At 36.9% G+C, this 72,089-nt stretch overlaps 1 long non-coding RNA gene across 1 annotated transcript; it reads right to left on the bottom strand.

Annotated features, from left to right (window-relative positions):
- Window positions 1-16,940: 16,940 nt before the first annotated feature.
- Window positions 16,941-42,350, bottom strand: LOC140144888 (uncharacterized). The gene is made up of 3 exons (XR_011857952.1): window positions 42,199-42,350; window positions 28,101-28,322; window positions 16,941-17,246 (listed from the first exon to the last, which is right to left on the bottom strand). It is a non-coding gene; the product is annotated as an uncharacterized lncRNA (long non-coding RNA).
- Between the last annotated feature and the right edge of the window lie 29,739 nt (window positions 42,351-72,089).

Consider the following 72,089-nt stretch of genomic DNA (forward strand, 5'->3'; position numbering starts at 1 on the left):
TGTATAATACTGCCCACAGCCACAGGCCAAACAACAGCAGTAAACTTACCAGGGGGACAATTTTGCTCATCCGAGTTGTCGCCACAATCATCGAGTCCATCACATATCCATTCTGATTGAATGCAGTCTCCATTAGGACAAGTAAACCCATTGCATGGCACATCTGTTGGACAAGTAGTTAAGGTCGGTGAGATGTATAGCATGAATTGTACAGAATGTCCCAAAGGTCGCGATACCATTTTGAATGTTCATAACTTTTGTATATACTATATAGTCACAGCCAAATATAAACAACAGCAGTTGAAAAAAGATAAACTTGAATTCATTACAATTGGATAGGTTTTAGCGAGTTCTTTGGCGGACGAGTTTACAGCTCCAACAACAAAAATAACAACTTGCGAATATATGCAATCATGTATTACAAGTATAGGGAAGGACTGGGCAATCGCGAAAATAACATTCGCGAAAATGTGTTTCTCGCTGCAAGTCGCAAAAATAACTATACGCAAAAATTTCCAATTATCACAGCCAAATAAAAACAACAGCAGTTGCAAAATGACAAACTTGAATTCATTATGTAACTTACCGGGACAATTTTCCTCATCAGAGTTGTCGCCACAATCATTGTCTCCATCACATATCCATGTTACTGGTTTGCACTCTCCATTAGGACAAAAAAAGCCATCGCATGGCTCACCTATTGGACAATATACTGGTTCTGGTATGCACTGTTCATTTGGACAATGGTGATTTTCACAAGGTACCGGGTGTCCCAAAAGTCCCTTAACATTGTGAATTTGCCATAACTTGCGTGGGGTAATAGTTTTGTTACAAAAATTGCACAGTATGTAGATAATTCTTTTAGAAATGTTATGATACCAAACATGCCTATGTGGTCATGACCCTTTGGCATGAAATTAATGGATATCTACCGTACCGTAAAACCCACTTTTATAAGCGCAAAATAAGTCTCGTCATTTGAGACGTGAACACGATATAACGTGTTATCATTTTAAAATCTGTTTTGTTTAATCTGGCTGTGTTTGTTTGATTGTTTGTTTGTTTGTTTTCAATGCGTAATCTTCATTTTCTGTTTTATCTGGGTTTTATATGGAAACTGCTTAAGATCTTTTCTGAGGATTCGATGAACAGTTGTACGGGGTACGTTGTTCTCCATTGAAAGTCGACGTACTGATCGCCTTGGGCTTTTCGCCACCGCTCTTCGTATGACATCAATGTTTGTAGCCCATCTTCCTGTTCTTCCACGTCCTGCCCGAAGTAGATCATGAACAGATCCAGTTGATAGGAATTTCAGCCCTAGTTGCTGGATTGTATTTCGGCTGGGTAGTGCATAATTTACATTAAACTGTTCCTTAAACATTGCTTCAGTGAGTTTGACCGACTTTGTCTCGGCAAAGAACCATACGACCTGAATCCGTTGATCTATAGGAAATTCATCTTCACTTCAACTGTTTTAAAGTAAAGTTTAATATTGTCAATATATCCTAATTATAATCTAAAACAGCAGTCACGCTTACGCTCAGCCATGTAATCCATGAATGTTCATACCTAAATGTAGCGTGCGCAGTGAGTGAACCAACTCTATTGTTCAGGGAAGCACATCATTCATGTTCTTGAACAAAGAACACATGAGCTTGCTTTTGTGGGTTTGATACACACATATGTTCAGTCGCACAGTAAGGTCAAAGGGTCATCAATAATGCTCTTTTTGGTATCAGAATAATTCTAAAAGATCAATCTATATGAATATGTTCCCGGATATGTTCTCCATTTTGGTATGAAGTGGGAAATATTTGAGATATGGCCAATTCACAATGTTAAGTTACTTTTGGGACACGCTGTACATGCGAAGTGAGTAAAAGGAAACAACCAAACTTTAACTTGTCTGGCATGTAGTTAAGGTCGGTGAGATTTATAGCAATTACATGAATTGTAACAAAAGACTGGAATGTCAGATGTATCCCCTCTTCTTTAGGGAGTGTTCATAAATACTTTGGTGGGGGGGGGGTGGAAAAGTTGGAACCTCGGACTGTCGGACATCAAAATTTTTTTGATCCCCCTAAAAAAGGGTTGTTTTTTTTATCCCCCTTTTTATGGTCTAAATTTGTTTGACATCCCCCCTTCATGTCCTAAAATTATATGTCATTAACAGTGGCATAGGTTTGTTTTTGACATTGGGGTTGGAGCAAATGTATTGAAGTCCAGTTAATCCAGCCCCTTTTGCCAACAAAATAAGTTTATGGTACAATGGCACGCGAAGCACGGACAAACATTTGCCATATTGAAGCTAAACTGGTAAAATACGGTACAAACATGGAATGAATTTGCCCATATACAGGCGTCAGCATTGGGGGGATGATTGTATGGATCATCCCCTATCAAAATATTGGGGGTTTATCCCCCCAGGTCTACTCATTAGATAAAAATTACCGTTTAGAGTCATTACTCATTGGAGTCATGGTGTTACACCCAAATTGTAAATGCGCACATTTTGTTGATTTGAAGCTTGAGAGTACACAATTGAATAAAACCTGCATGCGCGGAGCGCGCAAAAATTTTGGAATGTACATGCCTTCTCGTACATTTTACCCCGGTCTTTAACAATCAAATTTGTTGATCCGCCTATTAAGGACTGAATTTATTTTGTACCCTCCTTTTTAGGACCCAAATTTTTTTTGATCCCCCCCCCCCATATTTTCCAACCCCCACCAAAGTATTTATGAACACTCCCTTACTATTAAATATAATGCATTTCAAACAAGACAGTTTGATCCCTCATGAACATGATGAGTACAAGACAACATTTAGATAATGCTCTTTTACGGCACATCTATGAGCCGTGAATTGAGACACTTTTTAAACTCTCGCTACATTTTAGTGAGACAAATCAATCCATAATTGACTTGTTTTAAGTCCTTTGGCGTCCATAGTTAGTGAATGTAAAATTCATGGAAGCTTTGCCACAAAAATTTCTGTTTCAAAAGTTATTCTTTAGAAATATAAATTATTTAGCATCATAACTTTGTAAAAATTTATTTGACATTTGAATTGTTGAGGCCAGATAGTGGACTTTCTTATCTTACTTGACTCCAGGCATATTGTGCACTGCAGAGGTAGTGTTTGACCAAAATGCCCACCACGCCCACCCCACAAGGCACACTTCCTCCCTAGCTCATGTTGCAGCTACACAAAAATCTGACCTGACTAAAAATTTTAGAGAGTCCAGTATATGATAGGCCTACTTCTACCACTGACTATACATGGATCCAATAAAGAGCATGAATAGAGAAAAAGTAAGGAGGAAGCCTTGATCAAGGCTATCCATAGTCCGGCCATTTTCATTAGATATTTTCTAAATTGCAGCAACGGTACTTTGAGTCTACACACTTCACTGAGGGCCTTAGGGGCTGTGCAATAATTATGAGCCCTGGGGAGGGTAAAATTGGGGGGGGGCAAGAAATTTTTGGCGAGCCGAAAGGGGGGGGGGCAAGCAATTTTGGCAAGCCGAGAGGGGGGGCAAGCGATTTTTGGCACACATTCACGGGGCGCCTTTTTAATAAAACGCTCTAAAAAGGCTTAAGAAAACAGTACGGAAACGCTTAAATATGCAAATTTTCCTGCTCGCTGCGCTCGCAACATACTATACCATTTAAAGTTTGCAAATTGGGATCCCAAAAATTTGGCATGTTCAAAGGGGGGGGCAAAGATTTTTTGGCGGGCCGAGAGGGGGGGGCAAGCGATTTTTGGCGGGCCGAGAGGGGGGGCAAGCGATTTTTGGCGAGCTGTTTGGAAATTTTACCCCCCGGGGCTAATAATTATTGCACAGCCCCTTACAGATTCATACATTTAGTGCATACAAATGTCATTGTTGTGGAATACAAACTATACGTTCATAGCTGTTGTCATTGGGCAAGTAACTGCGACACAGATGAAGTTGTGATTATAAAACTGTGCTACCAAGATGTGCACAAACTGGGATTAATCATGAGAGTGATCTTGTAAACAATAAAATGAGTACTGAAAGTAATACCGGTTGGTATACAATGGAGATGAGGGCTATTCCATTTAGTTCCACACTCCCCTATGGAAAGCACACAACCCAAATCATATGTTTATATGAAAGAAGTGAATACTAAATAATACATCTTATATATTTTTTAAATTCTGTTTGAATTAAAATTTAATCAAAAAAGAATAGTTTGATTTCCTGTAATGTACAGACATTAATAAAAACAAGCAAGTTTCATTTGAAATATGGAACTATTTGGACGCCTCAGAACAGAAAGAAAGAAATGAGATATACAGATCATAAATCGAGATGCCAAAGTCACCAGAGAATGTTTTACAAATGGGCTATTCCAGTTAAAATCCATACACCCCTATGGAAGACATGACCTTAGTCAAACAGGAAGTGTGAATTTTTCCTTATACATTTTCAGCTATTTTGATGATATTTGTCTGTAAAATTCCTATCTATTAGCATTGTAGCACATCTACTGATCACTTGGTGGTCTTGGTATGGCGTCGCCCATGGGCCAAATAAATGCGACAATTATCCCCATTATCGTTTTAATATGATTTGCTACACTGTGATCATATCACTAACGATGAATGTAATAAATCAGTTAACATGGTTAATGAGTTCCGTAGAAGAGGCCGACTAATAAATGAATTAAAATAAAATAAAGATTGGGAGATTCACTTACAACAGACAACAATATTGATGTTTTCGGTTTGTACTTTGCATACTTTGGTTATACTAGTTCTATTGCAAAATGACTAACATGAATTATAACCCGTGGCAGAGACAACCTTACTCATCCGAGAGGTCCTCACAATCACCTTTTCCATGACATTCATATTCTTCAATAGTGAGGGGGCACGTGATTAGTATTTATTTCCATAAAATGTTAGCTTTTACTGGCAAATATGAGCCAAGCAAGTGATGAAAAGCAAAGAAATTTGGAATTTACTACTAGCGTCAATGCATGTTACTCCCGCGGTTGTATCAAAAATCAAAACCTTTTTGTAGATTCAAGAACCATGACGTTTCATCTATAAGATGGTGCGCAAATCAGCAAAATCTGTTCACGCGCGTCACTGAGATAATTGGGATTGTACAAAGAGACCCATTTTGGACCGTTCCAATGGGGCAATACACATAATGTGCTGCTTTGTAGTTTAGAATGGAAGAATGAAATGAAGTAAACTCTAAGTTTTGCCGGGTACGAGTTAAAAACATCAACCAACCAATCAGTCAATTTCCCAAAGAATGTTTTTCACACCTTTCTCTTTGGGTTAAAATATGTGAAAATATACCTACTAAAAATGTAGTTCACACATTTCTCAAGCAACAAAAGGGCCATGGGGTCAGTCAAATTTCATAATGTACAAATGCTTGACCAGGAAGAAAAATCTGTTTTCAGATAATGAATCAGTAGAATTGCGATCCGCTTTTAGTTGATGCGTTTACATAGCTTTACATGGTTTAGGATTCATTTATTGATCCCGATAATTCGCAAAGCGTGCTTCCTCAACTTATTTGCACCAGGACCATCGCTCAAACATTATTGGAAAGTTATAATGTGTGTATTTTTTTTAAAAAGCCTATATCGGTGCTGCCTTTCAGTTTACAAAAAAATCCTACTTATTTTGTTGTTAACATGCGCCAAATTCCTGTAAAGGGATGTTTTTGCTCAAAAGGCTAAATCCTGTTTAGGCTATGTTTTGACAATCACTATAGTCGCGCATCAACTAGCGTTTTTGGAACACTTAACGCCTTTCGTGAGATTTATTCTTAGGAAAGAACCATTTTTCTGGTCATGTATGTGTAGACTATGAAACTTGGGTCACTGCTAGGCCCTATATTGTTTCTTGAGAAATGTTTGAACAATATTGTTAACCCAAACAGAAAGGTGCGAAAAACATTCTTTGAGAGATTAATTGATTGGTTAATTTCTTTTCAATTCGTAATCAGCAACTTCATCTCTTTTTGGCATTATAAACTACAATGCAGAACATTAGTGTTTAATGTGTATTGTCCCATTGGAACGGTCCAAAAATGGGTCTACTTGTAAAATCCCAATTATCTCTGTGACGCGTGCACGGATTTTCATGTTTTGTGCACCAATTAAAAGAAGAAACGTCATGGTTTTTGAATCTTTAAAAAAGTTTTGATTTTACTGCCGACATTTTAAGTTACGTCCCCCAAACCACAGGGCCTATTTTCATTGAGACACCCTGTATTAACTTAAATTACGTGAATTACCAAAATTAATCGGGTACAACAATGATATTAAAAGATAGGTAACACTATATTGCATTAATTAGACTACATTTTCAAATACATTGACAAAACTAATATTATTATTATTTCTTATTGCACTATGAGAATTTAAATTTTAAAATGATAAAACATTATTCCAGCATAATAATTGAAAATCAGGATTTCAAAATACAACAAACTACATTCAAATAATCAAAGCAAATGGATAAAAACATAGTGGCTAGGATAGAACAGCAAATAGAAAAATCAATAAAAATTTAAACAAAAGAAATTGGGCAAAAGTTGATTCTGTAACAATCATTGCAATGCCTATTATTTAAAAATACTCAACAAACAGCCTAAAATTTTTTAACCAACGTTTGGTGGCAAGAGAAATAGACCTACTATTTTGGATAGAATCTTGATTTAAAAACACCAGTACTGGTTGGTAACGAAGAAATGATTGAATTGTGGAGTTGATTCCAAGCAAGAGCCCCCCTATATTGAAATGAGCGCCTGCCATATTCAAGAAAAGGCCTAATGGGTCTAAAATCTACGAAAAATGTTATAAAAAGAGGATGCTGGGATCACGAAATACTCCTTTAAACAGAATATTTTCAATATAAGATTGGTTAATTAATTGGAGATGTTGCTGAAATAAATGACATGACATTAAACACCGTACAACAATATGACAATTTGACTTTTTGTATTCCTAGAGATAAGAGAAACAATTTGAGATATATAACAACATGATAGGACCATTTCTGAGTTTTGGACCCATTATGACCTTCAAACTCTCGCGGGAATCAATCATAGGGAGGGGGGGGGGGGCATATAGAAAAATGGAACAATCCTAGTGTGATTATTTCAGGTGTAAGGATGCCAAAAACATTGGTTCCACTAATGTATCAATATAATCATGATAATACCCCCCAAACACATAGCGCCGTGTATATACAGGATGAGTCAACAAAGTGCAATAGAGAAACGAATCCATTTTTATTTAAGAACCGAGTTGAACCTTTTAGGTTATAAAATATTTTGTATATGATATATTCAACAGTGACCTTGTGTGAAAAAAATGTTGTTCTTTTCATTTTACCTTTGCTATAAAGATGTTTATTCTAAAAAAAAACCCATACAAATTTGTAGGCGGGGTTTTCAAATGTCTAAATGAAATGCGCGCAAGTTGAAGTGGATTAATTACAAAATATCCAGTAAGTTGAAACATATTGGGATTTTAAAAAATGGAGTTGGCGTCGAGTGAGGTACGAAGGACTTAAAGTAATGTTCGAAAAATTGTTTGAAAAAAAAAAAAAAGAAATTCAAAAACCCGCAAAAATCAACCTTATTTAAGTTAAAGTCAGTTTCAGAGCTGGTGCCTTTACCGGGCATTGTGTGCTCTCATTCAAAATACATGGTACCTCGTGGACAAATAACAAAATTGGGTATTGCAGCAACAAAAAGACTAATAAAAAATGAACGGTACTCGCGATTCACTTCATATTTTTACATGTGACTAGCATTTATAGAAACTTTCAATAATGGGAAAATTCGACTTTGTTCTTGCACAGATATCGATTCTTTGCTATATTGTACTTTTGTTTTTACTTACTCTATCATGACAGAGTCTTAGTAGCAAAACTGGTACAAAACTGTAGCAAATCTACCGTAGCCGTTGATTTGAATATCAGTGACACAAGTGTGAAATACTCTGGGAAAACCTATACTTATTTTAATATATCAAAGACCAAAGTACGAAAAAAACTGTGAAAACCAAATTAACTCACCTGTTGACATATTAACAGCGACTGCAGCAAACAGACACAAAATGACGAGCAACTTCATCTTTCTGATCTGCTTACAAAATCTGGATCACCAAATAAATTATTTTATTTGCAGCTGATATTAAACGATGTTTCTCCACTCTAGTCAGGTAGTGAAATGATGGATATGAGGTAAGCATCGATGTCTAAAAGTAGGCCTACAAGTTTTAGAAATAGTAAGCCTAAAAGTACCAGCCAGTTTACACCAGCTTATCACGTGCCTCAAAATTCATTAACTTTGAAATTACATTTTGGAATTAGAACTTTATTTTATATATATATATATGTTACATATCGTAATGTTTGCAGGTGTTATAACCAGGGCGAATATTTTCTGCAATACTGCATGTGAAAAGTAGGTCATAAAAAGGGGTGGTGCAATATTTATGTGTACCCCCGGGGTGGTGAATTATAGGGGGGCAAAGATATTTTGGCATGCCAAAAGGGGGAGGGGGGCAAGCAATTTTTGGCACAGATATTTTGGGCGCCATTTCTATATTACGCCTTAAAAAGGTGTAGGAAAACATTAGGAACACGTTTAAATATGCAAAATTTACGCTGCGCTTTCATTATATGATAAGACAATTTAAGGTTTCAAATTCGAGTTCCCAAAAATCTTGGTGTGTAAAGGGGGGCAAAGATTTTTGGCACGGCAAAAGGGGGGGGGCAAAGGTTTTTGGCACGTCAAAAGGAGGGGGGGGGCAAAGATTTTTGGCGCAACCAAAGGGGGGGGGGCAAGCAATTTTGGCAGACCACGTTGAGAATTCACCACCCCGGGGTACACATAATTATTGCACAGCCCCTAAACCAAGCGAATATTAAATTAAATTTTAGAAATTGTAAGCCTAAATGTACCAGCCAGTCTACAATCGCTTATCACGTGCCTCAAGAGAGATTACGATGTTCCAAACGCAGCACGTGGAACGTACGTTTTCACGTACGTTTTTACGTACGTTAATACGGTATTAAATATTGCTAGTCTCGGTTCCAAACTGGATTGTGCTCATTCGTCACGAAGGAGAACAAGTCAGCTGGAATAAAGACTATAATATTTGATCTTATCTAATCTAGGTCGATAGAGGGCATAGTGATTGAAAAAATAACATTAAGCTGAGTCTCTGCCTAATTCAAACAGGCCGCTTTTGATTTGGACTAAAATTTTGACCTACATGCTGATTAAACTTAATTGTTTTTTTGTGCTCTCCAAATATTATAGTTGCCCAAAAACATATATTTTGGTAGATTAAAGATCACTACATCCATACATCATGACTTTACTTTCAAAATGTGACTTTTTCGTCCTGAAAATTTGGCGCGTTGCATGGATTTAAACATGAGGTAAAATCAGCATATTTCAACGTAGCATCTGCGTTTTATTCTACGTTGGAATCCAAAATGGAAATCGCAATGTCATTTTTTGTACGCAAAGTATCACACACATTTCAATGGGCAATCTCTGCGTATGAATATTGCGTTTAAATTTAGTCCATTTTTAACACATCGCTGTACCTTTATTATAATGATTTGTTACAAAAAAAAAGGATCATAATAACTGTAATTTGACTGTCTTTAACATATTGTGAAATTGACAAATTTTGTGATTTTGCACGTGGAATATCTTCAAAAATAGCTAAATACAGGAGAGTGGTTTTGAATAGATCAACGTACGTCCGATGTCTACGTTTGGAAATTGCAATGTCTCTTTTAACTTTGAAATTACACTTTGGAATTAGAAAATTTTTGTACATATTTTACATATCGTAATATTTGTAGATGTTATATCAGCACGAATATTTGCTGCAACACTGCATGTAAAAAGTAAGTCATAAGTCAGTGGAGCAAATAGCAACTTTTAAATTGGCATCTTCGTTGGGTTTTTGGATCGTCATGTCTTTATTTCTTGAACAATTTCAACAATTGAGGTCTTAATTTTGAGCTAAAAGATGCAGCTATTGGCTGCTGGTTCCAAATTATGACATATCTGTCTTTGTGTATGATATACAAGGTATCAACATAACTGGTATCAACACAACTGGTACCTTAATTATTTGGCTTACTGTAATCAAGGTCAAAGGTCATTAAACTTCGCAGTAAAAGTAATTCTTCATATTACGGGAACATGAACAAAATCAAACTGAGGTCACTTGAAGTCAAAGGTCATATGGGGAGTATGCCGAATCGGGCTTGAAGTGGTAAAAATCCTCAGTACAACGTGAACGTCAAAAAGTCAAACGGGTCATCAGAAGTGAAACAGCTTCGCTATCAGTTGCTCTCACAGCTACGGGTGAACTAGCGTTAAGCATAAAAATATCAGCCAGTCTACTTACCACGTGTCTTAAAGTTCTTTATCTTTGAAATTACATTTCGGAATCAGAACATCAAAACTGATGATTATATGTCTTTATTTTTTTTTCATATTGCAATCATTGTTTGCAGGTGTATTGTTAAAGAACTAAATGATGACAAAACGCGTGTCGACGCCCATCTTTACCATTTAAAAATTAACAAGGCTAAGATGACATACATACGACATAGACCTACGTTCATGATTTTTTCAAAATGTCAAAGCCACACATTTTAAAACATTCAATATTATTTTTTCAGCATACCGTAAAACCTCGTCTACAAGCATAGTGTTCTAGATGAAAGCTTACTTAATACGAACCAGTCGTAAATATGCCCAAACAATAGATTAGTTTTACAATAGTATTTGTTTGTATTATGCTTGTACAGGTAATTTAATTGCTCAAACTCAATAATGTTTTATATTTGTCGCTGGATAGCGCCTGGATTAATTTAGCTTTCATCATAAACATTCTATATGCTTGCAGACGAGGTTTTACGGTATATCTTATTATACGTGCGGGTCCCCGCTAGATGAGTAAATGGCAGCGTTCACTCAAAACAGGAGGACTTACTGTACAGGTAGACTCATTGAAAAGGTAAATTTTATTTTCTAGACCTGTCCTTCTTGCATTTCCTTTTTAGCTCCTTTCTTACTTTTTAGTTTCTTCTAGATGGGCCTATTTCCCCACTTATTTTTTAAATATTTGCTGCTTAGCTTGTAATTTTCCGTTTCCATGTTATTTATTTATTTATTTATTTATTTATTTATTTATTTAACCCCGTTTAATCTGCATTTTCTTATATTTGCCTTTTTGAACGCGGGTGTAACTTCGCAACGTCCGTATAACATTGCACCACGAGCGCGGACAGACGAACATTCTCTATAAATTATAATGTGATGGAAGTTAGTGCAGCGCAGTGACGTATCAAAGGAGTATTTTGTGATGCTAGCATCCTTTTTCTATACAAATTTTAGCAGAAATCCACAAAAAAAGCTTATTCCCAAAATTTCAGTTGATTCCGATATTGCGTTTGCGAGTTATGCATGATTATGTGTATTACACTGCTCCATTATGTTGTAATTTCGTTGTACCAGAACGTAATTCGAATTTCACGACAATTTTGCTAAATGAATTAATCTTCAAGAAATGTTTTGTACATAAACATTGTGTAGCCAGGGGTTTTAAATGGTATAAAAATTGGGGGAGGGGGATAATGCTGTGGATCACGAAATGTCCGTTTATGACACGCCAACTCCGCACCTCATACACATCCTGCACCCACCCTACAAACACCAACATACCTACCCCAAATTCACACCATATTTATATTTCCCCTATGCCTTAGTTTTGTCCTATTTTCTAGATGATTTTACCCTATTTTACATCCATTAAATTGACCAATTGACCACAATTAAGCACACTACCTACCTAGCGGTAATCTATGGGGTCCATGCTAACTACCTAATAAGTCAAACCTTGTATGGGGTGTTGATGCGTGTGTGTGTTTGTGGGGGGGGGGTGAAAAAAAACACATCTGTGGTGTTACAGAATAAGAATTCATATATATAGTCCAACCAGGGATATGATATCCCTGGTCCTACCTCTCTTATGCCGGATAAGTGAAAATTCCGATAACCTAGACCCCCGTGAGGCTTGAAATATGTAATGTGCAATATACATGTAGATGTAATTATGGCGGCGAAGCGGTCATCACGTCGCGTTTGTAAGACGCTTGGGGACGTCTGAGTAGGATAGGAAAATACACTTATATCAACCAACTTATCCGCTTGCCTTGTTATAGAGAGAATAAAGGTATTGCTTTTAGCCGCTGTCTCATATAGCACTGACGACATCATTATTTGAAGTAAAACACGGAGGCAAAACCGAGTTGTTTTACGCCAAAAATAATGATGTCGCCCGTGATATATGAGACGACAGATGCACGAAAGCGGCGAAAACAAATACCTTTATCTCTTTTAAGAATGAGAATTAAAACAGGTACTTCAATTCAAATTAAAAATATTAATCATAAGTATACCAAATTTTAATCAAATTAAATTCTACACTTTACAAGGAATTAACCAGGCAGTGCATGGCGCTAAAGGGTGATTTTTAGTATTCCAACATTAGTGGAACCAATGTTTTTAACATCCTTACACCTAAAAGGATAAAACTAGAATTTTTTTTCTATACCTCCACGAGGGTCAAAGGTCGTAATAGGCTAAAATTTAATATTTGTTCGATCATGATGTAATGTACCTCAAATTGTTTCTCTCATTGCTGCAAATAAAAAAAGCAATTGCCATATTTCACTAGTTTTTGAGTAAATAAGGTCAAATATCAAATATCTCATGCATAGAACCCAAGTTTTCAAAATGCCCCGATTCAATCGAATACTTCTCTCGGCAAATTAAGTAGGGAAATAATTTATTTCAGAAATGTATAACCTCAGAATCCGTTGAAATCATGGGTCAAACGTTATGCATGCCTGTACACATTTCTATTCGATTGTAGCTGCATGACGGGGGACATGACAATATAAAATTGTACTAAAAGTATATGTTTAAGAGTGCCTTTGTTAAGGGGAGTAATTTGAGACCAGTTTCGATAAAACTGGAATATTTTTTAATTTTTACCTCTGTGTATGAAATTGTGGACATTTAACCTATTCGATCCTCTATCTCCTGAATAGTACCGTAGAAAAATATGACCATTGATTTTGTTATTCCCTGTGATGAGTGGAACAATTTGGAATACATTACAACATGGTGTGTCCCCGTGGGGACCATAGGGGACACAGTAAAAATGGAACCAATCAAATCTGTATTATATCAGGTTTAAGGATGCCAAAAACATTGGTTCCACTAATGTAAGAATATAAAATCCCAAACCCAAGGGCTTAGAAGCGATCAGTCCCGTTGTTGCTACGCACCTCCGATTGGTTCAAATAGCGCGTGCATGTTATATCGTGTCATAGCACACGGCTAAGGACAAATAAGATTGCAGGAACTTTCTAAAGTGTTTAAGAATACAACGTATTCAAATAAGTCGGGGCAAGCTTAAAAAAATCTTGTTGATATTACTTACCTTATCAAGTAGGCTAATAGAGGTTATCCGTGTTCTTTAAGCTGCATATCCTATCAGCGACTGCTATACCTTGTTTAGAAGTTTCCAAAGAAGTACCCATATCAAAAAATGAGACCTTTTCGGATAACTTCCCGATAGTCACCGGGTAGACACCGGCAAATTTCACATGCAAATTAGATAGGTAGCGGGTGACTACCCGATAATTTTTTGGGAAACAATAGTGGATACCTTTCTGGTAATAGGTACCGGATGACTACCCGATGACTGTTTTGGGAAACTAGCGGGTAACCACCCGATGACTTTTTTGGGGAACTAGCGGATAACTACCCGATAACTTGTCGGGGACCTAGCGGATAACTTTTGGTGACGATATACCTGGTGACCTCTTTGGAGACTTCCTGTTGACCTTTTGGGAATGCAGAAATACAAATTCATGAGTATGCACAAATTTATTTGGCAATTTAGCTTATTATTTGAATTGTAGATGGCAGTTGAGCTTGTGCTATCTTGCTTTAAGAAACTTTGAAAGTGTACAATGTAATTTTAAATATTCCTGATTTAATTTAATTGGTTCACACCTTTATAAGGTGCATACCTTTCAATTAATGTACAACCAAATTGTTATGATATCAGCATACATGTATACAGTACCTAAATGTGATCACATCACTGACACAGCATAATAATTTTCATATCAAATATATTATAATTTATTTACAACAAATAGCTTAACATAAAGCTGATCAGTTAATTGACACATTAGCTAATGATTAGTAATTTAATTGACATTAATTTACTGTCAAAATCATGTATGATTTACTAGAAAAGATATAAACATTCAAATGTGTCATATTAGGTACATCAGTGTATAAAGACTGCATCAATACAAATCATTTCATACAAATTTTCCTACCTGCATTGTCATGAAATCAAGCATTCAATGCTTTATAATTCCTACAGCATGTTCCAGATTAATTAGTAAACATCTTGTAATGTCCTACATGTAAATCCATACATTTTGAACCACAAATAACTTGAATATTCTGCACAAATATATTCCAACTGCCAACAGCTATACTACTCCATTATTTGAATTCATTCAGTGACCTCTGACCATATACCCACCCACGCATTCTTAAGATCCTTAATGCTATTTTCAAGGTCAAATTAAAAGCGGATAACCACCGGGTAACTCCTGCAAAGAATATAAGTTTCTGGGAACCTTCTGGGTAACTCATTTGAAATATTTGAGTTTTGGGAGACTTCCGGATGTCTACCCGAAAACTTTTGGATAACTTCATTAGGTATCCGCAAGGTATCCGCTAGCGGGCACTTTCGGATAACTCTGGAAAAGGTACCCGAAAGGTTTCTGATGACCACCGAATGGTCATCGGGTGGTCACCGGGAAGCTTTTCTTTTTGCTATGGGTATACCTACATGTGCAACCATGACTCAACTTTGGTTTTGGTAAGGACGTGCCGCTGAGATTTTGGAAGTGGACCCATAAATATACCAATTTTTCAAGAAATGTGGACCCATTGATATACAAACAGCTGAATTCAGCTAAATTTAACCAAGGGAAAATTTTGAAAATTTGGGCTATATTAAGGAAAAATTGGGCTGTTTTCCGAAAAATTGAGAAAACATTTGAAAAAAGGACCCATTCATATACCAAAATAGGCTTTGAAAAAGGGGTCATTGATATACCAGAAGGCCGAAAATGCTACCCATGTTTGCGGCATGTCCCCGTATGGTGATTTGTACTGAGTACCCCCCCCCCCACCCCGGGTACACTGGCGAAGAGACCGGGTTAATAGGTGATAGCAATAGGTGAAAACAACATTTGAATATACCGCGTTGCACTGGTACGTTCATGCTGATCACTCGCACCTGAAAAATTAGTATCTTTGAAAAGAGCGGTATTGTATTTAATCTACCATTGCAGACATACACAGGTGATGAGTGCAACCTGCTTGTAGTGCAGCGCGATGTGTTCAAATTGTTTTCGCTTATTGCTATGGTATTTAATCCGATTCAATACCTCACTTCGCCAGCGTATACTACGGGAACCAGCGCCTTTTGTTAGAAGTCACACGTGAGTAAAGTGGATAACCTCTTTAAAGACTTATGAAAATAGTTCATGAAACTTGAACATTTAAGTCTACACAACAAAGGTAAGAAAGGTTGCGTGTTTTTGTTGGTTCGACTTAATACGAATATAGAAAGTCAAACAAACTTGTTTCTCTTTTGCTGGCACTCATTTTTTCAAGTTGGAAATATTGACATCCTAAAGCACTTATTGCAACTCAAGCAAACTTAATTCGTGAAAACGTTTGGTCTGAAAACACAGTGTAACATTTTAAAATGTCAAAATGTTCTTGTCAAAAGAATATCTTTATAGAGCCACTCTTTGATGAAGTTTTATGCTATACATTCAATGTTGTGTGAATTAAAACGTTAAGTAAACAATCCGACTTGTTCAGTTGTATAACCCATCATCAAGTACGTCTGCTAACCAAATGATCTTAAGTTACTTAAAACTATATTGGTTGGCATAATCAGACAAGTTGAGGCATCTGGTTACCTCAAAACTGTGCGTAAATACAACAAATAATTTCTTGGCGGGTCCACGTTTTGAAAAGGGGGTGTGCGCTTATAAAAATTTCGGCAAATAAGAATTCGTCTATTTGTCATTCTGCGGAACCCGAATCGGAAAATGTTAGAAACATGTGGGTCAAATCCTCTTCACTTCAAGAGGTTGGAGGGGAGGGGTCCTGGCACATCTGTAACGGACAGGTCGTACTCAGAGACACAAAACGAAGTTGCACACATATTGAATATTAATGTCGACATGCAGTATTTAATCTCAGTTCAGACTATAATATAATATTTGTAATTTGCTCTGAAATCAATGTTTTATTAAGCTACGAAGGTACACAATATTATCCCGAACACGAACCGGGACATAAAGTATCTCACGATGTTCCGTTTATTATTAGTAAATGTTTTGACAGACATTCTCAGTAAACAAAGTTTCAAAAACGTTTAAATAACATTAAATGTTGGGTTTTATAAAGGTCGTGAAAACGTTTTAAAACGTTTGGTCTGAAAACACAGTGTAACATTTTAAAATGTCAAAATGTTCTTGTCAAATATTTTTGCTAAAAATTATTTCGTCAAAACTTAAATATTATTATGTCAGAACATTTTACAGTAGGTTTTCAGAGTTTTAGCCCTATTGATTGAGTGGTTCTTGAGATAACCTAACATATCAAGAGCTATCTCAAGAAGCACTGAACCAATTGTGGGCTTGTTAGTACTCATTTTAATGGATTTTTCGTTCTGATTCCAAATATGGACATTCCAATGTGCAATACTGAAATTTTTGAATTTTTGAAGACAATTTGGAACTTGTCGTTTGCAGTCGACACATGCGTACAGAAGGTTATAATAAGATGAGGAGAACATTGGAACTCCGAAGCGTAAGATATGTGTCTCCTTAAATTTCCTTAGATCCATAAGAATGATAATTTATTTATTTAATCCAATTTTATTTAATAGAAGTGAAACCATTTAAAAATGGTAAAGTGCTCAACCAGTAAGGGAACTTATTTATTTCATTTATTTATTTCTTATTTAACTTCCGGTGACGAATCAATGTACTGCCTCTGTTCTCTCTCTTTGCATCACGGTTATCTGTAAGGAAAACAAGACACGTAGGCATATTATGAGAATGTAGTTTGACCTACTATTCATGTATTATTTTTCTGATTTCTTGCAACAAGACAAATAACGTGAAGCCATTTTCAACAATATCATTAATGAGATATAGTCACTTTTTTCTACTTTGTGCATTTAACCAAATATACCACAGAGTTGTGCGATATGTCAAACTTTTCCTCTGGTCATAAGGAAAAAAAAAAAAGTCAGTGGTCGCATATCTGTAGGATCATTGGTTAGTGAGATATAGTTACTTTTTTGTACTTTGTAATTTATATGGGTCACCCTGTATAATTACTCCCATTGTATGGTTTCTGAAATCGTCTGAGAATATGCTCTCATGAATATATACTTTTATTGTGTTCTAATGTAAACTTTTGAAGTTATAGTACCAAACCTGTAAAAGCATGTGATTTGTTTGAAAAATACACATGCAACGTAACTGGTGCCCAACATAAAAACATGACCTTACTGATTTTCTTTATTTTATTACTAGTATATTGTGAAAAACCAAGTAGCTGTGGTGTTAGCTCAATATGCTAGGAATATGTTATAACCGATGACCCCATGTTCACTTTGGCTAAATCAGCTGTATTTTTGCTGATAAGGGTACGTAAAATAGCATTCGACATCCGCCATGTTGGAGAAATTTGGCGTCAATCAAATACGGGAATAAGTCTGTTTCACTATTGAAGTAGTAGCACAACGTTCGCCGTACACACGACGAAATGATTGCAAATTTACACATTTGTAATCATTTTGACCACAAAATATAATGTGAAAATACAGGTAAGTAATGAGAACAAGTTCTCAAACATTTGAAATTTGTAGCTTACTACAACATGAGACTAGTCTCAGCTGAATTCCTACTGAAGACATAAATCATATACCATGTACATGTCAGATGTATATTGTATTGGCAAATATCCTTAAAAGCGTTCATTATAAATTTATTTTGATAAATTGTCATATTTTATGCCATGTATTATATCCTTAAAACTAACCGGTGGATTTGCGAACAATTTGTCGACATAAATGACGTTCGCGGAGAAACGGTGGCCCAAAATGGGTTATATTTGGTAATATGCAGACGAATACCTGTGATAAATTTATCTGTACACATTGTCGCACTCCGAGTGACATATGGTATATTTGCAACCCTGATGTGGATTTGCGAACAATTTGTCGACATAAATGACGCTTGTGGAGAAATTATTAGAAAAAAAGGGTTTTTTTGCCTAGGCCTGTCCTCCATGCTAGGTATGATCATCAAATTTCCAAGTAGCCTTTTTAGTACTTTTTTTGGTCCTGGTGACAACCCTGCAAGTAGGATATTTCACATTGAAATTGTTTTGTTAAGAAAGGTGATTATTTAACTTAAAAAATGAGGGGTCAACCATGTCTATAAGAAAAAAATTAGCAAAGTTATGGGCAAATGTATTTTTCCAAATTCTGTGACCATCATTGACGGTACCTTACAATGAATTACTGTACAAAAAAGCAAGTACCCATTATGCAACATTTTTCAGCACAGCAATCAATTTTACAGAAAAGAGATTTTATTTGAAAAAATCTTACTATCACTGTATGATAACTTCTGTATCAAGGTATACCAATTGACACTTTTTGACTTTCAACCTGAAATTTTTTTTTTGTATTTCCTACACAGTTATTAAGCTATTTCTGTGGTCATAAGTTGGGAGTTGAAGGAGGCCCTCTATTATCTATACGCATCCGGGGCACATGATACGTGATTATAGCCTAGTTTCCTTGTGTGTAGCCTTCTTCACTCAGTACGAAGGCTACAGCATCAATGTATTGAAAAATGCAGGGTCCATCGATCATGTCAGTAAATGAATATTTTGTTCTGGGACTGATTATTCGGACTACCACCCGGCATGCAGGTATTCCTGCATTAAATACATTAGAATTATTACCATTGCAAGATGGCTTAAAGCTAGCATTTCAAGTATCTCTTATAAGCTAATAACAAATGGTGCCCGCTGGAATCTCTTGAGGCATTGTCTTTTTTTAAAGACATTTCTTGTTTGACCAAGTTTGTGGGGTCCCCTTTTGTGAGACACACTGTACCTGGGTATAATACCATGCATGGTAAGTTTTGAGTCATGCTCAGCTTAAGTCGGTGTCCCATGTAATCAACTCATACAAGTCATGAAAAAGTATTGATTTATTGCAATATATATGTATTACTATATTTTTGATACGGTTTTGCAATGTTGAATACAAATTAAAAATAAATTTAATATCAGAAGGAGCTTACTCTTAGAAGTACGATGTTGTCAAATGTCACTTTTGGTAAAACGCGTGTAAAGGGAGTTATTTGTTTACCCACGTAACTTAAATGATGAATAGTATAATACCACAGTGGCGTACAGCTCTGGGTGAAGGGGGAGAGGGCTTTTAAAATTGCTGGGTGCGATCGGAGGACTAACTCAGCTTTGATTAATGTCTCAATCTAAAATATTTAACATCAAAGTGTCGGTCGAGTCTTTTAATTTTTGCAATTTTATTGTTATGAAATGTTTTTCACTCCTCTGTCTTTATAATATTATGTGACCCATTCTGACAAAGGCAGGAACAGGTCGCATTTTTTACATTTCATAATTTTAATAAAAATGTAAGCACGATACCATTTCATGATTCAGCAAAAAACACTGTCCAAACGCTCATACCCCATCTCTTAAGAGACCTTTCAATATTTACGCCAGGAAGGGAGAGTGGGAGTTTTAACAAAACAATCGACAACAAATTTCGCGTTCCCTCTCTCTCTCGCGTCCGCTCAAATTGTTCTGATTTCCCCTTTGTTCCCCCCTTTTTCTCCATTTAAAACTTAACACCCCCTCATAGTTTAAAGGGCAGGTCTATAGCAAAAACAACATCATATCATTGGCAAGCTAATATTATGAGGACAATGAAAATGACTCCTTTTTTGAAAAAATAAGACGTTTAAAATTGATATTCCGCAAAAAGCCAACTTAAGCGGTGAGTTCCTTCGAACGAGACAGATTTGGCCTAGAAAACCGGTGACGTCATGAAATGAGATGTGCCCGCTGTGAGAAAAGGGACTATAAACGCTCTCAATGGACATAACGCACAGTGTCATCGCCCCGATATCTTCATGGCAGAAAACGCCATGGTAGGTTGAATCCACCTCCAAGATTGGCCATTTTGTATCGACCTGTTTAATAGTTTTGAGTCGCATAATAGGCCGAAGGACATCTGACTAAGGCTACTGACAATAGCCCCGATTAGCTCGGTGACTGACCTCGCTGTGTGTCAGTCGAGCATGGATGCCATAGGTCATATCCTTTCAGACTACTTCAACGATTGGCCTATACACTGCGCTATATAATTCGGCACATATAAATCAGAATTATTGCCCGAATTATTGTCAGTTTTTGACTCAAGCTACTGTCTCAAGACGCACGCTAACGACTATCATATCTGTTCAAAATATATATTCAAGGGCAAGGAACCACATCTGGTTTCTTTATACGAAATCATTTACGGGAGATATTCATCATTTTCTATCCCGGTATCCAAAGGTTTTCTTCTCATATCAAACTCGTGCATAGCAAATTCCCGTGTATCGATCCCGGGTATTTATTTTAGTATCTCTGCTGACAAAGTAATTATTAGCCAGGCGATGTCGGTGTGTAACGTATACTGTTGCTGTTCACAGAAAAAAATTCTAAATTAAGTATTACAAATTTTAAACATATGGATACAATCAGCCGCTTCTTTTTTATATATTAGACAATTGTGACAATTCATATGTATATCAATATCATGAGAAATATTCGGCCTAAAAAATAAATACATAATTTGAGCTCAGAATTTCATCTGAGACTAGCGTATAAACCGTGTTAGTCCACAAACTCATGTATCTGATTTCCCTGTATATTGCAATGCTATAGTTTCAGTTGGATGAAACATTACAAAGCAAACACATAGTAACAATATTACTGTGTGGGCTTTGTTCCCGAAAGAGAACAATAGCGTGCATATTGTTATGCAGCATTGTTATGGTAAAGGGTCATGTCACAATATGCACGCAGTTTCTGTGTGCAATTTTGCTGGCTAGAGTGCAAAATTGCACACACGGATAATGCTATTTGCATGCAGGCAATAACACTGGCACGCTGGAGGAGGTTGACCTGTTGATGACTGTGAACTGGTCTCTCCCCTAACCATGCTAATAGCGTAGTAATTACCTCAGGGAGTTCACAGTCAGTGCAACACAAACCAGTGATATTTGACACATGCTTGTGGTGATGTTGTCATTCTCATAATTTTCTTCTGCCATTCCATTTTATTACATATTTATGTGAATATGCCTCTACTAATTAGCACTTGTTCAGTGCCTAGTACCCCTCTCTGACATTACAAAATCCACCAGTCCTATCTGGTGCGCCTCGCTGACCGCTTTGAATTTTGATCCAGAAAACAAAAATCATATTGAGTAAGTTTTGATTAAACTAGAGGAAACATATTAGCATAATGCTAAACGGCAAAAATGTTTTGGTATTTTGTTAACAGTTTTTTTATACTTGAAATGTAGTTTCGTAATGTTTTTCTTGCTTTGTGTTCAGTCATTTTAAAATAATAAGGCACACATGGCATTAAACTTATTCCAAAACCATGATATGTCCAGATATTGGTACTTTAATTGGCAGCAATTTGGTTCCATACAGTATCATACTTGACCTACAATAGTTACCAATAAAACTAATGATGGATAATATTTGACACTCAAATTTTTGCACAGCTCTCTATACTGTACAATAGACCTTGTCCTATTTTATATTTATGAAATTGTTTCCTTTATAGCATTTTGTGTTATTATTCTACTAATCTCAAATTCATGTTAATGAATGCATTGCTATTGTAATAAGATATAGTTTATGTCCAAGTGCAATACATATAAGGAATACCTAACTAAAAGACTGTTTAGGTGGGATAATATAAAGAATAAAATGCATAATTCACACATTTTCTATTTTGTAACAAAATTTATATTATAACATTATATCACATCTGTGGTAAAATCATAGACCCTATAATATTATTGTAAAACATAGGCAAACTGTTTATAAACTTTGCCAGCCAAATCTGAGAATGTGCACTGGGAATATATTTTTATGGGGAGGGTTAAGTATAAGGTCAAGTTCCTCCTCCAACTCCAGATTACCTTTGGGAAAAGGACCATACTGGGCCAGATAATTGCAGCCTACAGTGGGTTTGATACAAAGCCCAATTGCACGCGGATATTTTTATCAGTGCTTGCAGACTGTGTGCAATATTGCCACCAGAATTGCACACAGATTTGCGTGCATTTTGTGACATGATCCCTGTAAGTGATAGTACAACTCATTGTTGCTAATGTCAAACTTGTCAAAGTGATTGTGATTGTATGATGAGAGCACGATAAAGTGTCCGCTTCATTTACCTACGTCATCAGTTAAAATGGGGGAGAACACGTACGCTTCAAACGGGGGAAGAACGCGTGCGAGGCTGAACTTTACCCACACAATTTCTCTTTTTTCAGGAGAAATACGTACAAAACAATTGCAACAAGTGTCAACTAATATTTATTCTCTTCGAATAGAGATAAACTTGTTTTTGCTATAGACCTGCCCTTTAAGTATAGCCTATTTACTCTTGGTTTTCAAACTCAGTAGGCCAGTTACCTCTTACTACAGTTACTACATTGCATGTTGGCCATAGGCTTTAGCATAAAAAGGTCTAAGCTTTGAGACTTTTTCACAAGAGCTATAGCAGACACAAAACGTTTTCGACTTCATTCGCAAAATGTTAGAAAAAAATGTTGCCAGAAAACCTTTCAATGTTGGCTTATATAAAGGACATATAAAGGGTATAAAACGTTTTCATAACATTCAAAAACATAGTTTGTTGATAACCTACTGCAAAATATTCTAACATAATGTTATTTAAGTGTTGACAAAATATTTGGCACAAAAAATGATTGCAAAAATATTTTATATTAACATTTTGAAAACATTAAAAACATATTGTTGGTGTGTTTTTTATATCAAACGTTTTAAAACGTTTTCATGACTTTTATATAACCCGACATTTAATGTTATTAAAACGTTTTTATGTAAACCAAAACCCAAAATATAACAAGTTTAAAACGTTTTAAAAACGCTTTTGTGTTCGCTGGGTATATGAAGAACTACTGAACCAACTATGGGTTTTTTCATGCTAATTCCAAATAAATTATGTTCATGATACTGTACTGTTCTGAATTTTTAAAGAAAATGTGTAACTTGTCGTCTGCAATCGACACCTGTGTATGGAGGCTTATAAGAAGAGGAGAAGAACATTGGAACTCCGAGGCGTAAGATATGTGTCTCCTTAAGCTTCCTTAGATCCATAAGAATGTTATATGTGAAAAAACCAAGACACGTAAGCATATGAGAATGTAGTTTGACCTATCTAGCATCTACACCATACGGTTATGCATTAGCAAAGAGGGAAACAGAGGTCAGATTGTGTTGAAAATGGTCTCTCAAATTATAAGTCTAGCCATAATAAATCAGAAAAAGAATAGTTTGCACTCTCTATGCCTTGGATGTTTCGTTACCTTGGTAACACAGTAAAATATGACAGTATCCTTTCATAGTGCACTTATGTCCACGGCAAATTCACCGTGACCTTTCCAGCCATAAACCCGCTTAGTGAAGATTAAACCGAGATATGCAGTACTAAACCATTATAGTAATCGATTGTCCAACGCAAATTTATTACCACGTGATAATATTAATCCAATGAGCGATCGAATTGTCCGCTACGGTCGACTAATCCAATTGATAATGACGCTATTGACAGTACGGGCGGAGCTCCACTGACTGAGTTTTGGGGTATTTTTCACTGGTTTGCTGTCATTTACTCATCAAGGCGGTCCACCGTTATTATAAGGACTATGCTAATGATTTAAAGATTGACATGTAGAGAATAAACCATACTTGATTGACAGAAAGTACTAAATTTGTACCTATTACGGTTTCAAATGTGACCAAGCCAGGGCGGCCCGGTGAAGCAAAATGTGCATTGGAATAAACACTAGAGTTTGGATATAGATGGTATATTTCTTTCTCATACAAATGTATGGTCCCCCGTGATTAAAGCTTGTACCGGGTTGAAAATTCAAATATTTTGAAAAGAATAAGTAATTGAAACACAGAAAAAGTACTAAAATCATAGCTTTTATACTTTTTCATATATGACGCTAACTAGTTCATCTCGAATATCTACAACACAGCGCTACCAGTAGGATTCAATAATTGTGAGTGCCCCTGTGTTGTGTGCATACACTCTTTTGGCGAGTTGCTCTCGATTTTTCATTTTACTATTTCAAATTAAGAGAGTATAGTACGCAACATCCTGTAATATGATAACTATATAGAGTGAGGTCAAGAAAAATAAAAGGTTTGTCTCTCAAACTCACGCACGTAACCGAGATATTAGAGAGATTGCGATTTCCATGCGATATCGGACGTACGTTGATCTATTAAAATCCACTCTCCTGTATCGAAGCGAGGTCACGTATTTAGCGAGTTTTGAAGATTTTCCACGTGCGAAATAAACGTAGATACATCGTTGAAAATGCACAAAATTTGTCCATTACACAATAATAAGACTATCAATGATAATGAACATACGAAGGAAAGTCTAATTAATATTATGATCCTTTTTGTTTGTAACAAATTATTATAATAAAGGTACAGCGATGTGTTGAAAATCGACCAAATTTATACGTCGATACGCAGAGATTGCCCATTGAAATGCGAGTGATACTTGGCGTACAAAAAATGACATTGCGATTTCCCATTTTGGATTCTAACGTAGTATAAAACGCAGATGCTACGTTGAAATATGCTGATTTTACCTCATGTCGAAGTTCATGCAACGCGCCCAATTTTAGGGACGAAAAAGTCTCATTTTGAAAGTAAAGTCATAATATATGGATGTAGTGATCTTTAATCTACCAAAATATATGTTTTTTTGGCAATTTGGGGAGCACAAAAATACAATTAAGTTTAAGCAGCATGTTAAGTCAAAATTTTAGTCAAAATCAAAAGCGGGCTGTTTGAATTAGGCAGCGACTCAGGAGCCTGCGCTTACTGTTAATTTTTCAATCACTATGCCCTCTATCTACCTAGATTAGATTAGATAAGATATTATAGTCTTTATTCCAGCCGACTTGTTCTCCTTCGTGACGAATGAGCACAATCCAGTTTGGAACCGAGACTAGCAATATTTAACACCGTATTAACGTACGTAAAAACGTACGGTCCACGTGCTGCGTTTGGAACATCGCAATCTCTCTATTGCGATGATCCATGATACGCCTAATGTCCGTTCATACAAAATAAAGTTAAATACATTTTAACTTGAAAATGCTATGAGTTGTGTTGAGTTGCGGCAAAAAGTAATCGATATATATCGGCAACGCACCGCATCGCAGAGCAATTGCGGCGTAGTATGAACGGACCTTTAGGCTGATTGCATCATCCCATCACGTGGAATGTATGCTCGCACAGTGGTTTTAATAGTGAGCTTTAGTGAGACTTGGTTCGATTAGGGTTAAGGTCATGTCATGTGCGTTCATACGGGCGTCCAAAGGTGTGTTCATACGTGTATACGTATTTATCGAATGAGGCTGTACTAGCCTCGGCCCCGATCTCGAAACTATTAAACATGGCGGAATAAAATGGCCGTTTCTCGTTCGTAGAGAAATTTCTCATTATAGGCCTTTTGTCAACTCGGAATTCCAGGGTGATGCACATTAGCTATTTACCTGTGCTCTTTACCTGATCTTACAAACTCATCAGCAGAATTATCACGTATGCCTGCGTATACTTGTTCCACAGCCAGTATGGTTGATACATGATGAATATTCATAACGTAAAGCTGAATTTATACTCCATCCCTGAGCGACGAGCGATTTGCATCAAAAAAGCGCTCTACCTTATTGGCTCAAAACCAATCGCTATCGCTCAGCGAAGGAGTATAAAGTCAGCTTAAGACCTTTTGTGAGCTGAGAGCAGAGCAAGCTCGAGATAGTTCATCACTGTGTCTGTTGCCATAGAATAAACAACAAAAAAAGGTTTCATTTCATAATTGATTATTACTGCTCAAACTTTCGCTGGAGAAGATGAAGTTGACGTTGCTGGCGATACTTTGGATGTGATTGTTTCTGACATCATGGATTGCTTTGTGCAAATTAAGAGGCATTTTCTGTGCCAGTATACGCGACGAGACAGCATTGCCATGTTCTGATGTCACTTCAAGCAGGGATTAATCAAGTTCATCCCCAGGATATCACCACATTAGGTTGAAATTTACACTGATTTTTATGCTATTTTGGGGGATTAACTTTAAATTATATTGTCGCCCTCTTGTGACCCCAAATGTGGTCACACGAGGGCGACCACACAGTTTCTGACTATATTATTAACACATTTAATTCAGCCTAAATTTAAATTTAAAACGGGACTAACACACAAATCGAGGGTTCAGAACAACTATGCCCAGCTATCACAAAATGAACATAACGTTTGCTCCTTGCTTTGGTCTTCAAAAAGCAATATTTCCTCCACATGTCTTTTGTTTTCTATTGCATTTTGTCATTATTAATGGACTGTATCTTCTATAGCGCCCTGGCGACTTAATGTTCATTTTCTGGGAGCAGGTGATTGTGAGTTGAGGTTTTTCTGCCCTTCAACCCACGAATTGTCTTTCAATGATCCCCGATTACTATGAGTGCAAACAAACCAATATTTCGGTCTAAAGTACCACTTCATGCATATATCATGACTTTATTTTTAAAATGATACTTTTTAGTGGAGAAAATTTGTCGCGTTTCATGAACCGCTTGGCGCAGTACAAATGACTGTCAATTTCGCCCTCCGTGCGTACCACGTGAAAGATGGAAATCGCAATCTCTTTTTATACGGACGATCTCACATGCATTTTGATGGACAATATGCACGTATGAACCGCGTGTATGCATGAATGAAGTCACAATTTTACACCCCACGGTTGCTTTATATATTATAATGATTTCTTACAAATGAAATGACCATATTTATTATTAGACTTTCCTTCGCATGTTCAATACCCTTGACTGTCTTTAATATATTGTAAAACGTACCTATTTTCTACGTCGTCCGCGCGTTTATTTCATACGTGCAGCATTTTCAATACTGGCTAAATAAGCGAATTTGCTCCGTTATATATAGAAGAGTGATTTTGAGTAGTTTGCCGCGTTTCGCATTGTGCCTTTTTACTAAAAAAAAGCACCGCAAAAGACATATCGCCAGAGGAGGCTTAAAGGCATCCCTACAATGCACACTGAATGGGAAATTTGATCAATATAACCTAATCTTAAAGGCACATTCCCCATTACCACACACACAAAATGGTAATTTTAAAATTGCAGCCAACGAGCTAATAGTTAAATTATGTTTTCTTATAGAAAACATTCTTAATGTCCCACTGCATTAATTTTATTCATAAGTCTCAATGTTTTGAATGTTAAATAAAAGGATGAAAACAACAGATATTTACACAAAATCCCAATGCAAGGTATGGTAAACTGTGCCACATGTGTACAAAAGCCAGACATACAAGGTCAGAAACCCCATTGGGTTATGGGAATGTTTTTATACATCCTCTGACATAGCGCATAGTTGTTGTTTTTTGTTCGTTTGTTGTTGTTGTTTTTGCCAAATGTTTGAGGGGCAAACCTTTTTTTTTTTTTTTTGCCAAATGAAAACATACTTATTTATTTATTAGGCCCACATGCGTTACAATATTTTGCACAGGCGTCTGCAATTGTCTGACCGGGGACTTTATTCTCGTTGTATGGAGATTCACATGTGAGACCGTCTTCTTCAAAGAAGGCAAACATCTGAGCGCAAGTCGGCGGATGATTAGGGTTGAGTTCATGTTCTTTGTCCATGACATTAAAGCAGTCTTCATCGCGTTCAATTACGGCAGCATCTGTGAAGGTAATCAAACATACAAATGGTGAAGCAAAATAAGTTGTTTGTTTGTGTGTTTGTTTATTTATTTAAATGGTCCTTCCGTGCGTGGACATATTTAGGTCCTGATGAGACCTAATGACCTCAATCAAAAGGCTCAAGCTAGGCTAAGATGTGGTGCAAAGAATACACCCGGGTAGTGAACTATCAAAATGATCTGCTAAAAATCGCTGTCCTTCCACCTTTGTCCGTGCCAAAAATCCCCCGCCTTTCAACGTACCAAAAAAACACTTTTCCCCTTTTTTGACGTGCCAAAAGATCTTTGCCCCCATCACCCCATGTTTTTGAAGTCCCCATTTGTGGCTCTAATTTGTTTTTCAATTTATATAATATTTTTCCTGGACATACTTTCGTTATTGATATTAGTATAAAAAAAGACATTTCAAATTCGTCCAAAATCACAATCGCAGAAACTTAAAATCAGTTTCTTTTATGGGTCATTGAAATTCGTTTTAATATCAGTGCATTTCATATTTGTATCATTCATATTCGTCGAACATTCAAATTCGATGTTCATTGAATATTATAAAAGTTATTTCGTCTTTTGTCATTCATTTCAAGACATTTGTGATTTATATTCGCCAGGTGTTAATACAATTGATGCATAGGCATGTACACTCTAAACACGAGTGTTTATATATTTTCATTATTTGAGCAACACTTTTGTAACATTTATGAAAACTTAACACTTTTATTAACATTTTACCACCATTTTTTTTTAACTTGTCCGTGTAAATGATAAATTGCCAACACTCGTGTTACACTTAATATTGCATATTATTCTTAATGCAGGGAGGTAAATAACATGTTAACTGGGTGGGCATTTGCCCACCCAGTAAATTCAGTTCAGTTTAGTTCAGTTCAGTTTATTTCATCCATTCAAAGTACATGTTAACATAATACAGAATAATATTTTCTTTTATAAAATAGTGCGGAACATTTTAAATTATATGACAAATGTATGAGAAACAGAGAAGGAGGATGCCACCAAACGCACAGCGTGATGTTGTGGCACCCTATAGTAATGTTTCAATTTTACAATAAGCAAAACAAAATTTAATACATTAGGAAAAAACGAACAAAGACAAACAAGCATTGTAAGTAGGGAAAATACAGGATTTATCAATGCAAAATATACAATGCATATTAAATAAGAAATAATTTTATAACCAGTAGGCATAGGCATATCTAGAATATTAAGTCATTTTTTGAGCAATTTCCAAAATATTACATGAAAAAGATGTATTGTAAATGTAACAGTTTTGGATATAGGCCTACAACCTTGAAGACAAAACATACATGCATGAGCAAATCAGAGGCCTAAATCCAACATTTACATGTGAAATTGTAAAAAGGCTAGTACCTGCAAAGTAAATGATAAATATAGCAAATGATAATGATATTCAATATTGGAGTTACATACAAAAAATAAATTGGAAAATAATTTATTGGGGACAAACTCCAACCAAGATCTACCCGCAAGGCAGAGGGAACAATACCCGGGAACAATATAACACAAACACACGAAAACAAGTCCAAATTGAGATATATTTTAATATAATAATACTAATAATAATAATAATAATAATAATAATAATAATAATAATAATAATAATAATAAAAAATAAAAAATATTTGATCCAAATGTAGCTACTGATGAGATGCTTTTTAAAATTAGCTTTGAAAGATGACACAGAGGGGCTGGATTTGATTGATTGGGGAAGTGAATTCCATAGTAGAGCACCTTGAATCTTAATGGTATTATCAGCAAGTTTTGTTTTAGTTAAATTGACATGGAAATTACTGGCTTGTCTTGTGAGGTGATCGTGAATACTTGCGTTTGTAATGAATAAGTTATTTAGAGACAAGTCAGATGGAAATAATTTGTGGTGGAAATTGAACATGAACGGTCCCAGTTGGTGAAAATGTATATCTTGAATCTTAAGTGTGTTAAGTTGCTTGAAGAGGGGTTCTGTGTGAGCCAGCCAAAGGGAGTTGGTGCACGTGCGGATGATTCTTTTTTGAAGGAGAAAAAGTGATTCAAGGTGCGAGTTGTTTTTGTCAGCCCAGATAATATTGCAGTATGAAATGTAGGGAACTACAAAGGTGTTGTAAAGAGTGAATAAGGATTCCTGAGGAAGAAAAGGACGAACTTTACGAATAATGCCATTATATTTTGAGACTATTTTAGATATATGGGACGTATGAGATTTCCAGGAAAGATTATCGTCAATTAGTATGCCAAGAAATTTGGTTGTGTATTTTAAATTATTTTGCCCACCCAGTAAATTAAACTTGCCCTTTGCCCAAAAGTGCCCACCTATTAAATTATTTTGCCCACAAAAAATTGGGCACCATATAATAATTACCATCTAAGTTTACTGCTTTTTTTTTTTCCTACGAAGGAGTAATGGTGAGTGATAATTAGTATAAGATTTGTAAATACTTAAAGTGAAATATAATATGGTATACAATTTTTCTTGAAAGTTGCTTCATGAATATGCTAAAAATTAGCAAAAGATGCATTTAGGGGGAGGGTAATGTCCACTTTTTACATCAAAGCCACATTGTACGCATAAACAGGTCTAGAATTCCGAAAATCCAAATGCCTGGATACCATTAATTATCGCTGCCCACGCAGTAAATTATTTTCCACTATTTGAGGGCAAAAAATAAATTAAATTGCCCACCCAGTAAATTATCCTTATTTACCTCCCTGTCTTAATGTGAAGACCTGAGCGCAAGAAGATCGCAAGTTCATTTGACCCCTCAACATGCACTAAAAGTTGCTTAGTTTCGTATAGTTTGGTAATGTTTTATACATGTTCAGGGGCGAAAATAAATCTTTCACAACCTTTCATGATGTTTTCACCCTGGAACATGTATTAAACATTATAAAACCCTAAGAAACTATACGTAAATTTAGTGTATACATGTTGAGGGGCCAAGTGGACTTATGGTCTTCTTGCGCTCATGTCTTCATGAATTCACATACTGTAATTTTAACATTTCCTTTAAACTTCGATTATTTTCCTTAAAATATTTTAACATCTTCACTAACATGTTAATGTGTCAAAAACAGTATCATCGGAATTATGTCTTAAGGAAAATTGTTGCTCAAAAATGGTAATTATCAACTGTCAAGACAACATGTGTTAAAATCATTAATGGATCTAGAATGAGCGTTTATTGCGTTTCGACAGTATTTTTGTGGGACATGAGAGCACCTCGGACCTATCGAATTGCATTCTGAATACGAAGCATGTCTTTCTGATATCAAATAATTTTCATTTTTGAAAATCACAATATAATAAAATTTTATGACAAATTATAAAAAATTGATATTTTTCAAATTTTTGATATATAACAGTCCTCGAAGGAAATTATATAAATCTTATGATATATTCTTAAAGTGTATGTAGCTGGGAGGAAAAGCCGACGGTCAATTGAAAATTTTAACCTTTCATATTGAAGATATGGATTTTTTCCCAAAAGACCAAATTTTTATGGTGTTTTGGGAAAAAAATCCATATCTTCAATACGAAAGGTCAAAATTTTCAATTAATCGTCGGCTTTTCATCCCACCTTCATACACTTTAAGTATAAATCATCAGATTTATAAAGTTTACTTCGAGTACTGTTAAATATCAAAATATCAATTTTTAATGATTTGCCATAAAATGTGTATTAAATTGCGAATTTCAAAAACTCCAAAATTATTTGATATCAGAAGGACATTCTTCGTATTCAGAATGCGATTCGATATGTCTGATGTGCTCTAATGTCCCACAATAGATACTGTCCAAACGTTCATACCCCAGCCCTTAACACAAGCAATAAAATTCCTAAACATGCTTACAAATCGATTTCAAAAGTATGTTTAAAGTCTAAACATAATATGCAGTAAGATATAAACATAATATGGGGCTCAAATAAAGTAAGCAAGTAACAAACATGAGTACACAATGCTAAAACTATATATTTTAAAACAAATCAGAGCCAAGAATGAGGACTCAAATAAAGTCTGCACAAAAAGTAACGCAGCTGTTATAAATGCGTCTATAGTTTCAGAACTTAACAGGGAAACATGTGAAATAGTGGGATCCAAAAATGACCCCAAAACGCACCAACTAGAAGTCTAAAAGCAACCATTTTCCTTAAAAACAGACGTTTTTGACCCCCTAAACGGATTCGCGCGAATCACGTTCATTATCTGGTCACGCATGTGTACACACTATGAAACTTGAGTGGGCCCCCTGGGAATGTGATGAATGAAGTAAAAAAAGGACTTTTGCATACTTTTTAAATTTTGACAATGCCGCTCCGTTCTTTAAATAAATATCACGAAAACTACATATACCTCATATTCAATCCGTTCCACTAAGTCAAATATCTGACAACACGGTTGTTTGCTGGTATGTAAAACTGAGTCATTTTAAAGAAAAGTAACAATGATGGCGCTAAAATCTTGCATCTTTACTTTTACTTTACTAACAAATGACAAGGGAATTTCCAACAAACTTTTTATCAAGAATTGTAAGGAATAACTCATATTATTTGGCTAATTTAAATATAAAATATATGTAAGTAGCGCCCTCAATTTGCACACAAATGTACAGTTTATAGAATTAAAATTACCACAAAAAAGCATAAAAAGATGAATAATTTGATATAGAAACCAAAATATATGTTAAAAAATGCTATAAAATATATGTGTATTAGTGTGGTAGCTGTTGGTATTATTCAGGTCTAGAATTGAACATTAATGTTTTGTTAGAAAAATTAATAAATGATCACATCAAACAACCGTGGCAAACAATGGCAGTGATTGGCCCTCCCAACACAGCTCAATGGTTGATATTTGAATCCGTGGAAATGTTTGAAATTGGGATAGTTTCGTAAAATTCTTATTATAATACTTCAAGAACAGTATGGTCAATTGTCAAAATCCAAATAGGCTCTGAATTTAAGGCTACGGTGAACTTGGCTGCACAATTTGCGAAATTGGACGCACTATTTAGAAATGTGAATGCGTATTTGTGAGTGGACGCGGCGAATCAGCCGTAAACTCGGCAAATTGTATTCTGAGTTAAAGTGTAAAATGTACGTGAAGATCGTATTCATAGGTGTATCCAAGGAGCTTATATAGAAAGGAGAGGAAATAGATTACGTAACGCCTATTGTTCCTTTGTGCCAATTAGAGTTCCCGACACGCTATTCATCGAGAGGTACCTTTTGTTCGAGACAAAGGGCTTCCGCCATTAAATCGGTAACTGACCTGAGAGCGTATTAACTTTGCTTTACCAGGCAGGCTACTGTCAATAAGTGATCAAAAGAATGTCATGTGAAAGTGCCCACTTGAGTGAGAGGTACCTATTGTCCTGATTCAACCCAAGGGTGTGACTGAGTGTTCGCCAGCACACAAAAATCACACTATACCGTCGAAGTACAATTATTTACGACCCACCTTTATTTAGGCGCCTCATTTAAATCAATTCAATAGAGTTGCTGATCGATTACCGTAACAATGTACCATAGCTGCTATGTATATAGGTCTATCTGTAGCTGTGTTCACACATGCACTTATTACCGGTAATATTTTATCTAGGCTTATGTCCGATCGAATTAAATATTTCCCCTAATCCCTTAGCTCGTCCACATTTGTCGGCAATAGCGCTATACGCTGTCGAAGTTACGTAATAATCGGATTAACTACCATAGCAATAGGTGAATCATGATGGTTACTTGCACCTGTAAGATTAGTATCTTTGAAAAGACCAGTATTGTATTCAATCTATATGTTCAAAATTGTTTTCACCTATTGCTGTGGTAATTAATCCGATAAATTGCGTAACTTCGCCAGCGTATGTCCGACGTGTTATGTCCGATAAGCCTATTACCGGTCATAAATCCCTCCTTTCTACATGAGCATCATCAGAAAATTTAACCCGATTTTAAATTTTTTCACTGAAAATTAAATTTCAATAAACGCCCCTCTTTAGAAAAAATTACAGACAATGCGGTAGGTATGTCATGTAAAAAAAATGCAAATTCAAAAGTTACAAAATTCAGACCAATTTTGTATTTATTTAGGTTCTATTATTATTATTATTATTATTATTATTATTATTATTATTATTATTATTATTATTATTATTATTATTATTATTATTATTATGGAGTATTTCGTGATCCTAGCATCCTCTTTTTATGACATTTTTCAGTACATATCCACGAAAAAAGCATATTCCCAAAATTTCAGTTGATTCCGATTTTGCGTTTGCGAGTTATGCATGATTATGTGTATTACACTGCTCCATAGACAATACGTTGTAATTTCGTTCTGGTGCACCAGAACGAAATTCAAATTTCATGATATCTTTGCGAAACGAATTAATCTGCAAGAAATATTTTGTACATAAACTTTATGTAGCCAGAGTATTCCAGTGATATAAAAATCTCAACTCTTTTTGGAGAAAAGTGGAGGTATAAGGCTGTGGATCACGAAATGCCCTTTTATTATTATTGTTATCGTTATTATTATTATTATAGTTTGACAAAGTAGTCCCATTTTACAGTAGACTTAGCTCTATATCGCATTTTAAACATGTAGGCCCTACATGGTGGACATCTTTGAAAAATTTTAAAAAATAAAAATAACAATGACTCCCATCATCATGCTATTTTTTTCTTGGGGGTCCCAAATTTACTAAAAGTCGGCTTCAATAAAATTGCGACCTCCCCTATTTCGTCAGCAACGATTTTATGACCCCCCACCGTTTGCACCCCCCACAGGCATCAGTCTTTTGGAATAAAATAAACACACTATCTGTAGTCATGTTGTGTTGTGACTCCATACATTTTGGTCATCAAAAATATTTTATGACACCCCCTATTTTTCTTTCCGTATATTTGGGACCCCCCTAATCATCTTATAAAATGCAATTACATGCCTTTCTGTTTATATCATGCTTATGGCTTAATAAATGTCATCTCCATCTACTTCCAGGGCCATACTGCCCCCCCCCACTGAGCCCTCTGGAGAGTTTACATTTGCTACCACCACCACCCTAGAAACTCGTGTAGGTCATCCCAATAAGGATGGTCAATTGCTCCTGCGCCTGAACTTTTTACCCGATCATGGAGGGTGCGATGGAGAATTTACAGTGACTTTATCTTAGCATGTATCTGCTCCCCCGACCGTATGGGGAATCCCCCCTTATCATGTAATAGCGTGGCTATCTCCTCCCAAAGCTTTTTTTTTATCCCAGAAATACTTTCCGTGTCTCTCCAAATTTTGAGGATAGCAAATGTTCCCTTGTCATTTCAATTGACCCCTCTATTGCGTTTATTTATATTAATATTTGCAGCTGCAGCCATGATGACATCACGCAGTAAATTACTCTGCTTAGTGGCGTAGATTTCTTTTTGACATTTGGGGGGGGATGGAGTTGGAAAAAAATTTTCAAGTATATTCAATGCAGCACCTTTTGGCGACAAAATACAGCTCTTAACCCTGGTCATCTTCGGCCTTAAATTATCGGATTTAAAGCACATTACGTCGGATATAGTGATTTTTTTTTATATCCGACGCTCATTCACACTGCCACTTATATCCGATACTATTACCGACGTAATTTAAGTCCGACTGTGTGAACAAATTGTCGGATTTAAAGCACATTACGTCGGATATAGTTATATCGCGCATTTATTCTACTTTTACACCATTATTTCATCAGTTTAGCTTCCAAATAGCAATAGTTTTCGCGTGCCACGCGCACAATTGAACCAAAAACTTATTCTGTCGCCAAAAAGTGCTGGATTGACTATACTTGAATTTTTTTTCCCAACTCCATCCCCCTCCCAATGTCAAAAAGAAATCTACGCCACTGAGCAGAGTAATTTACTGCGTGATGTCATCATGGCTGCAGCTGCAAATATTAATATAAATAAACGCAGTAGAGGGGTCAATTGAAGTGACAAGGGAACATTGGCTATCCTCAAAATTTGGAGAGACACGGAAAGTATTTATGGGATTAAAAAAGCTTTGGGAGGAGATAGCAACGCTATTACATGACAAGGGGGGATTCCTCATACGGTCGGGGGAGCAGATACATGCTAAGATAAAGGCACTGAAAACTCTTCATCGCACCCTCCGTGATCGGGTAAAAAGTTCAGGCGCAGGAGCAATTGACCATCCTTATTGGGATGACCTACACGAGTTTCTAGGGGGGGTAGCAAATGTAAACCCTCCAGAAGGCTCAGGGGGGGGGCAGTATGGCCCTGGAAGTAGATGGAGATGACATTTATTAAGCCATGAGCATGATAACAGAAAGGCATGTAATTGGATTGTATAAGATGATTAGGGGGTCCCAAATATACGGAAAGAAAAATAGGGGTGTCATAAAATATTTTGATGACCAAAATGTAGGGAGTCACAACACAACATATGACTACAGATAGTGTGTTTATTTTATTCCAAAAGACTGATGCCTGTGGGGGGGGTGCAAACGATGGGGGGGGGTCATAAAATCTTTGCTGGCGAAATAGGGAGGTCCCCTCAAGAAAAAAATGATGATGGGAGTCATTGTTATTTTTATTATTTTTGTCATTTTTTTTCAAAGATGTCCACCATGTAGGGCCTACATGTATAAAATGCGATATAGAGCTAAGTCTACTGTAAAATGGGACTACTTTGTCAAACTATAATAATAATAATAACAATAACAATAACAATAACAATAATAATAATAATAATAATAATAATAATAATAATAGAACCTACATAAATACAAAATTGGTCTGAATTTTGGAACTTTTGAATTTGCATTTTTTCTTACATGACATACCTATCGCATTGTCTGTAATTTTTTCTAAAGAGGGGCGTTTATTGAAAGTGAATTTTCAGTGAAAAAATTTTCTGATGATGTTCATGTAGAAAGGAGGGATTTATGACCGGTAATAGGCTTATCGGACATAACACGTCGGACATACGCTGGCGAAGTTACGCAATTTATCGGATTAATTACCATAGCAATATGTGAAAACAATTTTGAACATATACATTGAATACAATACTGGTCTTTTCAAAGATACTAATCTTACAGGTGCAAGTAATCATCATGATTCACCTATTGCTATGGTAGTTAATCCGATTATTACGTAACTTCGACAGCGTATAGCGCTATTGCCGACAAATGTGGACGCGCTAAGGGATTAGCGGAAATATTTAATTCGATCGGACATAAGCCTAGATAAAATATTACCGGTAATAAGTGCATGTGTGAACACAGCTGCTGTTTAAATCAATCAATAATACTACTGCTGAAGAGGATAATAAGCTTCTACCTATTTCTATAGAATAGTTCTTGTCTTTGTTTGCTTTGGCTAAATCCTGTTCAAGTGGTAGATAACAAAGCAATGTATTTTGTGTAGGTATGTATAATCAACAATGAACAATGAGAGGATATTTCTGAACCTCGTTGACTTGGGGATGATTTGAAATGACCGCCAATTATGACTGTTGGATATTTATTACCAGAAATGTAGAAAAAGAGACACATGTAGAACCGATAAAAATATAATTTTGTCGAAGGAATAGAGTTCAACAAATCATAACCCAGCTTTTGGATATCGTTTGAAGTCAAATGATATACCATTTTAAAGCTTATGGTATATATTTTCTAAACACGAAATAAAACAAAATTGACCGGGCCGACTTTACGGCTGATTCGCCGCGTCCAGTCACATTTAATAGAGAGCTTGCTGAATGAAGTTACTGGAACTTTAACGGCAACTTCAAAAATATCGATTCGATTTCTTCCTCAACGTCACTTCAACCCGAACGTCAGATTGGTTTCTGTACCAACAGCGTCTTGTTGTTTAAACTAGGGAAGTGTATCAATGGGTGATCAAAAGAAGGGTATGTAAAAGCGACTGCATCAAATTTCTCCCTTTTGTTTGCTGCTGAAGTGGTTTGTTGGTAACACTTATTACAATAGGCGCTTAGTTTGAATAAACATGGATTACATCTCTTAGCGATGACCAATGCAATGGGAATTAGGCCTATGTTATGAGCTATACGCTAATATTATACTTCTAAACATGTTTCAATTAAATATTCTTGTGATATGCCTATATTATTGTCCCGGATTATTATAATAAAAGCTCAATTATTATTCCAGTAAACGTCAGCTTTGTCAATTTTATATTTCCATCAGGACACAAGCCCATTTTATCTGTTTGCTCTCCCTAGCCCCCCCACCACCACCACCATCACCACCTCTCCATATCATCCCTCCCTCCATCTATTCATCTATCCTCACTTTCCCACTCCCCAGTGGCGTTGCCAGGAGTTTTCTTTTAGGAGGGCAAGGACTCCTCTTTGCATTCTGATCGAATTAAATATATCTCCCCGAATGATCCTCATTTTGTTCTTAAAAACTCCCAGAATTTTGAATTTCAACCAACATATGTGATTCGATCAAGCAAAATCAGTCGGAACTCGGCAATAATAAATTTTCAGTTTCTTATATGATAGTAAAAAGGATTTACAAAGCTGAATTTTGCAGAAACCCCATTGAAATTGAACAACCAGTTCCAAAGATATGAGCAATTAAAGCGCTTCCAAAACAATAGGAAACAAAAGGAAATATTGCTCCTTTTCTGACATTCTTATTTTTGTAACAAATAGGCCTCCTCTTTTAATAATGAATAATTTGGTTGACATACAATACCCATAGGCCTATAATATGCGTATAATAGCGTGGCACATGTTAGCAGACTTGTACCCGAGTCCAGCTTGTCCGAGTCCGAGCCGAGCCGAGTCCATTTGTATCAGAGTCCGAGCCAAGTCCGAGTCCTTTTGTGTCCGAGTCCGGACTCGAGTCCAAGTACAGGGGTGCCGAGTCCGAGCCAAGTCCGAGTCCAACAAAAATAAGACCCGGCCTCGGGGTGAGAGTCCATGCCCGGTGGTGGTGGTGGGGGGGGGTTCATTTAACTTTAATGTGACAGGTATCTACCTATTGGCATTGTTTAGTTTGGGTATAACAAAATGAAAAAGGGGTAATTGGGTATAAAATTTTGAAAGAAGGGGTCATTTGGTACAACATTTTGAAAAAATGGGTCATTATTTGCAAAAATGGAGCAAAATTTTACATTTTATTCCTTATTTGAAAAATTTACAATACAAATTTGCTGAAAAAGGTCAATTTTAAAGTTTCCGCATAATTTTATGGCATTTTGATGATAAAATTGTTAATGTGATGAGAAGGTCACTCACTGCATCACACCACACACCACTCTACCAAACCCCACCCAACACTGTTGACTCAACCAACCAACTGTACACTCTTTCTTCAAAAGCCATGTCCATGAACAGGTTACTCCTGAAGGTAAAAACTAAATGTATCAGACCACCTAGTACCTGTATCAGGCATGTGGGGGCATTTTGTGTGTGTGTGTAGCACACTACATGTAAACTCACAGTTAACTTAATTGCGCCTAGGGACAAGGCTGTAGGTATGCCAAGTGAATTCAAATTTGCCATCAAACTGCATCATTTTATATATCAAATTAAAGCTCTTGAGTAAAGAAAGTCAAAACTGAAAACCGTTTTCTCATAGCACTTTCCGTAGCAAAGTTACATCTTGTCAAAGATTGACTTTCATCAAAAAGATTCAGCTAACAAAACCGTATTTTGGTCATAGACATACCACCTAGACCTATGACTGCCCATCCCTTACCACAGCGGGAGGTGCAGCCCCGTATCCAAGGTGATATTGACGGGGTTACTAGGCGCGGAGATAATTGCGTATATTCTGACGCTCTCGGTTGCGTGGTTACTGCGCCGTTATCACCCGCGTCAAATGCAACATATTCTGTAGACGAGTACATTATCTGCTTGCTTGCGTCCGGGTATGCGTCCTTGTTCAAGTCGTTGCTAAGCAGTGTCGGCTTCACTACGCGAGTCAAAGTCACTGGTCTAGGTACTAGTTTGTCTGGGATTTCGGTGGTGTTTCTAGATCTTAGTCTCATGATGATAGCAGCTTTTCTATGTGGAACTGCTATCACAATCCGGGTCAAAATCCCTCTAAAATTCCATGTGTGAGTGTCTCATCGCCATAAAAATCATATATTTGGGTCAAGTGAAGTATAGACAACATACTAGTATTTATGTAGGTTTCCTTGACCTACCTGTTCTTTTAAATTTCTATGTAAATATGTATTGTGTTCTAGGCGAATTTGGCTGACTAGCAGATAGGTTTGCCTGGCACACCTATACGCTGTGTGCAGTATTACATGTAAATGAATTGCAATATATTCAAATACATTATAGAAAATTAACATCATCATCATTATGATAATAATAATAATACTAACAGAAATTCACCTTTATAATTCTAAACATATTTTCAAAATTGGCCCACACAAATGGCATGTGTACTCACTTACTGAGCACATGCAAACTATAGCCCTACAGAGTGGGAGTGTATGGTCCAGTGTGCATGTTTCTCTTTCAAGAGCTTAATGGATTGGAAAGTTCCATGAAAGAAGTCTTACATTGTATAAATTTTTATACAGTCCAAATATTTAATAAAATTATGCATTTGATTAATTATCAATTATTTCATTTTAAATGATAACAAAAATATGATTCTGCTGTGACAGATAAATCTAAATAATTTGGTGGATATGTAGGAATAATAACAGGTCACAGATTTGACAGCCCCAATTAATTTGGAAAATGGCCAAATAAGTAAAGTCAACAAATTTGAGATCTATTTTTACATTTTTAGATTAATCATTTCACATTTTACATAGATTTGGACATTGGACTGGACTCGGACCGGACTCGCCTTCGAGTCCGAGTCCTTTTGTGTCCGAGTCCGAGCCGAGCCGAGTCTTTTTGTGTCCGAGTCCGAGCCAAGTCCGAGTCCGGACTCGAACTCGATACCGGACTCGAACGATACATCTCTGCATGTTAGACCAGCTTTCTGCTGAATTGGGGTACATAATGTAGGCCTAAATGAATAAAATAATAATTAAATAAAATACCTGAACAGTACAAACATATTTGGTTATATAGAGGTGTAATTATAAGACACACAACGTTGTAAAAAAATGTTTTAAATGAGTGCAGAAAGGTGTTTAAATGTAGGCGTATACACTGACGAAATTTAAATAAAACAATTATTATGAATTTTATCGACAAATGATGAATTTCCATTTAAAGAAGTCAGGACTGGAACATAGCGAACGAATTTGAATTACTAGACGAATATCAATGACATAATGAATGTGAAATATAACGAAATTAAAATGAATTTCAATGACCAACTAATGAAATTGTATTAGAGTTCTGCGTGTGCGATTGTTGGGGCGAAGTTTATATGCCTTTTCTACTAATATCAAGTACCAAAGTGCAAAAATAATTGGGACAATGTATATTGAAATAAGTATTAAAGTACGTGTTAATAAAAGTGTTAAATTCTATATTTTTAACGGAATTGTGTGTTATAAAAGGTGGTAAGTGTTTAAAAAGTGTTGCTCATTTGTGTTTAGAACGGACATGCCTACGCATCCATTTTATTAAAACCTGACGAATACAAAACATAAAATGTCTTAAAATGAATGACAAAAGACGAAATAGCTTTTACAATTCAATGAACATCACCAGGTGAGACGAATTGGAGTGCTCTATGAATAGACTGACACAAATGAAATGAAATTTAATTTCAATGGTCGATTAATGAAATTGATTTCGAGTTTTTGAACAAATTTGAAATGTAGGCCTGTACTAAACGAAAAAAACAGAAAAAACACTGCTGACTTACCTGTTGACACGTTAACAGAGACTACAACAAACACACACAAAAGGGCGAACAACTTCATCTTTCTGATTTAGTTACAAAATTTGGATCACTAAATAAATTATTTTATTTGCAGCTGATATTAAACAATGTTTCTCCACTCGAGTCAGGTAGTAAAATGATAGATATGATGCTTGTAGGCATGGGTCTAAAAGTAGGCATACAAGCCAATCGACACCAGCTTGCCACGTGGTTCGAAATTTGTTAAGTTTTAAATTAAATTCTAGGAATGGTAAGCCTAAAAGTACCAGCTAGTCTACGCCAGCTTACCACGTGCCTCAAAATTCATTAACTTTAAAATTGCATTTTAGAATTAGAACGTTAAAACGGAATATTATATACAGTTTTCTACATATTGAAAGGTTTAGAGACTATATGAAGCTTAGCCATTTTTTCTACAGATTTTACATACAGTATCGCAATGTTTGCAGGTTTGTTGGCAGAGAAATAAATGATAATAAACAGAAATTGGGAATTCTTATTCCATATGCCACGATCGAATAAGAATTCCCAATTTCTTATTTCTAAGTATTATATTTCATTTGATTTTCATTTCATTTCATTTTATTAAAAGCATCGTGGCCCTAAGGCCAAATTGAGCAACTTTTTACATAAAAAGACATCAAAATATTACAAAATTACAAATACAAAATATATAAACAACAAATTTAAATTCAAATAAATGCAAGATAAAAGATGAAAATTAGTGCACATAATCTATAATTAATTACTGAAACTGGCATATTGGTGAGGCTAAAAACTTTTACGGTTTACATTATTCGGAAAACGGGCTTTTGCGATGCGAAGAACAAGGTCGAATAAAACGTCGAATTTTGTTTTTGTTTACGTTAAGGGGGTCAAATTAAGTTAATTAGTTTCAAAAGCACTGAAAGAGCCTTTCGGCCTAATTCACTACCAACTATACACCTATTGGGTTGCTGTTTAAACATGAACTTTTTTGGTCTGATATTGGGTCACTCATACCATTACACAGGAGAAGCAATTAACATATATTGTTTATTCAACTAATTAGTCACATTATACTGTTTTTACGGAGAACATAATTGTTAACAGTAGAGTGTTTGTTTATTGAATTAGTTCAAGTGTTGGATACTCTTGTGTTGAAGGACAAATTAATCAGGGTTGCCAAACCTGTGGTTTGGTAGCCCAAATGGGTGACTTTGGGGCCCCTAGCCTTAAAAATCTAGGGCCAAAATGGGCAAAAGGCACATCTACAATTTAGGGCTTATACATGTGCAACATAATGAGCCCTAGTGCCCTTGTAGCTTTAGAGCTAACCTTGTCGATCTGTTGCCCCTTATTTTTAACATTTGGGGCCCTGGGCCCCATAATATATAACATATGGGGCTCATGTATACTTGTATTTATAGAGTACCCCTGGGGCTATCAGTGTACCAACTCATGAGGTTGCTTCATCTGATGAGAAACGGCATGGTTTGTGTTTTTAAATTTGGGCCCATGGGGCCCGTGACCTTTGACCTCTGGGGCCGAGATGGGCAAAAGGCACATCTACAGGGTAGGGGGCCCATAAGTGTACCACATATGGGCCCTGGGGCTCTTGTAGTTTTAGCGCTAGCCTTGACAGAATGATGTGTTTGATAGGAGAAGGAGGAGGAGAAGGAGGAGAAGGAAATGGAGAAGAAACCACAGGATGGCAATATACCCTGCATGCTCTGCATGCGGGTATAATCATATCTAATATGAAATATTTGAAAAAAAAAACTGATATTGTAAAGTGAAGATGACATCGTCATCTTTAGCCATAGAGCGTGAATTCTTGGATTTTTGGGATTTTTGGATACGCCCCTATTATAATTAGGTAATACTCGACTCACACATTCCCTATACGCTGGCGAAGTTACGTAATTAATCGGATTAACTACCATAGCAATAGGTACAAACAATTTTGAATATACCGCGCTGCACTACAAGCAGGTTGTACTCATCATCTGTCTTCAATCATATAATAAATTGAATACAATACCGCTCTTTTCAAAGAGACTAATCTTACAGGTGCAAGTGATTAGCATTTCTATGGTTCAATGCAGAGGTACCGCATGAACGTAGTAGTGCAGCGCGATATAATCAAAATTGTTTGTACCTATTGCTATGGTAGTTAATCCGATTATTACGTAACTTCGCCAGCGTATATGTATATACATGTACCACATGTAGTAAATCTGTCTGCTTTATCTGTATTTTACCGTTCTAAGGCTGCGTTCACATAGAAGTATACTATTCGGGTATACGGTGCACGTTTTGCAGGTTCACGCGTATAGTTTCAATCGAGCAAGGCAATTTCATAGTACCGGGTCACATAAGGCTACGATCGCATAGAAGTATACTATTCGGGTATACGATGCACGTTTTGCAGGTGCACGTGTATAGCGTAAATCGAGCAAGGTAATTTCATAGTACCGGGTCACATAAGAGCTATTCGAAAAGGCCGTATACCTGCGTTTAGTATAGTATAGTGGGAATCGCGCGTATTCGATTTTAGTGCAGCGTATACCGTCCAAATTTTAAAAACCTAAACCATATGTGGGTAAATTCATTTTTGTAATTCTGCACATTATGACACCTCATTGAATGCAATGTGACCTCAAGAAGTAAAGTTACAAGCATTTGATAAGACGAAGAAAATGGGTAAACTGACATACTCGCTGTTCGCTATACGAAATACGCTCATTCGATCAGGCTGAGTTCACATAGTATACTCCTATATGAACTCAGCCTGATCGAATGAGCGTATTTCGTATAGCGAATACCATATACCAGTATACTTCTATGTGAACTCAGCCTTAAGGCTGCGATCACATAGAAGTATACTATTCAGGTATACGGTGCACGTTTTGCAGGTGCACGCGTATAGCTTAAATCGAGAAATGCAATTTCATAGTACCGGGTCACATAAGGCTACGATCGCATAGAAGCATACTATTCGGGTATACGATGCACGTTTTGCAGATGCACGCGTATAGCTTAAATTGAGCAAGGTAATTTCATAGTACCGGGTCACATAAGAGCTATTCGAAAAGGCCTGCGTATAGTATAGTATAGTGGGGATCGTACGTGTAGATCTCGGTGCAGCGTATACCGTCCTAATTTTAAAACCTAAACCATATGTGGGTAAATTAATTTTTTTAATAGATGCACTATCTAATTCTGCACATTATGACACCTCATTGAATGCAATGTGATCTCAAGAAGTAAAGTTACAAGCATTTGATAAGACGAAGAAAATGGGTAAACTGACATACTCGCTATTCACTATACGAAATACGCTCATTCGATCAGACTAAGTTCACATAGCACACTCCTATATGAACTCAGCCTGATCGAATGAGCGTATTTCGTATAGCGAATACCGTATACGTCAATGTGAACTCAGCCTAAGCAAATAGTTAAACACGATTTCATCAAACATAACAATAGCTCTTTAACAGTGTGCAATCATCCCGGTCAATAAATGGGCAATAATAGAGGATGTGCGTGAAATTGTTAATTGGCTCCATACAAAGGATTTGAACCGGTGTCCTTCACCGTAATCATGGCGCAATGCAGTGCATTCAATCAAACGTTGTCGTCAACCTATTTGATCGCATAGTGCATTTGTGCATGTGTGTGAGACGAGCTGTCGCGGTAGATTGCAATAGCTACCGTCGTTTTATCTTTTCAGTTTCTGTTTCCGTAACCGTAATAGTTTTTGTAAGTCATTGTTATTCTGAAGTGGTAGTCTCTCAGGTGTGGCCAATCTTTTATTCTAGCCTTTTGTTAGTTACTGAAAATTTGAAGCTCGTGAATTTCAGTTTTCGTTTTGGTAAGTTATATTGATTTTTTACATAAAACCTTGAGATGTGCGGTTGGGTGCTAATCTAGACAAAAGAAGAGTCTAAATTTTACGATCCTAAATTCGCGGTAAATTGTACGGCTTCAATTGACTTGTGTTTGGTGTATATGCACTTACGCCTAGACGTAAGTGGCTCGTAAAAATTGTCTTGCATTGAAATATATACTAACCATGTTGCCAAGTTATAAGCAAAAGTCTTTCATATTGGCGATGAAACGAGCGTCTGAAATAGTCAAATATCTCCCAATGAGGTGCGTACAAGTGGTGATTTGGTAATCATGTTTTATATTGAAATGCAATACAAAAGAATTGCATTGGAGTAAAGATAATGTATTCTATATTCTATTCATTCGTACCAATGGCAAGCTAATCTGATAATTGGTTGGGCCTATATGCAAGACTCGGGTTTATTTTAAATGTTTATTTTTGCAGAGCTTATTTTCAGTCATGGATCACACTGATAAATTTCGCAAGGGAGGGGGAGGGAGGGAGATACTTGATATTGAACAAGTGAGAGTGGGAGGGGGTGAAGAAAGAGAGGAGAGGGAGAGACGGAAAGACTAGAAAGAGAAAGCACGAGAAGAGAGAGTAGGGACCGGGGAGGGAGTGGGGAGCCTGATCATGGGGGGGGGGCAGGAGGAAGCAAAATAGGGAGCTAGACATTGATACGAGGGAAGGGCGACACTGTGGCCCTGCACAAGAGCATTGGGGCGCGACAGGCTTATAAGCGGACCTTTAGTGATTTAAGGGCTTATTTTCAACGTTTGTACAGAAAAAAGTGGACATTATCATTCGGATTGGCATGCATTTTGTCAAATTAATATAGATCAATTTAGCAATGCAAAGACGAGAGGGCACTAGACCATTAAAAACATCGGTCTTATCTCTCCCGCTTTTATTGACAAAAGTCGTGTTCACACAGTCGGGCTGCAATCACTTATTGCCGGTCTTAAATTACGTCGGTAATAGTATCGGATATAAGTGGCAGTGTGAATGAGCGTCGGATATAAAAAAATTACTATACCCGTGCTTTAAATCCGACAATTTGTTCACACAGTCGGACTTAAATTACGTCGGTAATAGAATCGGATTTAAGTGGCAGTGTGAATGAGCGTCGGATATAAAAAAAATTACTATATCCGACGTAATGTGCTTTAAATCCGAAAATTTAAGGCTAAAGATGACCAGGGTTAAGAGCTGTTAAGACCGATCGAAACGTTACGTCCGGTAATAGTAATTACGTGTGGACATACAGCACTATTGGGCTGTCGGATATAACTGTGAGTATATCACTCGCGCAAAATTTTAAGCAGAGTCATAGGCGTAGATCCTGGAGGATGGGGGATGAATCCCCCAATATTTTGACAGGGGATGGTCCATACAATCACCCCCCATGTTGACGCCTGATGTGGGTTTCTGACCAAATTAACCTCATATTTGCCAATTTTTTGCCCCAAAAGTGCGCATTTATTCTACTTTTACACCATTATTTCATCAGTTTAGCTTCAAAATAGCAAAAAATTTTCGCGCGCTTCGCGCACAATTGAACCTAAAACTTATTCTGTCGCCAAAAGGTGCTGGATTGACTATACTTGAATTAATTTCCCAACTCCATCCCCCCCAATGTCAAAAAGAAATCTACGCCACTGAGCAGAGTAATTTACTGTGTGATGTCATCATGGCTGCAGCTGCAAATATTAATATAAATAAACGCAATAGAGGGGTCAATTGGAATGACAAGGGAACATTGGCTATCCTCAAAATTTGGAGAGACACGGAAAGTATTTATGGGATTAAAAAAGCTTTGGGATATTACATGACAAGGGGGCATTCCCCATACGGTCGGGGGAGCAGATACATGCTAAGATAAAGGCTCTGAAAACTCTCCATCGCACCCTCCATGATCGGGTAAAAAGTTCAGGCGCAGGAGCAATTGACCATCCTTATTGAGATGACCTACACGAGTTTCTAGGGGGGGGGGGGTAGCAAATGTAAACCCTCCAGAGGGCTCAGTGGGGGGGAGGGCAGTATGGCCCTGGAAGTAGATGGAGATGACATTTATTAAGCCATAAGCATGATAACAGAAAGGCATGTAATTGGATTTTATAAGATGATTAGGGGGGTCCCAAATATACGGAAAGAAAAATAGGGGGTGTCATAAAATATTTTTGATGACCAAAATGTAGGGAGTCACAACACAACATGACTACAGATAGTGTGTTTATTTTATTCCAAAAGACTGATGCATGTTGGGGGTGCAAACGGTGGTGGGGGGGGGTCATAAAATCTTTGCTGACGAAACATGGGAGGTCGCAATTTTATTGAAGCCGACTTTTTGTAAATTTGGGACCCCCCAAGCAAAAAATAGCATGATGATGGGAGTCATTGTTATTTTTTGATTTTTGTCATTTTTTCAAAGATGTCCACCATGTAGGGCCTACATGTATAAAATGCGATATAGAGCTAAGTCTACTGTAAAATGGGACTACTTTGTCAAACTAAAATAATAATAATAACAATAACAATAACAATAACAATAACAATAACAATAACAATAACAATAACAATAATAATAATATTAATAATAATAATAATAATAGAACCTACATAAATACAAAATTGGTCTGAATTTTGGAGCTTTTGAATTTGCATTTTTCTTACATGACATACCTACCGCATTGTCTGTAATTTTTTCTAAAGAGGGGCGTTTATTGAAATTGAATTTTCAGTGAAAAAATTTAAAATCGGGTTAAATTTTCTGATGATGCTCATGTAGAAAGGAGGGATTTATGACCGGTAATAGGCTTATCGGACATAACACGTCGGACATACGCTGGCGAAGTTACGCAATTTATCGGCTTAATTACCATAGCAATAGGTGAAAACAATTTTGAACATATAGATTGAATACAATACTGGTCTTTTCAAAGATACTAATGTTACAGGTGCAAGTTATCATCATGATTCACCTATTGCTATGGTAGTTAATCCGATTATTACGTAACTTCGACAGCGTATAGCGCTATTGCCGACAAATGTGGACGCGCTAAGGGATTAGCGGAAATATTTAATTCGATCGGACATAAGCCTAGATAAAATATTACCGGTAATAAGTGCATGTGTGAACACAGCTTTTGAGTACTCCGCCATAGTTACGGTATGCTACGTCATAATGTAGGTGATTATTTGCATTGGATGTCTTGAATACGCTGGCGAAGTTGTGTAATAATCGGATTAATGCTATAACAGTAGGTGAATACAAGTTTTGAATATATCGCGTTGCAAAGCCCCACTCAGTGATACGTCATAATCTAGGTGATTATTTGCATTGGATGTCTTGAATACGCGGGTAAAGTTGTGTAATAATCGGATTAATGCTATAACAGTAGGTGAATACAAGTTTTTATGTTACTTTTATACATTTTTTTTTTTTTTATATTTGCAAAAAACCCAAAAAACGGCAGTATCGACGAAGTTGAAGCCCCATTCAAATACATGTAGCTAATTTATATATACTGTCAGTATATAAAGTACAGATTCGCGTAAACCTACGCGGCTTTCGGCTGAACCACTAGCAGAAGACACCAAATTGATGTTTTATGACCTTTGACATTCTTTTGTGGCGAGTGACATGGTCAGTTCAATTCACGCCGAGTGTCCCTGACAGGTTTGACTCTGCTGGTCATGAAAGAATTCAAAAGATAACCTCTGCCCCAACAATCCCAAGCAATTGTCTGAAACTGCTCTTCGGATGATGTAACATAAGAACTCAGTCGTCAAATGATGATAGTCATATAATGACCAAAATATTATTACTGACTATATCATTGAAGACTGAGTTCCGCAGTCTAGTACAAAATCTGAATTTTGATGATTTTTACGATCGTCCGGATGAAAAAAATCACTGAATGGGCCGTTAGTTCCCTCCTCTCCTTACTCTGGCAATATGAATCAAAGAAAAATAAAGAAAAAATTAAATACAACAAGAAAAAAAAAGACAAAGAAAAGAAACAATAAAAGAAAAACAAATATGAAAAGTTCGAACAATATTTGGTTTATAAAATTAATGTGACCGTGATGAGGCTCGAACTCACCACCTTCCGATTTAAAGTTCGAAACGCTCGTATACCAAATTCTGATGCCTTACCAAGTGAGCTGTGCTCCTGAGATACGAAATAAAAATAAAATAATACACTGTATACCTGCTTGTGTCGGTAATTGATTTGCTCAAATTCCATAATGGTACAGTGCAACAAAGCAAAAATGCCCAAAATTTAAAAGCTATATAATTTATGAACAATATACACTACACATAAAAATACTAATACAAGGGAATTTCAACATAAGAATCCAAACAATTAAGTACCAACATGCACAGCTTTGTCCTTATATCACATTTGGGCTTTTAACAAAATGTTATCAAACCTCTACTGTGATTGGCAGCTGCACAAGGCATCTCTTTGATAGCTGATAATGGCCATCCATTCAGCAAGTGGCTACTAACTGACCTTGACAGGCTTGAATGAGCACTGTCATCTGCTACAAAACCATCACACTCTAGGACCTGGTCACTCCATAATGCTACAGGGAGCACAGTACTTTGACAATGGAGTGAAAGACTATTATTATTGATTAGGCGCGGATTTTAAAAGTACAGCTCCTATGCGTGTATAGCAAAAAATTGGAATAGAATGTTTGGAATCATGTAACTAAAAATACTAAATGCATTCTGCAAAATGTGCTCTGACCAATTTATAAAGCATTGTTTGACATGTTTGGAATTATGGTAAATCATTAAATAAAATATTTATTTATTAATCAATTATGTCAATTAATTAAAAATTTAAAGGGGGGTAACCCTATTGGTTTTGGATATGGATTGTCTTTAAAACTACATTATAATATCAAATATCGTCCCTTTATGCTGCTTCGTGAAAAAACGAGAGCATTTTCAGCGTAAATGTGAATAAATAGCAAAATTTGCAATCCAATACCTTGGTATGCGTGAATTGCATTCTGGGCAGGCAAGCAACAACAACATGTGCCGTAATTCCCTTCGTCATGTGCCGTGCGTGCGTGGTGCACTCACATGACAATCAAGCTCCACTAGTCACGTTCCGATACTAAACAAATGCTAAGTTGTGACACTAGTTTTAATAATTAGAATAGTCCTACCACTAACCACAACCAGTTTCGTCTTTATATCGTTCATGATATATTTTTGTGTATAAATGATGGCAATAGCCATGCCATTATCGACGAAAACAAAACAGACCTGACGACAATGCTGCAAATGCACGTATTTTACGGATTTTTTTTTGTTTTTAACTCTTTTTCGTACCAAAATATATTTCCTCTTGCAATATGTACATTTCAAATGAATGTAAAAAAAATTTGGGTTAAAAATGGAGAGGAAAAAGAGAACTGTTACCAGGTATTGAGCCGGGTACCTCATGGGTAACACAGTGCGAAAAAAGTGAATTTCAGAAGGTGGTAAAGGTATAGGAAAGGGTACCGGACGGTAGTTTTTTCCATTACATTTCTGCTATCATTTCCTGTGGATTTCCTGATCTTTCCCACAACATTTCTTCATGCCATAAGAAAGATACGGAAACAATCAAATTGTATCCAAACCTTTCCTATATAGTAGAAAGATGTTCTTTCCTAATTATATTTCCTTACTTCTTTCTTACACCACGGAAACATGTCTTTACCGCAGTGCAAATTGTTATGGGTTCATCAAGGTCACGCCTGTGGCGATCAGTTGGCCATATTTGTTAAACATACTGTTTCCTTTAATAAAAAGCTTGTATCAAAAGTCATTATAATAAAATGCACACACACACACACAAAAAAAAAGTTCAGCAAGTCAAGCACAGTCTGCATAATGTTAATGTATATACGTATCAACGTGTTTATTACAACTCGGCTCAAACAAAACAAATACTGTTAACTTATAGGCCTACATTTTATTATCGATTTTTATAATTACCAGTATAGTACATGTACTACTAGTACTAGTACTACTAATCAGTGGCGTAACTATTGGGAGAGGGGGAGGGAAATCAAGGTGCCTCGGGCGCTACTTTAGGGAGGGCGCCGAATTGACCAATAAGCATCAATTCTGCGCCCCTTCAAGTGATGAAAGTCTAAATTTTCGCATTTCAAAACATTTAGATCAATTTTATGACCGAAATTCAACTTCAATATAACCAAAATTAATTAGTGGTATTTGCGCGCAATTGTTTCAAGATTTATTGGGGGGTTGAGGGGCGTCACTAATATGTATCCTTAGCCCGGGCGCCACAGCCCCTAGCTACGCCTCTGACTAGGCCTACTATCAGTATACTCTTGGGGGGAGGCACTACCACTTTGGAGGTGACGCGTATGTACCCAGCAAACACAAAACGTTTTCGACATCATTCGCAAAAGGTTATAAAAGGTTGTCAGAAAACGTTTAAATGTCGGGTTATATAAAGGGTACATTACGAGTATAAAACGTTTTCATAACCTTAAAAAACATTTTTTGATAATCCACTGCTCAGCAAGCAAAAATGTTTTACAGAAAACGTTTAAATGTCGGGTTATATAAAGGGTATAAAAACGTTTTAATAACATTCCAAAACATTCTTGAAAACTTGATACAAAACATTCTAAACAGAATGTGATTTTGGGGTTGAAAAAATATTTTGCGAAAAATGTTTGCCCAAAATATTGTCAATAACGTTTTAAAAACGTTTTCATGACCTTTATATAACCCGACATTTAAATGTTATTAAAAGGTTTTGAGAACATTTTAAGAACATTTCTGTATTTGCTGGCTTCAAATATTTTAATATGTTATTTAAGTATTGACACAATATTTGGCAAAAATGTTTGCAAAAATAGTTTACAATAACATTTTATGAAAACATTTAAAAATATTGTTGTAGTGTGTTTTCATACAAAACGTTTTAAAACGTTATCATGACCTTTATATAACCCGACATTTTAATGTTATTAAAACGTTTTACCTAAACCAAAAGCCAACATATAACTTATTTAAAACGTTTTTTAAAACGTTTTTGTGTTTGCTGGGTAGGCCTGTTATATGGCCCTTTTTAGCGTTGTTCTCACCAAAGGACCCCCACGTATATTGTTTACGAACACATGCTCTGTCACCCGAAGACCTTTTTTCGTTTGATGATTTGAGCTGTCACCCAAAGACCCTTATTTTTTTTTTCAATTTGAACAGCAATTTTCATTTATCACTGATTTTGTTACTAAGTTATGAAAAAAGAAAAAAGAAAAGCCATTTGAAGCCCGGATTTGAAGCCATAGAATTAGAAATGGCAGTGTTTTGGCTCTCCAGGCCAGAGGTTCCATTTAAAAAAAGGTCATGTTCTAACCCAATGACATGACGCCATATTTTTTACACTACTCTCACCGAATGCCCAAAATCATGCTCACCCAGTGACCCCATGCATAGTACATCTATTTTGCTCTGGCACGAGTGGCACCGACTGTGAAAGTGTCAGCCCTACACCTAGTATAATCCTAGTATATGTGACGCGATCAAGCAAAATCAGTCGGAACTCGGGAATATTGATTTTGAGATATAGCCAAACAAAGCGAATATTTCCTTTTGTTTCCTCTTGTTTTGGAAACACTTTAATTGCTAATATCTTTGGAACTGGTTGTCCAATTTCAATGGGTTTTTCTGCAAAAGCAGCTTTGTAAATGTTATTTAGTAGCCTATAAGAATCTGAAATTTTAATATTTCCGAGTTCCGACTGATTCTGCTTGATCGCATCACATATATCAATTTCAAAATTAAGTGCTAGTATATGTGTATTAGTATGTGCAACTTGAACATTACAAATCCGGTAAAAAAAGAACAATTTGAATTGTAGGTACTAAAGTATTTGTTGGTCTCAACATACAGGCGCATGTAGATAGTGACGAGGTGGGCATGGGGCATGGTGCATGCATAGTGGAGTTGCATCATTGCATGAATGCTTTGGTTTGTCAAACCACGCCATTGTATGCTTGTGTGTGGGGATGTGTTCTGCTGACCACAACAAAATCTAGCACGGCGCCCTCTGTTCATTTTGAGTTTTTAGTGAATTTGCAAGCGCAGCATTATGATGGTAGGCCTATATTTCTTCCGATGGCTAATATTCCACATAATGTGATTTCGAGATCTAGATATAGCCAAACAAATGAAACATGTCCTGTTCCTGTTGTTTTGGAAACTCTTTAATTGTTCGTGAACTGGTTGTTCAATGTCATTACTTCAATGGGGTTTTCTGCAAAATCCAGCTTTGTAAATGCTCTTTACTATCATATAAGAAACTGAAAATTTAATATTTCCGAGTTCCGACTGATTTTGCTTGATCGCGTCACATAGGCCTATAGGCACGAAGTGGTGAACCCAGGAAGTGAACGCGAAATATAAAAAAGTAACAATTAATTACAGATATATAGAACAAACAAACTTCGTCCTAAGTTAAATTGTCTCCCTGATAATATTCACTGAATTGTATTTTCTCTATTTCGTCTTTTTTGTTTTGTTTGGATCACGGGTTTGGATAAAGTCCTACTGTAAACACTAAAAAAATCCTTTAAAAGGAATAGGGCAAGCAAATGAAAAATTGTCAAGCGCCTATGAATGAGTAACCATTCACAGCAGAAAACTTTTATAATAACATTTAATATAAAACATTGTTATAAAATTTTATAGGTAATAGTTATTCTAAAACATTTTCGTAATCATACCTAGAGTCGACATTTAAACGTAGGCCTTAATACCGTGAAAACGTTTTAACGTTTTAAACATGTTGTGCTTTACCCTTGGGATTTTACCATTAAGAGGTCAAAAATATCAGATTTTACCATAAAAAAATACGTACTCCTTTTCATCTTCACGACAATAATCTTAGTCTCCTGTGTAGACCCTTTTTATTTTAATAATCACTGTTATTTGACCTTCCCCCTCTGACCATGGAAGCGCCATCTATGCTGTTCTGAGACAACATCTAAATCTTTAAGTTGAGGGCTCACTCCGAAAACCGCTGCCCGCCGAGAACCGCACCATCCCGGATTTCCCCGGGAGGCGCGGTTCTCGGCTTGCAGCTTTCGGAGTGAGCCACCAACGTTAAAGATTAATAGCTATGCTGTTGGATCAGAATAGGAAAGATGGCGTTTCCCATGCAGAAACAGAGAGGGGACGACAGAAAACAGTGATGATATTAAAATGAAAGGAGTCTACTACAGTAGACTACAATAATCTGGGCTATCTTTTCATATCAAACTTTCAAAACCTGTTATATATATACATGTATTTCCTCAACCAGTCAACATAATTTGTTTCGATACATCTAATGAGGGAAAAAGCTCGACTTTACAATATTTCGATATTATGATTTTCTAACTTAGGCCCTACTAACTTTATCATGATTAACTGACCGTTACTGATTAGGCTAAGTAAAACAAATACATGTTTCTCGTCCGTGCCCTCCTCCTTTTTTGAAGATTTTTCAAATTTCTTTTTATTTTGTAAACTTTCAGTTATAACTGATGTTTCAGAACGGTTGAAGCTTATTTTACGGCTTTGTACATTGCATAATACATCATTTCCAGAAGAGTTTTGTGATCACTAGAGGGACATACCTCTCAAAACAATAAAATAAAAAAGGGCCTCCTCCTTCAGAACCGGCGGTTTTTAGTTTTTGTACAAGGTTCTACCTTTTAAGGTTCTTCTTGGAACCCCTTTTTCTAAGAGTGCATGCCAATAAGTCATATTGATACTATACTCGTAAACACACAACCTATTAGTTTATCTGTACGTGCATTCTAACAATTTCTATAATAATGCATTATATATAGCTTATGTACACACTGAACACATATACATTGTAATTGAATACCTGAGTGGAAGAAGGGCCCAACTCCAATTTTTTACAAAAATGAGTTAGACCCGGTATTTTATTGAAATATGAACCAAAATCCACTTTCTAAATAGTCTTCCATGTACACTTAATCATGGTTTTCATAGAAGAATATTGGGTAAAACTTGCAAACATTATTACATGCTTCTACTTCTGCAATTAATGGATAATTTACCCATTTTCTGTAGCTATTTATAACGCACCTGCTTACAGAACTGGCGCTTGCAGTATACTAAAGTATATTAGTGGAAGAAGGGCCCAACTCCAGCTCGCACTAAGACCTGTACCATTGCCATGGAACCATCATAATACTATTTACAGAGTGTCCGTCCGTCCGCGCGCTATCGCGTCGCGCATAGCGCTTTCGCTGAGTCCACGCGCTATTGCTTGCGTCGAGCGGAGCGCTTGCGCTGAGTCCGCGCGCTATCGCGTGCACGCGGATCGCTTTCGCTGAGTAGCAACGGGTAGCAGTGTGTGCAACTGAAAGCATTAGGCCTAACAGTGTGACTACCATAGACATACCAACCTAGACCTATAACTGCCCATCCCTTAACACAGCGGGAGGTGAAGCCCCGTATCCAAGGTGATATTGACGGATTGACGGGGTTACTAGGCGAGGAGAAATATCGCTTACATTCTGACGCGCTCGTTTGCGTGTTTACTGCGCCGTTATCGCCCGCGTTAAATGCAACATGTTCCGTAGACGCGATTGTGTCAGCTTGTTTGCGTCCGAGTTGTGTCCTTGTCAAAATTGTTGCTATGCAGTGTTGACTTCACTACGCGAACCAAAGTCATAGGTCTAGGTTCTTGTTTGTCTGGGGTGACTACCGGGTGCATCTCATCGGACCAATAGGCCTATTTCAATACGGAACGAGTGCATAGGCCTATTTCAGTAGAACATGACTATTTCCGTGGTCCTTCAAAAATGGTTAACATTAAAATAATCAGTTACTAGCGGGAGACCCGCGCTTCGCGCGGGTCCCCGCTAGTTGAGTAAACGGGAGCGGTTAGTAAACGGGAGTGGTTGGTAAACATGGTAAACGGTGATGATAATCATGGTGTCTTGGTGTAGATTATTTCCCGGGATTATTCATCCAGTATAAATCATCATGTTAGCTTGGTAATCATATGTTAGCTCCTGTCATATTAAAGAAGCTAAACTTTAAGTGAATATCCTGACCTGTGATAATGTTGTTACTCACTCAATCCCTCAGATTTCTTTTGAAACAGCTCGTGACAAAATTTTAACTTCATCCCAACAAACATAAAACATTAATGTTAGAAGAGGTTGCTATAGAAAACGTTTCAATTTCGGGTTATAATGGTATAAAACACGTAAGCAACATGTTTAAATGTTGCAGCAATACATTTTAAGCGAGCCTTTGTTGTTAAAAGCTAGGCCTACATTATAGCCAGGATTTATTTGCGGGGCCGCAGAATTTCCAAAATGTGGACTTTCAAGTTCCACTAAATTGGGCTCACCCACCCTTAACATTTAACCATTTTGGGCTATAGGCCCTACTGAACAGTTGAATGACTCTGTTGGCTACATTTTAACATTCCCTCTGAACAGTGGACTTTTTTGCAAATCTGTCACCCCAATGACCCCCCCTTTTCATCAGCTTACACCCAATGATCCCCCCGAAAAAGGCATTTGCCTTGATCGAGTTACCAATTCTGAGGGGACAATGGTGCTTCGTGGCCATTCAAAAAGTTAAAGGGGGCGGCAAAAACTTCGAGTGTCCCCCCTTCCTTCCCACTTCCTGGATCCGCCACTGTCTCAGAGAAGCAGTCAGTCGCGTACACATAGGCCTACTCGCGGTAAGCCAACATTAAGTGCGTCCATACCATGCGCCGCAATGCGCGTGAAACCATGGTGCCGTGTACGCGCAGGTGCGTGACTCGCCACTTACCGCGCATTTGACGCGTTTGCTGTCATGACCTGACCCATAAGGTTACTGACCTCAACGGCCTAGCAACCGACAATTTTTTTGTTATTTCCATAGTGATTGAATAGTTTTGCAAAAATGAACGTCAGATGGTTTAATGGGAATATGTACCCGATCAATGTACGAATAAATCAGAGCTGAAAGTGAAAGCATCTCGGAGCCTGCTTCTGGACAAGATTTAGCGACTTCCTTTTATTTATATAGATGGTAAGGCATTATAACCCGTTATATTAGGCGTTATTGCGTTTAATAATTTCGGGGTATTTTCGGAATCCTCCTTGGAAGACGTAGGCCTAGGCCTATATCATAGTAGTCAAAAAGGTCAGGGCAGAGATAGGCCTATTACAAGAACTGCCCGATCCGAGAACCGCGAAATCTAGTCATATATAATTTTGAATGTATGTAATACTGATATGTTCATGTGTTAAACGTCCCTTGAAGATGAAAACATTCTGTATATTAAGTTTTTTCTTAATATCCATATCTCAAAAACAGTGTTGATGGAGTTGGGCCCTTCTTCCACTCAGGTATTCAATAATTATATTCATGCTATCATTATCATAATATAGCTGTCAGTATTATAGGCCTAGATAAAATTATGACCTGTACGATGCTATTAATTTAGCACAAATTAGAGCAAAACTGGATAACTGGTACTGATCAAATTTAGAAGTGACGGTATGTGCGTTTTTCATTTAGTTTGTACCCCCCTTTTTTAAAATAACGTTTTGTACCCAATAGGACCCTTAGCGACTCCTGTAGGCACATGCTCGTCACTTCTTAAATTGAGTGCCCCCCCCCGGATACTGATAAAAAAGACACTAATCTCTAAATCTTACTGCAAGTTCTGAATTAGGTAACCATTGTATTTCTACATTACACAATTAGTTCTGTTATTTCTTTTAATAAAAACACATTACTACCTATGATAACTTTGAACGTATTACTTATAACCCTAGAACTACTGAGCCATCTACAAAGGGGAGGGGGTCAATTATAATATCATATACCGTTATACTACTAACGTATAGCTATGGGTCTCCTCTATCCAGTGATACCAAAATAAGTACAAACATAAGTGTATAAGGCAGTGCCGCCGACAAGGGGGTTAAGGGGGTGCGTTACCCCCCCCCCGCCCGGGGTCATAGGGTGCCCATAAAAATAAAGAAATACATCAAAGAAAAGATACCTCAGGGGGCCCGTTAAGAAGGGTCGGCCTATCAAAGGTCAAGGACGGGGTCAAGTTCAATTGAAGTCTAATTTCAAACACTTTAAATGGCAAATCTAGCCATGCCATTGTGTTGACCTTGGACTATCAAACAAGTTTCCATAGTGACCTTTTCGTTAAGAGGTCATAGGTCAAGAAAGGTAAACATTTCAAATTGCCCCTATGGAGCTGAAACTTGGTGGGTGGGTGGACCTTGGACCAACAAATAAGAGTTTCCATGGTGACCTTTTCGTCAGACTTACGGTTAAGAGGTCATAGGTCAAAAAAGGTAAACATTTCAAATTGCCCCTATGAAGCTCAAACTTGGTGGGTGGGTGGACCTTGGACGAACGAACAAAAGTTTCCACAGTGACCATTTTTTCAGACCTTCGGTTAAGAGGTCACCAGGGGTCATCCGAGGTCAGATTAGTAAAAACTGTCATATGGGCATGAAACTTGGTGGGTAGGCCTACAGATAATATTTAGAGCCAAAATTTTGGAAGGTCATTTTGGGGTCATCCGATCCGAGGTCACCTACGGGTCATCTGGGGTCAAATTAGTCAAAACTGTCGTATAGGCATGAAACTTGGTGGGTACATTCAACATTTAGAGCCAAATTTTTGGAAGGTCATTTTGGGGTCACCAGGAGTCATCTGAGGTCAAATTAGCAAAAACTGTCATATGAGCATGAAACTTAGTAGGTACAGTCACTATCAGCCAGGTAATCGCGCCCAGCCGAGAACCGCCAAATATGGGTAACCGCCTAGTTCATTCATATTATGTTTATTTATTTTATTCAACCTGGGACATTTCTACGGGTGAACCTCAACTTGGTTCTTTCTGGTCTTGACAGAAATTTCTTCATGTCTAAAATGTTTTCCGACTTTTCAGAACCGGCGGTTTTTAGTTTTTGTACAAGGTTCTACCTTTTAAGGTTCTTCTTGGAACCCCTTTTTCTAAGAGTGCATGCCAATAAGTCATATTGATACTATACTCGTAAACACACAACCTATTAGTTTATCTGTACGTGCATTCTAACAATTTCTATAATAATGCATTATATATAGCTTATGTACACACTGAACACATATACATTGTAATTGAATACCTGAGTGGAAGAAGGGCCCGACTCCAATTTTTTACAAAAATGAGTTAGACCCGGCATTTTATTGCCAGCATATACTGTTCTTCCTTGTGTGTGAAATATGAACCAAAATCCACTTTCTAAATAGTCTTCCATGTACACTTAATCATGGTTTTCATAGAAGAATATTGGGTAAAAGAGGAATTTTGCTCATCCATGAAATCTGCTTTTCACTGCAATAAACTTTCTTGCTAACATTATTACATGCTTCTACTTCTGCAATTAATGGATAATTTACCCATTTTCTGTAGCTATTTATAACGCATCTGCTTACAGAACTGGCGCTTGCAGTATACTAAAGTATATTAGTGGAAGAAGGGCCCAACTCCAGCTCGCACTAAGACCTGTACCGTTGCCATGGAACCATCATATATAATTTTGAATGTATGTAATACTGTATGTTCATGTGTTAAACGTCCCTTGAAGATGAAAACATTCTGTATATTAAGTTTTTTCTTAATATCCATATCTCAAAAACAGTGTTGATGGAGTTGGGCCCTTCTTCCACTCAGGTATTCAATAATTATATTCATGCTATCATTATCATAATATAGCTGTCAGTATAGGCCTAGATAAAATTATGACCTGTACGATGCTATTAATTTAGCACAAATTAGAGCAAAACTGGATAACTGGTACTGATCAAATTTAGAAGTGACGGTATGTGCGTTTTTCATTTAGTTTGTACCCCCCTTTTTTAAATAACGTTTTGTACCCAATACGACCCTTTGCGACTCCTGTAGGCACATGCTCGTCACTTCTTAAATTGAGTGCCCCCCCGGGATACTGATAAAAAAGACACTAATCTCTAAATCTTACTGCAAGTTCTGAATTAGGTAACCATTGTATTTCTACATTACACAATTATTTCTTTTAATAAAAACACATTACTACCTATGATTACTTATAACCCTAGAACTACTGAGCCATCTACAAAGGGGAGGGGGTCAATTATAATATCATATACCGTTATACTACTAACGTATAGCTATGTAAGTGTAGGCCTATAAGGAAGTGCCGCCGACAAGGGGGTTAAGGGGGTGGGTTACCCCCGGGCCCGGGGTCATAGGGTGCCCATAAAAATAAAGAAATACATCAAAGAAAAGATACCTCAGGGGGCCCGTTAAGAAGGGTAGGCCTATCTGAGGTTCATTTTACCCCCGGGCCGTAATGGCTCTCGGCGGCACTGGTACATGTATTAGCAAAGATGTTTCACTTAAGTAAAACCTAGATGCGCTGATGCGTATACTGATGCACGACGGCAGTGAACGTAACCGTTCCGGCTGATCGTGACGTCATTTGTTCTGGTGCTGCCACTTCCGGGTAACGCGGGAGAAGAACATGCCTTTTGCAAACAAAATGGCCGACAAGTCCCTGCCCCCTTTTCAGCGAAAATACAGCTTATTTAGCCAATGTGAACATGGGGTCATCACCAGAAATATTTTCCTATCATATTGGACTAACACGTCAGCTATATGGTATTTCACGATATAAGAGTAATGAAAAGAAAACTGCAAACGTTCGTTTGTTGGATGTTTGACGAAGTGACCAGCTCTAATGACGTCACTATGTAAACAACACAGAGGTATAAATAATTATTTAGGTAATACCAAATATGGAGGTATCCAAAAGTATGCTAATTAGAACAGGTTAGAAGGCACGACGAATCAGAATACGATCCTGGTATCCAATTCTAGGCAAATAAGTTGAAGGAGGTTACGTGAACATGTAAACTAATGCGATAATAGGCGGTACTAACATAAAAACACACAATTTTTCGTCATTTTCTTTACAAATTCGTCCATATCACTTCATTCATTCGCTCGCCACCACACGAAATCGCAAAAGAAAGATGGCGGCTGAGCAGTCCAGGAAAACGTTTCGATTTGATCACGTGCACGCACCATCGCGTTGTGATTGGTTTACTGTTTAAATCTTTCGAAAGATTTAAATATAGATTGCCTTTTTCCCTATCCCAAAGAAAATTTAAATCAAACCCCGTAAAATAAATCTTAAAGACTTCAAAATTTTCAAGTCTCAACTAAGATTTAAAAGTCTTTCTAATTTAAAGTGTACCATATCTGCCCCCGGGGGGGGGTCTTCGAAAAAAAATTACGGGGATGTGCCACGCAGTCTTTCGGATGCTGACTTTCTCTATACCTACTTTTTGCTGTTTTTGCCACCCATCAGTATACCAATTTTTCACAACAACACCCAAAATGCACCCAAATTTGCCCTAATTGGGCGCTTTTAGGGGCACATTTTCCCAAATGCGCCCAATTGGGCGCATTGGTCTCCACTGAAAACCCACCCATAGATATACCAAAATTACTGAAAATGTACCCCAAAACCGTGGCACATCCCCGTATACCTTCAACCAGGGAGAACCCCCTCCGGGCATATCTGTATTCGCTTTAACTGGCATATCTTAAGGGGTACTACACCCCTGCCCAAATTTGTGTCTTTGCATTTTCTTATAGCGCATTGGGGACAAGTAAGATATGTATAAATATTGGGGACAAGTAAGATATGTATAAATATTATAGGGGCAAGGACTGTAAATTTTATTTCAGCACAGACAACAGTTGTGCATGGTTACAGTCAACAATGAGGGAAACCAATATTTGATCAATAAATCAATAACTACTTGCTTTGAGTTGCTGAATGTTCAGTACAATAGTTGTAGTCCTTGCCCCTATAATATACGTATCTTACGGTCACCAATGTGCTATAATGTTTGAGAAAAACGGAAAAATAGGCATTAAAATTGGCCAGGGGTGTAGTACCCCCTTAAGGGATCCAAAATGAGCGTTTATTGCGTTTCGACAGTATTTTTGTGGGACATGAGAGCACCTCAGACCTATCGAATTGCATTCTGAATACGAAGCATGTCTTTCTGATATCAAATAATTTTCATTTTTGAAAATCACAATATAATACAAATTTTATGACAAATTATAAAAATTTGATATTTTTCAAATGTTTGATATATAACAGTCCTCGAAGTAAATTATATAAATCTAATGACATATTCTTAAAGTGTATGTAGCAGGGAGGAAAAGCCGACGGTCAAATGAAAATTTTGACCTTTCATATTGAAGATATGGATTTTTTCCCAAAAGACCTAATTTTTTTGGTGTTTTGGGAAAAAAATCCATATCTTCAATACGAAAGATCAAAATTTTCAATTGATCGTCGGCTTTTCATCCCACCTACATACACTTTTAGTATAAATCATCAGATTTATAAAGTTTACTTCAAGTACTGTTAAATATCAAAAATATCAATTTTTAATGATTTGCCATAAAATGTGTATTAAATTACGAATTTCAAAAATCAAAATTATTTGATATCAGAATGACATTCTTCGTATTCAGAATGCAATTCGATATGTCTGATGTGCTCTAATGTCCCACAATAAATACTGTCCAAACGTTCATACCCCAGCCCTTAACAAACAAAATAACATTTCCATCAAATAACTTCTATTTTGTCAAGGGCGGATGGTCCATACAATCACCCCCCCCCCATGTTGACGCCTGTATTTGCGTGTCTGACCAAATTAACCTCTTATTTGGCCATTTTAGCCCCAAAAGTGCCAATTGTGTGCGCTTCGCGAAAATTTATTCCGCTTTTGAACTATATTTCCCAGTTTAGCTGCAATAAAAATGTCATCGCGCGCATTTGTATAAATTTTTTGTCGCCAAAAGTGGATTCACAACTGTTTGCTACCAGGCACGAGCCATACGTGCATTGCATCATTTCATAAATTAACATTGTTACATTGGAAATCGATAGATTTTCATTCAATTCTTGCCGTCGTTTTATCTTTTCTGTTTCGGTTTCGGATCTCATTGTTATTTTGAAGTGTAAGCATGGTACGTGTGAACAATCCTTTTATTCTAGTCTTTTGTTGACTACAGAAAAGTTGAACGAAGATAACTTCTGTTTCGGTTTCGGGAGTTATGTTAATTTCTGACATGAAAAAAGTGAGATGAGAGGGTTGATGCTAATCTAGACAAAAGAAGTGTCTAAATTTTACGGTCGTAAATTCGCGATAACTTGCGTTGGGTGTATAGGTACTCCAGCCTAAGCAGGAGTAGATCGTGAATATAGTAGCCCAGCGTAGAAATATACATTAACATGATTAATATAAATTAATCAATAGTAATCAGTGTTGCCAAGAATTACGTATACTTGTTCGTGCAATCGCGCAAAAATCGGTCATATTATGATTATGTAGCGATTAAACGGGGAATAATTTTCGTCCCAAATACACCTTAAAACTTGGTAATAAGCAACACCAGAGAAGTGCGTTGAAGTGAAACTAATAGGATTTCTTGAATTGGTAATCTGATAACTGCTTCAGGCAAAATTGCCAGACTCAAATCTATTTTAAATGTATATTAATATTATTATTTGAGATGATGAGACGAGGAGAGGAGAGGAGAGGAGAGGAGAGGAGAGGAGAGGAGAGGAGAAGAGGAGAGGAGAGGAGAGGAGAGAGGAGAGGAGAGGAGAGGAGAGGAGAGAGGAGAGAGAGGAGGAGAGGAGAGGAGAGGAGAGAGAGAGAGGAGAGGAGAGGAGGAGAGGAGGAGGAGAGAGGGAGGAGGAGAGGAGAGGAGAGGAGAGGAGGAGAGGAGAGGAGATCGAGAGGAGAGAGGGGGCGAGCAGAGCAGGGGGAGTTTATTCCGTTTATTTTGATTTTTCCACGTTGATCATAGGCCTACTGCTAAAACAATGAGAGGGGGAGAAGGGTAAAGGAAATACAACATCCAATATAATTCAGATATCCACATAATTCAAAAGATGGCACAGGTGAGAGTTGGGGAGGGGGAGAGACAGACAGACTAGAAAGAGAAGAAAGCGAGAGGAGAAGAGACAGGGGTCCTTTTTTAAATGTCATAGTAATATGCATATGGACCATAATGACACCAAATTTGCATTCGGACCTGATGTAGGCCTATCCTGCCTCGTTAAATGACTGACATGAGTAAGATTGCCCACTTGAGACGCCAGTGTTGCATATAATTGAATTATCCAACCTTTATCATGTTTATTGACAGACATAAGTGTGATTGACAGCACCTATTATTACCTCTTCAAATGCGAAGCATGATGCCCCAAACGTAACAATGAAGTCAACTTACACACCATCCTACTTAATCCCTTGCGTTTTCTTTTCTGAACAATAGACCCCCCGAAACAGAAAAGATGAAACGAGCCTTGGTATAGACCGATCCGTGTGAAAATTATATAGAAAAAGTTATATTCAGTATGGAGTACATAAACAGGGTAACAATATAATGAAAATGTCATGCCCGGATTCTATCGCGCTAATTAGTTTCATCCATGGTTTCATCTAGCTGGTCTTCTGATAGGTATCCCCTTTTGAGCCAATTTTCTGGAAGGCCTTTGGGGACATCCCGCACCATCGGCAGTCCTATCCTGATGGGCCGTCTACTGTTTTTTTGATATACATTTAGGTGTTTTTCATGTATATCGTCTAATTGCTGTTTGAACCTGGAAAGGACTGGCCCTTCCCAAACAAACGGCCTTTTTATTAAAGTTTTCTCTTCTTCATCATCAGTGAAATCGCTTTCCTCTTCGGACATCACGTCCTTTGTGAGTTTTTGCTTTATCATTGTTTTTCGGGTTGGTTCCATACTTGATTTGTCTAATGCTGACAGACGTCGGCTTAGCTTCTGCATAAACAAAAAACAAAACAAAAAAAGAAAGAAAGAAAGGAAAGAGAAAATATATAAAAAACAATTTTATGAAAAATTATTAGATCTTAACATCACTATGAAAGTAATGTTTATTCCTCATTTGAAATTAATATTTGTGCAAGAATGTTCTTGATTAGCTAATCAATAATTACATGTAGGGGAGACCGTGGATGGACGTTACAAAATTTACATTTTGCCCCATATAATTCCAATGAAAGAACTCAAACACTCCATCTTGGGTCTGTGGTTAGCGCATTATGTTTACTAAAATTTAGAGCATACAAAACATGAAAACATCAAACAGCTAAAAAAAGAAGAGGTAATTTTTTGTAACAATTTACCCCGCATACTGGGTAAGTCGTTACACCATGTGGGGTAAGATATTACAATGTTACAAAATTTTATGGTCCTTTTATAGGGTTTTAGAAGCATTTAGATCATTTTTATTCTATAATAAGTTCCTTTATATTAAACTATGATGCTCTTATATTATGGTCAGCTGCTGCAACTCGCAAAGAATCACCATATTCCAACACACGCTTGGCAGCAGCCTTCCATTATATTCCCCCCTCTCTATCTTCCTTTTCCAGGTTCTTGGCATCATTAAAAGTAGAACAATTACAGCTGTGGGTAAAGAAAAATACACAGTAAACATATGAAATATTTAAACCTAAAAATTGAAACAAAATTTAGTTCAACACATGTAAAATGTAATTGGGGTAGGTTGTTACATGGGGTAGGTTGGTACAGTGTAACAACTATCCCCATACTAGGAGTTTCACACACATAAGCCATTATAACACAACCCTGAGACAGAATTACAGGTCATGACTTGGGGATATATGAGTGACCTACATATACTATTATTTACCATAACAAGCTAGCAATATGCACCTCCAGTTGTTAGAGCTATTACAATATTACAGTTTTGTCCAAAAGTTACTAGGAAAGGACAAAAAAGGTTTTTTTGACTTAACTTTTTAGTAGAACAATGGAGAAAGCTCGCGATTGGCAGTGTATACCTAGTGATGTGTAGGCAACATATGGATGTCAGTTAGCCTGCCCTCTCTTATTCCAGCTTGGCACACTGAGAGGTGTAACAACTTCCCCGTGTAACTTCCATCCCCGATCTCCCCTTAATTTTTGTGTATTCCTCATTTGAAATGATTAAGTTCGGAGGAAACCTGATTACCTTTTTGAAATATCCGAGTGGGAGGTTTTTCAAGTGAAATATTTTTTGTGTAAAATCTGAAGCATCCTAGGCCTAGGCCTATGTATAAAAGAATGGACATGGATATTAACAGTATAGGCCTATTATGTATAAATATATAACGATTCGTAAAACCCAAAGGTGCTACAGTTTATGACTTTAGGAGGCAGATAATGTTATTTCAATTTTATATACGCCAAAATAATTTTTGAACTAAGTGAAAAAGAAGACTGAAAAGATGATAAAAATTTAATGTAAAATTTATGATAGAATCCGTCACTACTGTTTCGTTTTTATGGTAATCTAGTCTTTTATTTTCTGATATAAACTTAATAGGGGTTCTATGTAGATTAATATAAATGATACAATCCAGAACGTCTATGCAAGTAAAATGGTAGGCTCATTATACTGACTTATACATTAGGAAATGAATTTGGAGAAAACCTTCTGTTAATAAAATACTATGCTGAGCCACAGCCTGCATGGGTGGCTCACGCTTATGGCAAGCCAAGGGGTCCAAAAGCGTGGAACTGCTACGCGAAGCTTCTTTCTCGTTACGAGCAGCTGTTTGACCAATCAAAATAGTCAAATTTAATCACGTGGTTGGGTCGTTAGCTGCGCGTAGTATAGTGCTAGGTATCCTCTTTCACAATTATTATCTTGTAATTAATTTACGGCATTAGCATAGATAACGAGCGGGTAAGGAGGCCAAATCACAGCACGTGTCAAGAGAACATGTTGCTAATGCCTGGCTAAAATGACACAAAGCATGTTTATTTAGTGTTTCCAAGTTTACTCGGGCTGTATTAGCGGTGCAGGGGATATGAAGGTCAAACAACAACTACTACTGATGTAAAGCGCTGTGTAATGCACATATCAAATGCAACCCCGGCCCCTGGGGACCCGGGGATGGCCGGGTCGTGGGCCGTGGATTTTGGGTTTAAAAGTTCAAGTCCCGGGTAAACGCCTGGCCAGTCCCGGACCCACCCGGGCAAAACTCGCAGCCACTCCCCGGCCCCCTGGGGCGAATATCCGATGCAAACCCCGGGTATTCCTCGGCCCAAGTTCCCGGCCCTGAGGATTGGATATAAGCCTGGATCTTAATATGGTTTTAATATCGCGGCAATCTTGTCATGCGCGCTCAAATTTCGGCAGGTATGTCTTCAATTGACTTCCGAGCTCTGGACATGCTGGGTGGATTCAAGCGCTTCAAATATAGGCCTACATGTGTGTTCCATTGCAAATACGTCAGTTACTCTGTAAAGGCCCATACCCCATCCAAATAGTAGGCATGTCCACTAAAAATTGAAGTACTTTTAAATTGATTCAGACCTCACTTATTGGATGGGAATTGATGAAAGAAACATTTTGGCGTTTAAATAATCTTAATCGGACGTTTCATTCCAGAGATATGGCCTTTCGAGTGTCACGGTTTTATATAGGGCTGCTAGAACATGTTAAAAAGTTAAAGTCCAAAAGGAATACTAACAGAAAGTGCAACTTTAAGGTACTTTTTCTTAATGTATTTATTAACTATCTTATCTGGAACATTATATTTGCTTATAACAACATGAAAATAAGATCATCCTGAAAATTTAATCGATTTTGTTGGTATACAACAAAAAATATAAGACCTCAAAACCCATGGTTTGTTTGGTGAAACCTCAAGCATGATCATAGATGGCCGCCATGGAAAATATCTCCATAGAGGAGATGAACAATAAGTGCATTATTTCAAATGAAAAGCGGTATAGTCTTAAACATTGTTCAATCTTTTAAGGTCAGCACATTTTATCTTCAAAAATTATTATGACCTTTATATAACCAGGGGAATGAGACTGCTCGAGTCAGGTTAAATGTCGGGACCTATACTTTGATTAGCTCGTAATCGGCAGACTTTATAACATGTGCTATGCACGATTTGATATTCAGACGATAAATCTTTGGATACCGGTGCAGAAAATGATGAATAACTCCCGTAATTTTTTTATTCTAAAGAAGCCATATTTTTTCCTTGCACTTGAATATATGTGTTGAAAGGATATGATAGTCGTTAGCTTGCGTATTGCGAAAGAACCGTGCGTATTAAGCTCAAAAACTGACAAAAATGTTGATTTTATATATGCCGAACTATAGCGCAGCGTAGGACACTCGTGGAGGCAGTCTAAAAGCAGATAACCTCATGGCGCATACCATGCTCACTCACACACAGAGAGGTCAGTCGCCCGGAAATAAACTAACCTATGTCAATTCAGTTCGTAGAGATGATAAATACCACTTGTGTGAATCGTGACCTTTTTCAGTCGCAATTCCCAGATATCGAAGTTCCCTGATACGAGTGCTGGTCAATAAGTTCCCGCAACTATGGTGTATCTCCGCTCATGCATGACTTGGATGACTGTTACTTACGCTAAATACAAGTTTGTACTTTTGTCTTTCAAAACGAATATGTATTAGCAGAGAAGATGATAAAAGAGGAGGTCGCTCGCTGCCCACATCAAATAAATAATGTGTGCATCCGCCTATTGATGGAAACAATGATCTAATCCGATTGATCAACTAATACGATAAGTGGCTTTGCGAGTCACGACTGCCTAGCTCTAAACGACGCATGCCCGGATATCAATTTGTTACGTCAGTTGACCGCGAAATATAATTTCTGTATTGTTTGGCATGACTGGCTGCTAAATTTGACCCGAGATCCCTGTGAAAAAGACCCGCATTTTGGATCCAAATAGCATTTTTGGACACGTTTGGACACAAAACGGGAGTATATGGAGAAACTGACACGAGTTTGAATTACTGATTACACTGGTTTTAAGTTTCCGTAAACTGCCGCAATATTCAAATAGTTATCATTTAAATTTCTTTTCCTTTGACCTTATATTAATTTGATTGGAAAATTAATTATGCTTGACTTTCCATAACTTAACAATTTTTGGATTTTTTTTAATGGGAGTTGCGATATATATAATGCTTTTTCACTCGTTTAAAAATCATGGTCACCCTGGTTAGTATTTTTTTTTTTTTAAAGAAAAAAGCATGATTTGACTGCAAAATTGGGACTTTAACGATGTACTTCCGTGTGTGGAATATTTTCTCCACTAGAGAGAACTACCAAATCAGACGAGCGTGTGGCGGATGAACAGATTACCACAAAGGAAGTTTCAAGTGGTGTTTTAAGTACCCCAAACAAAGAAAAGTGAATAGAGGTTAACAGTGGGTAATCGGATTATTATGTTCGAGCGATCTCCTCTTTTCTCATCTTCTCTGGTATTAGCGATGCTGAATGCTTGATTACGTAATGACATTAGCATAAACACAATAGCGTATGGACACTGCCTGATTTATGGTGAAAAGTAGTCAAGAAAATCTCGCGCCAAATTGAGGTATTGTTACATAATTACAAATATCTCGAGAATAAAAGTATCGAATCTGGCAATCTGGTTTTTGCAACTATATAGACCGATAATATACGATGCTGGACTCTTTTTAGACATACAGGCTGAGTCAAAAAGAAGTAAACTCATGTTTGAGGGTCTGTAACTCTAGATCTGCAAGAAATCTGCTAAAAATGAAAATACCACTGGAAAGAGCAAATTCTACCTGTCTAAATAAAAAAAAGAATTGTTGCAATTGCTCACAGCAAACTAAAGTTATACTCATTTGAATACAACCACCCATTTTTGTAGCTGCACACGGCTGATTGATTTTCATCCATTTCAATTTCGACGAATCAGCAAAGTGCTAACAGGATTTATTGTTGAAAAGACAACTTTTGCTTTTAATTAATATTCAACAAAGTCCGTGACGGTACTATAGTTTGTAGGGATACCAATTCAAGTCTTTACGAACGATCCGGCAGTAGCTTGATTGTGGAATGTTGGGTAAAGGATTGAGGGGATCTTTGGTCTTGCTGTAACGCATGTTTAACTCTAGCAATGTTCACTTGTGATCTAGCAATTCGTGGTCTGCCTGAAGCTTCCGGCTGTTTGTTCCTTAGTGTTCCATGCACATTGAACTTGTTCACATTCTTATATACTGCTCGCTTACATGAAACCCGGTTAGCTGTAGGAAATTGGAGACGAAAAAGACGCTGAACTTCAGTGGGACTCTTAGTTTCATGATACTTCGTCGACAGAAACGTGCGCTCCCGTGCGGTAAATTGTGGTGCCATGTTGTCATTTGGCCCGTTTTATTATAATGTAGTGCAATGAGGTAAAATTCATATTGAAAAGAGCCCTTTAACATGTAGGAATTATTGATCGACACCACACCTGCCACAGAACTTTATTTGCATTTGAATATCGCGCCTCCACCAATCAATATAATAGGTAGGCCCCTATTTGGGTAATGAAATCGTGTGCAGCTACAAAAATGGGTGGTTGTATTCAAATGAGTATAACTTGAGTTTGCTGTAAGCAATTGCAACAATTCTTTTTTTATTTAGACGTGTAAATTTTTTTCTTTCCAGTGGTATTTTCATTTGTAGCAGATTCCTTACAGATCTCGAGTTACAACTCCTCAAACATGAGCTTACTTCTTTTTGACTCAGCCTGTATACCAATTTTTATTAAAGAAAATATATCTTGTTGAATACCTCAAATTGTGAGTAGGCTTTATCACCCATTGTTCTTTACATAATAAGAGATAGAAATATTAATTGATAACAAAATTTAACCAATGGTACCTGGTTTGATTGGGTATCTACTGATTATTAAAAAGGCAGGTGGTGTATGACGTGCAGTCCCTAAATTCAGTAAATTTTCATCGTCAACCGTGTAATTGAATGGGATTATTTTGAAATTTTAAAACG

This window comes from Amphiura filiformis, unplaced genomic scaffold, assembly GCF_039555335.1.
Source record: "Amphiura filiformis unplaced genomic scaffold, Afil_fr2py scaffold_93, whole genome shotgun sequence".
NCBI lineage: Eukaryota > Metazoa > Echinodermata > Ophiuroidea > Amphilepidida > Amphiuridae > Amphiura > Amphiura filiformis.